The 71,629-nt window shown below is 41.0% G+C and overlaps 5 protein-coding genes across 5 annotated transcripts in view; all 5 read left to right on the top strand.

Annotated features, from left to right (window-relative positions):
• The window catches only part of LOC149303917 (ribonuclease-like), a 5,204-nt gene extending 4,430 nt beyond the window's left edge, over positions 1–774 (top strand). Inside the window, exon 2 of the mRNA XM_089480184.1 lies at positions 1–774. This exon is cut by the window's left edge and continues 628 nt beyond it. The gene's annotated coding sequence lies outside the window, so the exon portion shown is untranslated.
• Positions 775–9,068: 8,294 nt separating this feature from the next.
• On the top strand, positions 9,069–9,509 carry LOC149303916 (angiogenin-2-like). Its single transcript, XM_089480877.1, has one exon. It carries the CDS (start codon positions 9,069–9,071, stop codon positions 9,507–9,509), a length of 441 nt encoding a protein of 146 aa, XP_089337003.1.
• A 3,684-nt stretch (positions 9,510–13,193) lies between these two features.
• Positions 13,194–34,667, top strand: LOC149303915 (ribosome assembly protein METTL17, mitochondrial-like). The gene is made up of 14 exons (XM_089480218.1): positions 13,194–13,292; positions 15,676–15,829; positions 16,889–17,032; positions 18,336–18,423; positions 20,403–20,484; positions 21,965–22,038; positions 22,220–22,314; positions 24,163–24,233; positions 25,669–25,776; positions 27,086–27,154; positions 28,878–28,928; positions 29,407–29,499; positions 31,074–31,258; positions 31,497–34,667. Exons 1-14 carry the CDS (start codon positions 13,233–13,235, stop codon positions 31,612–31,614), a joined length of 1,392 nt encoding a protein of 463 aa, XP_089336344.1. The 5' UTR covers positions 13,194–13,232; the 3' UTR covers positions 31,615–34,667.
• Positions 34,668–39,904: 5,237 nt separating this feature from the next.
• Positions 39,905–47,165, top strand: LOC149303914 (zinc transporter ZIP2-like). Its single transcript, XM_089480527.1, has 4 exons — positions 39,905–40,169; positions 41,558–41,688; positions 43,152–43,205; positions 45,462–47,165. The coding sequence occupies exons 1-4, from the start codon at positions 40,055–40,057 to the stop codon at positions 46,056–46,058; spliced, it is 897 nt and encodes a 298-aa protein (XP_089336653.1). The 5' UTR covers positions 39,905–40,054; the 3' UTR covers positions 46,059–47,165.
• Positions 47,166–51,881: 4,716 nt separating this feature from the next.
• Positions 51,882–57,872, top strand: LOC149303913 (vomeronasal type-2 receptor 26-like). Its single transcript, XM_089480876.1, has 5 exons — positions 51,882–51,894; positions 52,479–52,678; positions 54,065–54,292; positions 55,922–56,048; positions 56,965–57,872. Exons 1-5 carry the CDS (start codon positions 51,882–51,884, stop codon positions 57,870–57,872), a joined length of 1,476 nt encoding a protein of 491 aa, XP_089337002.1.
• Positions 57,873–71,629: the final 13,757 nt, after the last annotated feature.

Below are 71,629 nucleotides of genomic sequence, written 5' to 3'. Positions count from 1 at the left end.
CTCTCTCTCTCATGACATTCTTTAAGGTTGCACTTCGATGGTTTGTATTGTCCCATCAAGTAATGTAACAACTACCTATTCATATATTTTCTTAAAATATCAACCTTAACCTTTCCTCCAAGATAACCCATCCTTTAAATGATATAAAAATGTAATTATTTGCTTCCAAGGAACTCAGGTATAGGGCAGGTGGAGAGCATGGGAAAGGACTGCTAGTTAAGAACTGATACTACAAACAACAAACTACAACAGTTCCATGGATTTGGAGAAGAAACTACGATGCTGATAGTGGTGTAAACCATTTACAAATTTGTTACCAACTCTCTCCTTAAAAAAACAAAAACAAAATATACATGGTCACCATTTCCAGTATCAAGATGTCCTTTGCTGTCACAAGTGGTAACATGGCATAGCTGAAATCTAATTGTCAACGTAAAAGATGCATGTTAATTTCATGAAGGACCAGAGATAAACTGAACTTCTAAGAGCATAGTATTTGTTATACCGTTGAGCTCTGAGAGGTTGGAGGTGTTGTATGACCACCAGATCTTGCACTGATGCTGTCAAATCCTTTTGATTTGCATGTGTGCCATTGATTTTTGGCTGAAAATCTAATAGGGCACTGCAGATGGAAAATGCTGACACTAAAATGTATTTTTCCTCTCTAGATGAAAAGTGGGAACTGTGCCTGAATTCTTTGCTCTTGCAGCTTCATGCAATAAAATACCTTCTCTTGCAGTGTCATGTAATAAAATCTTTCTTGTGCATGTAGAACTGAATTGCCATTATATCACCACCACCATTACTATTACCTATAGGAATAATCATCCACTGTTCCAGTCAAATTGGTTGCACTTCTTTCCATCCCTTGAGAACAGTAAGTATTCCATGCCTACTTCAATGCTCAGTCTTTACAAGGCTGCATTATGGATCTCCCCCTCCCCTTCTTTCCCATAAGCTTTCATGATATTTTTACTACCCTTGACCTCCCTCAAGCCTGTTGAGGATTAAAATACAATTGTACTGCACAGTATAGTATCAAATAGTGCCAGTTGTCTTTTAGAGGAGAGGGAATCAGTTCCCCAGAGGAGAGAAGAAAATATTTAGTACACGTTATACTTCATTTTACAGCATGCTCCTTTCCTCAGAAGGTCCCATGTCCAGTACTAGGTATCTCTGGAGTTGTTGTCTTTCATTTTGTTTTTAGTAGCAATGATGGCCCATTATAAGAAGACAAGACTCACTAGAAAAGACAATAATGCTAGGAGAGGTGGAGGGTATTAGAAAGAGAGGAAGATTGCATATTAGAGGGATAGACTCAGTCAAGGAGGGTACAGCCATGAGCCTGTGCAACCTGAACAGAACAGTTGAGGACAAGTGATCTTGGAAGTGTTTCACTCACAGGGTCACCATGAATTGTGGTCACCTCAGAGGCAGATACCAACAACTACAGTGATGGCAAAGACCTCTGTCTGAAGTCTCTATAACTCTACACTCTCATAGCACTTGGATATCACTTTAATTGCTAGGTCTCCATTCCATGGAAGCCTTGGATTTGCAGTTTTGTGAGATGTTTCAAATTCCTTCTAGAAAGCTCCTTTGCCTCACCAAACGACAAGTCCCAAAATTGACTAGATGGTCAAATACTGTTTCCTGGAAGAAAGCTGCTTGTCAGCTTCCATCCTAGCAAAGTCAACAGAATTGCTTCCAATGCGTGCCATGGCTGTGATGAAACCGAATGGCTGCTTTGTGGGTTTTGTGATAATTTCCTACTTTGTAGAAATCTTTTGACAGTAGTTTCGTTCCTTCAGTTTGACAATATCCAAAGTTTTCAAAATGCCTCTCAGTGCTGATAATGTAGACACAGTCAACTGCAAGATATCACAACCCATTGCACCAACTTGTGAAATTCACCTCCTGTGGTTTCAGTGTCTACACACCTTTCTTCAAACAAGATTCCTACATTTGACCACAGAAGTAGATTGGGTGTTTAGAAACAGGCCAATGTCCAAATTATTAGCCTTTCCAAAAATGAAAGGGATGCCGTAGTAAGTTACAACATTCCCATTTGTAGGTGTCTTGCTATAACAGGACTTACAAGGGTAGATAGGACAGAAGACACCTGTTTGATTTACACAAGGGAACACAAATTTCATAAGCTGTTTTTGATATGAAAGTTGAATCTTGTGCCCATATCAATGCATGGAACAAGGCAGGTGGCATCTTAAAAGAAAGTTGCTGTTTATACCGTACGGAGATGACCACCATATGCTATAGCAAATAACAGATACAATACAGGACATGGACGCTTCTTGAGAAAAAGGAACCATAGGCAATGGGAGAGTTTGAAATTTGAATCACATGGGACTCACCTAAGCAATCAAAAATACAGCCCTTGAAATTTGTAACTTGGATGTTTTTGTTTAAATTTGGGAGGCCAATGTGCAGCCCCTGAGGCTGCTTGCAGAGTAACCAGGCTGTTTTTGCAACCTGCAAAATTTCCGAGATTACTGATTTTCTATCCTCTAAAAGAGTGAATTGCCTATTTTGGAAGCCCCAAAGAACAGAGCATTGTGCCAGAACTGGGTATAGCTCCAAGCCTCTCCAAAGGTTCCAGACATTGACACATATTACTGTTGCAGCACAAACTTTATTGGTGGTAAATGATACAGCCAGTAGTCTGCAGAGGAGCATTAAAGCTTTTTGGCTGATGGGATCCACCATTCCCTCACAGCCAATGGTAGAATTGCTCCCCCCACAACTAATTCTATTCAGAAATATCCCTCAACAGGCAATCAAATTGAATACCCATCGCTGGGACATATATGGGACAACTGGATTTCGGTATACTCTTTCAGGTCAAGGCCAATGGAAGATGAGCTCCAATGGGTTATATAGCTTAGAAGCAATTAAGAAAATCAGAGTGTGCAAGTGTGACCCTTCTCCTTCCTCAAAAGCTATGAGAACCATGGAAGCATATTAGCATAAGAGAAATATCCACTCCTCCAGTTGGTTCTCAACCTTCATATCTTTGCCCATCCTCAAACTGCAAAGCAAATGCGAAAAGCATCCATAAATCACTAAGATCACTCATACAGGTTAATTCTTTCATGCTACTAGACAGCTGTTAATGTTTGGCCATGATGCCAACAAGGACTTCCAAATCCTACCTGCTTGTAAGTATCAATTCACCTTTTAAATTGGTTGCAGACTCTCTGATTTCCCCCCAACCCATTTAATATAAAGAAATTTATTTTTCAAAGCCAGAAATGGCCTTCTAGTAGGCTCCCAGCTTTTTACTTTTGTTGTTTCAGCAGTCCATGTAGATCTTACACCAGGGGCACAATATTCTCTTGTGAATTCCTTGGCTTGACATACTCCTGATTTAAAGTTTGAGAATTTGGCTTTTAAGATAAGAATGTTTTCTATTAGTGTCTGATTCAGTGATAACTGTTGCCTCCACAAAACAATAATACTCCAAACCTCACCCACTAGCCCATCCATCTGGTGTGGGGTCATGGTGGATTTTTCAGTACCATTGTGCTGAAATTTTGGTAAGGTTGCACAGGGATCTATAATTCCAGTGACTGTCAGCATTACAGGATTCTTACACTGGCTAAGAGGTAACGTTGAAGACGTGACTGTTATTTAAGGACTGTTCCAGTTATAAATAGGGAAAAGTGTCTGGTGTTGATAGTAATTTTTCTTATTCAGCTTGTAAATTTCTGATATTTGCAGTGCACGGACATTCACATACCCATGGATACTCAGATTTGGCATGAAGGCCATCGGATGTTCTCTTGGCTATTAAGAAAGAACCAGTTTCTATTTCTTCAAAGGCACTTCCCTTTGGGTATGTGGCAACCCATAAGCCCATGAAGAAATGGTTTATAGCCTGATTTGGCTAAGGAGAATCTAAAGAAAGGATTTGCAACCAGCTTGGTGAGTTCCTTCACTACCACTTTTGGTAGCACCAGGGAAACCCCCTGATATGATGAGATTGTGATACAATAACATCTGTAAGGCTGCAGATTGTCCGCTGCTGTCCTTTGAAGAAGAAGTGGGGGGCTAGGAAACAAGGAAGAAATAGAGACAAGAGCCAGGTCAAAGGTATGATGAACAATGGACAACAACAAACAGAGACTATACCAGATTGTTTCTGTTTGCTGATCCTTTATCAGTAGCCAAGCATTGCCCAGCTCACCTGAAACTGACCCAAGAGACAATATGTTCCCATCACTGGACAAGGCCTAGGATCAGCACTAAGATTACTCATTCAAGAATATGAATAATATTGCTGAAGAAATACAGCATTTACGCTTACAGAGCCATGCTCTTTGTAGAATTAAGATATGCCCACCAAGTTATATGGAACTGATGTATGCTAACCATGATACTCAGAATCAAGTTATAGAGAACTCAGCGGCTGTACAAACCAGCCCGAAAGGGGTGGGTCTGTGTGCCCCTGGAAGTGCAGGATTGGGGCCACAGTAACCGCACACACAGCGCTGTGGCCACAAACCAGTGTTTTCCAGGCCAAAGAGCCCAGAAAAGGGGTGCCCTTGCGGCTTCCTGCCCGCTGGCACCCTGACCCTAAGGAGGAGAAAGGGGCAACCCCTTTCTCCTCTGCATCGTTGGGGTGGCCATGTGGTTGCCACACCAACGATGTGCACGCAAAAAAGAGCTGCAAAAGGCAGCTCCTTTCCACGCCACTGGTAAGGTGCCATAAGCGTCCTCCAGTGGTGTGTTGACATGTCCTGTGATACGTGCCATTTGGATGCATTGCACAGGACACATCATGGATGTGCGCCCTGTGTGGATGGGGCCACGCAATCATGGTGGCGCCCACACGAACTATGCCACTTTCTGCCTGTGTTGGCAGAGTTGTCAGGAGCATTAAAAAAAGAACCAGAGCCAAATCCTTTAAAAACTCACCACAACCCTAGTCATACATGAACATTCACCAGAAAGGAGAAGGGAATAAATTGATCATGATTTTATCCTGATGAGATATGGAAGAATATAAGTATCGCACCTCTACCCAAGAGAAATTCACAAGAAGCCAAGACTTGGAGAAGAGCATTTACTGTTTAACAGAGAGAGACCTCCATGCATGGGGTCAAGGGATTTGTGAGCCTTTATTCAATTGTTCTTCATAATCCCAACATTGCTTTACATTTATCCATGGATTGTGGACAGGCTCTGTCCAGTTCCATGTGATCAGGGCTGCCGATCCTTGCCTAGTGACCAGCTGGCTCGTGTATAAAGAGTCCCCAGGGAAATGAAGGGAAATGAGGAAGACTTTTGGCTCTGTGTGGAAACTGCATTCACTGCTTTAACAGGCGTCTTGGTAAGCAGGATGTTTTCCTAAGAAATTTTGGCTGCATAGATGGTTCAAGATGAAAAGGAGAAACAGGCAGCTCTTCCATATTGCAGAAATAAAGCAGTTCAACACCACTTTAACTGTCATGTCTCCAACCTGTGGAGACCTGGGATCTGTAGTTTGTTACGGCACCAGAGGTCGAGGCTAAATATCTCACAAAACTACAGTTACTAGAATTCCATAGCATTGAGGCATGCAGTTAAAGCAGTCTCAGACAGCATTAATTCTGCAGTGGAGAGGCAGCTGTTGTGTTCTAAACACAACTGTAGTTCAATTGTGGGGTTTTAAATAACTTTTGCATGTGTGTGTGTGCGTGCAGTACCTTGTTTTTAATCAGTAGAAAGCTGCCCTGAATTCTGTACAAGTCAAAAGGTGAGATATATATTAATACTATTACCAATACTAATGATGATGATGGTCAGGAATTATGAGAATATGCAGTGAAAACATGATAAAACATGGTAATTCATGAAAGCTTTTTTGGGCCTACTTGGTTTTATAGAACCCCTTGTGTGTTCATGATTTTAATTCCTTTTAAATCATTTAAACTATTTAAAGCTGTCTTTAATTCCTAATGGCGGGATACAAACCGCCGCTTTGCGGCGCTTCCCCGCCGCCGCCGTTTGCTCAGCGCGGGAGCTGCAGCAGTCAAACCGCGCGGCTCCCGCGCGGAGCAAAAAAGAAGCTCCATTTCGGAGCTTCTTCTTGCGGCGCCTCTATGATGTCGCGAGGCGCCTGGCGCGGACTCGCGACGTCATAGGCGCCGTGACACGTCTGGACGCTATGCGTCCAGTACGTAAAGATGGCGGCGCCCATGTGGAAGGGGCGCCACCATCTTGTACGTATTGTATACGTACTAGGGTTAGGGGGGTGCGGAAGCACCGCCCCTTCCTAACCCTAGTACGTATACAATACGTACTATATGGCGGTATGTATCCCGCCTAAGTCATTTAGTCTGCTTTGTTTTAGCTTTTTCAAATCATGTCAGTTACTCACATGCATTTAAAATGAAGAGAAGGGTTTTGTTGTACACTGCCCTGAGATCTCAAAATAGAGAGCAAGAAAACCAATCCAAACCACCTGGATAGCAGCAGGTTGTGGAAAGGCTATAAGAGTAAGGATGCATCTGAATTTCATGTTGCAGCTGGCAGGCAGGGGTTCAGTCCAGAAGCACTGCTGTTCTCTAGGATGCAATGCCTCCTCCTTAGATGGACCTAGTTCTTGTCTGCACTGGCCAGGATACCTGGGAGTTTCCCGAAGTATCCTAGTTTCTCAGCTGCCCCAACCAGCCCACATTACCTGCCCCTCCATTTCCATGCTGTGGAAGCAGTTTGCATGGGAAGAAGTAAGCAACCCTGGTGGCGCAGTAGTTAAATGCCAGTACTGCAGCCACAATGCTGTGAGTTCAATCCCTGCAGAACTCCAGGTTTACTCAGCCTTCCATCCTTTTATAGGTTGATAAAATGAGTACCCAGCTTGTTGGGGGCCATTGGCTTAAACATTGTAAACTGCTTAGAGAGTGCTCAGTTCACTATGAAGTGGTATAGAAATGTAAATATTATTCCTAAAGCTATTGCATGGGTGTCTTGCTGGGTTACCTGCTGCCACCGCAGGTCTCTCGCTTTTGCAAACAATGATGATTACATGCTGGATGCCTCATTCTGACCTCAGAACAAGCAACCCATGGTGATGGTAGATGTGCTGGGCAGTGGATATGCTGGGTGGCCTAGTAGTGTGGGAATAGAGGGCTCCGGATCTTCCCAGAAGCTCCAGAGAAACAGGTAACTAATTTTAAACCATGTTAAGTGGTCTAATGTCTGGATTGCTTGCATGAGAATCAGAGTTTGAGCTGTGTGTAATTCAAATAGGACAATGTCAGAAAGGTCGGGGGGCGGGGGGCAAAATTGGCCTTTTGGCCCATGCAGACAAAGCCTCATGGGACTCACTGGGAAAAAGTGTTACCTACGCTATCCTTTAGTTAAGAGTCAATATGGTACAGTGATCTGAATGCTGGGACTAGGACTCTGAGAGACCAGGGTTCAGATTGCCACTTTGCCATGATTACCGAGTTGGTGACCGAGTTGATGACCTAGTCCCACTCTGGTAAAGTCAGAGGAAGGCAAGGGCAAACCCTTTTTGAACAAATCCTGCCAAGAAAACCCTGTGATAGGTTCCCTTTAGGTTTGCCATAAATCAGAAATGCTTGAAGGCATACCACAACAGCAATCTCTTAGTTACAAGGAGGATAGCAGCCTGTTGCATGCCATCCAGCTGTGCCGATCTGCAGTTACATTGTTTGAGGTTTTCACTCGTAATCATTTTGTTTATTATTAGCTTTCTGGTGTCCCAGGGATTTTTATGAGAGGAAGGAGTAGAAATCAATCAATCAAACAAACAAACAAAACACACAAAAAAGTGGTGGTGGTGGGGAGAGAATTAGAAAGAGAATACCCGAAGAATTAACTTTAAGAGATCTATGCAAAGGAAGATTCAATCTTCGTGTTTTTCAAAGCATTATAAAAGAAGACATTCCAGCATTAGTGGTTCTTCCCTCCACACCATTGGCCTGGTGAAAACTTTTTTCACCCTAAGGGCCTCCCTATTACGCAAATCCAAGAATAACCTTTTTGGTTCCTTGCTGTCCAGTTCTTGTCTTCTGTCACCATCTAGTGTTGGTGCATGGCATTGCATTGGCAGCTCTGTGTTTGTGTGTGTGTGTGTGTGTGTGTGTGTGTACGCCATATGACAACCTCATGAATTTCATACTTCTTAGGCAGGAAACATTCAGAGCAGGTTTTGGCATTTCCCTTGAAATATAGCCAACAGTATCTGCTATTCTTTGATAGGCTCCCATCTAAGTACTAACCAGGGCTGAGCTAGCTTAGCTTCCGAGACAGGATCTGGTGTCTTTAGGGTATTTAGGCAAGGAAGTCATTGCCTTGTTTCACTGAAAATCCATTTGGTCAAGCTGATATATCCCACTTTCCTAGGACAAATGGGGAGTAAGTACAGAGCTTCTCCTGCATACGCAATTAAATCTTCAGTAGAAAAAGGGGAAGAGGGGCTTTAATCAGACGTAGCTTACCAACAACATAGAACAAAAAAACTTTAAATGCTGGGATGACCTCCAAATCTGGTATTCAAGGAAGCTAGAACCAGCCCACATTTGACTTTAACTGCCATGGTTTAAGGCTATGGAATTTGGGAATTGGTAGTTTATTGTGGCACCAGAGTGGAGCAGAGCTCTACCAATCTCAGAATTCCATAGCTTTGAAGCATGGCAGTTAAAGTGGTTTCAAACTGGATTATTTCTGCAGTGCAGATGCAGCCCGAGTCACTGATAAAGCGCCACTCCTCATCACTAAGGCAATTGTATAATTTTTTCCAGCAGTAGCAGCATTGAAAGTAAGATCTGGGCTGGAGGCTTCTCACACAATTGTTCCATGTGTCAAATTGCAACCCAGCTGTGATCCTCATTAATTTTTATCTTTCATCTCTTGTTAACATAAATGGAACATGATGGCCTTGAAAATATTTCCCAGTTTTGCCTAAGGAAGCCCAAACAACAGTTTGTTCAGGCTACTAGCAGATCAGAAGACACTGCTAGTAGACATGCTGAGTTTGATATGCCAGAGTCTGTACAAATCTTGTGTAACACCATTTTTTCCCTCTGAATTCAGACACGATGCTCACCTTGAGCGGAGCTGAAATGCTGATGCTCACCCTGTTGCTAACCTGCGTGATCACAAGCCAGGTATCTTCTCAAAATCCTCGGCATGAGAAATTCTGGAGAGAGCACCAAGACTTCCCTCGGACCAAAGTAGCAGGGCAGGACTACTGTGGGACCATGATGCTACGCAGGAGGATGGCGAGGCCTTGCAAAGACACCAACAGCTTTGTTCATGCACCTAAGAACCAATTGAAGGATATCTGTGGCTGGGCTGGAACCCATTACCGCCGGGCCTTGAGACTCAGCAAGGAGCAACTGTCTGTCACCACCTGCAAGCTGCAGGGGACTTCACGGGGCCAATGCCGCTATTGGTCCCACACAGGCCACAGACAGATTCATATTGGTTGTGACCCGTCAGGATGGCCTATCCGGTTTGAAGAGAGCAATTTCATGTAGCATGGCTTTCTGTCCCCTGTTTGCAACTACAGCATAAAATAGTCATACAAATCATTGATAACAGATATTTCTGCAACAGGTTCACTAAAATTCTGTCCTCCAGCAAAGGTGCATGAAGAACGTTTGCAGGTTTCACATTCAAATCATGTCAGTGAGTTATAGGGTTGGACAAATTAAATATCCGTATACTTCAGTCTAATTTTTAAATAAATAAATAAACAAATATCTTATTTTGCACCGATGAAGAAATTTGCAAGTTCTTTAAAAAATAAAAAAGCTAATTGAATGACCATATCCAAAAGGTACAGGGATTCCAAGGATGTGAAGCTGCTCTAAAAGAAAAGATTGCAAAAGAATAAAAATTAATGTGGGGTCGAAGGCTTTCATGGCCGGCATCCAGTTTTTTGTGTGGTTTTTGGGCTATGTGGCCATGTTCTAGAAGAGTTTTTTCCTCATGTTTCACCAGCATCTGAAACATCTGAAAACCCCACAAAAAACAATAAAAATTAAATTAACCAAGTACATTAAAAATGATGGAATTCAAAGGGATTCAAACTCAGGCGTTTCAGAGCTAAGCCTTTTGCCTGGATTCAGTTAGTTTTTCCCCACATTGTGTTTTTTTAAAAAAACCTGGCATCTTTATATTAAAATTATATTTTAAAAGAATTTCTGGATGTTTTTATGTTTCAGTCCAATCTTAAACTAAATTAGATTCTGGTCCATTATTCTGCACAGAAATCCACATGGGCTCTTTGCGTTAAAATGTTAAGTTTTTTGTGCAAAAGTGTTTTCCAATAATCATGTGTTTCTCTCTCTCTCTCTCTCTCTCTCTCTCTCTCTGTGTGTGTGTGTGTGTGTGTATGCTAAAATACTGGTTTTTTGCACAACAACCAGCAATCTTGCACAAAAAGCCACCTTTTTGTGTAAGACTGCATTGTTCTGTCCACTAATAAGCAATCACGCACCAAAGGCAATAGTGTTTTTATGTGTCCAAGTCTGCTTTTTTTAACACACACACACACTCAAACACACACAATGGATATCTGAAAAAAAGTGGGATTTTTGCATGAAACTCCCACTTGGATTTCTGCACAGAACAATTTCTGGAAACACTTTGGGATATGTAAGTAACAGGTGAGAATACTGGATGAGAATATTTCTTTTCTCTGGGTCTGGGAGAAAATTTGTTAAAAATAGTTGTCATCATTTGTGAGGATGAAGCACTCAACATATTTACATCCCTATGTGGAACCTAAGGGAGGTGGCAACATTTCCTCCCCCCCAATGCAATGTGAACAATTTTTCTGACAACCATGCTCCATTAACGTTATCACTACTTTGTGTTATATTCACACACAAAATTTATCTATCTCACAAATGTCTGTTCACACTTGTGACCTTCAGAAAAATACCCAGGACCTCTTGAAGCTTCTACCTTTTCAGCTTGCCAGAACAGCTTAATACTCCCAAACAGATCTATGGGGAAACACATGCTGTGTGACGTCTTCACAACAGAAGTCAGTTCTCAGAATTGTTCAGTCTGTAGTACTGCAGATGTACTTCAAAGTATTAGAGAACACCAGGAGATTCGCTACTGCTGTACTTGGTCAAATACTGCCAATAGTACTTGGTCAAATACTGCCACACCAGCTGGGCATCTCTCAGTCATACATGATGTTCCCACACTCCCCATTCCTGTGCCTTCCCAAAACTTCTGCGACATGTAGCCCTCCAGATGTGTAGGACTAATACACAGTAGCTTTGGGAAAGCCTGGGAGAAATGCCAAGAAAGATGACTTGTCAAAGGTTTTTGATGAGAATCATTAGAAAAAACTGAAAATCTGCAACAGAAATGGTACTTAACTCTCTGAAAGTCCTGTCCACCCATGTTCTACCAGAACTACACCACCCTTTCCCAACAGATCCATGATATTCTCAATGTCTTAGTAACATGAACAATTAGAAACACCCCTTATCATGCAATGAATGGAAACTTTCTCATCACCCTATTTATTTACAATTGATCAGGGCTGTCAGTTTTAACTAATTTTGTCCTTCCATACAAGAACAGGTAATTTCAAAATTTTCTTTACCTATCTCCAGGCCAGCTATACTTATAGAGCCCCCCCCCCCCCCCAGGCCAATTTTTGCATAAGGAATGGCCCCATACTTACCAGGGAATGTGTTTTGTGATGCATGGTAGCAAGGGGAAAGTAAAGACTTAGTCCTTGTGGAGACTGGCCCTTAAGGCTGGCCTGGGGGTGAAGTTGGGGCATTGTGTCCATGTGACACAACTTTGACCCTAGCGCGCCATGGCACCGTGTGCCGCACCGCATAGTGCACTGTGACACGGCACTCCTCTGGCACTGCATCTGCACAATGCAGTGCCACAGGAGCGCCATATAGCTGTGGTGCCACATCTATCGCACCTTGGAAAGGGTGCAAAAAAGAGGCAATTTTTGTGGCCCCTTTTCACGCCCTGGAAAGGCCAGATCGGGGCCGTGGCATGCGGCTACTGCAGTCCCAATCTGGCTGAAACGGGGCGGCTCCATGCCACCCCTTCAGGGCTGTCTGAACAGCTCCTTAGTGCCACCTTTTCAGTGGGCTGTCATATCCTTGAGTCAGTAGAGACTGGCTCTTTGAGCCAGCCTGACTGCAGAGTAGGGCTGAAGAAGGGCTGAGCATTCACAAATTCCGAGCTCTTCTTCCTCTGCCAGGGCGCTATCTTGGCGCACCCCTTTACAGGGGGTGCGCCATGATGACTTCCTTCGTGTGCAGCGCCCAAACAGTGCTGTGCATGAGGCATCATGTCGTGCCGCAGCAGTTATGGTGCCCATTCTACAGCTTCTTTTTGTTCTGTGCGCAGACCGCAGGGTGTGGTTGCCGCGGCCTGCTTCCAGGGTAGAAAAAGGGACGGCATCTCATCGCCCCTTCCTGCCAATCTGTAGAGCCCCATTCTCCCATAGCAATCGAGGCCCAAGATTTGGATCCCCTTCCCCACCACCATTCCCTTCTCCTTTTCTCTCATGTCTTTTTAGATTGTAAGCCTGAGGGCATGGAACCGTGTAATTAAAAACAATAATAATTGTAAGTCGCTCTGAGAGCCTTTGAGGCTGAAGGGCGGGGTAGAAATACCATAAATAAAATAACTAAATAAATGAACAATTTCCCCCGGGACACAGCAGGCTGGAAAATAAACCCTGTATTTTCCATCTTATTTGGGTCTCAGTCTCTGATGTCCTTTGATGTCTGTTATAACTGAGCACTAGTAGTTAAAGTGGGATCAAACTGGATTATTTCAGCAGTGTGGATGCAGCCCAAGTGTGAGACGGTGTGAGCTTTTCCTTTCATGTTACTCATCTCAGTGCTTCTGTGACCACTTGAGGAGCTAATAATGCCATGATGGGAGTCATAAACCAGCTCCAAAAAAATAAGCAAGGCTCCTAACATGGCATAACAGACTCCATTTTGAAATGATGCATTATGGGTAAACAAGATGGCGATCGCTACTGCTGTCTTTCACTCAAGCCCCGGCCACCCGCCAAACTCGAGAAGACGCGAAGGGAATGGACGAAAGAACCTTGGCGCCGCAGAGAGGCCGCGCATGCGCGCTGCTGTTCCGCCGCGGAATCCCTTCCCAAGATGGCGGCTTGGAGGCCCCCTAGGGAACGACTTGCGATCGCTTCTGCGCCTGCGCCGTGAGGAAAAACCGTCCTTTCCAAGATGGCGGCGACCAGGGGCTTGAAAAGAGGCGCCTTTCCTGATGTTTCTTTGGCTTTCAGGGTGACGTTTTCTTCCAGTATTGCCCTCATTTTTTGTGCGTCGCGTTGTTAAAGTTGTGTGTTATTAAAGTGTGCTCTTTAAGGGATTTTGGACTTCAGCTCCCAGAATCCCACATCTTTGGGCAACGTGGCTGAGGCTTCTGGGAGATGAAGTCCAAAACCTCTTGAAGGCTGCAATTTGGGGACCACTTCTCTAGAAGATCTCAGGCTGTCTGTTCCTCTTCGTTAAGATATTCTGTGGTTTTCGCTCCTTAATCTTGGCCTGAAGATTGGATAAATGCTATTCTTGAATTCTCTACGACAGTGTGGCATAATGGTTTGAGCGTTGGTTTAGGGTCCAAAACACACTGCAGAAATAATCCAGTTTGAGACCTCTTTAACTGCTCTGGCTCTATGCTAGGGAATTCTGGGAACTGTAGTTTTGTGAGACATTTAGCCTTCTCTGTCAGCTCTGGTGCCTCAATAAACTACAATTCCCAAGATCCTCTAGCACTGAGCCAGGGCAGTTAAAGTGGTCTCAAACTGGATTATTTCTGCAGTGTGACCCAGGTTAGTCTCAAAGCTGGTACAAGATCCCCTTGCGTACTTTTAATCATGAATGGCTGAGTTAGTGACACTTTTGCTTTCTGATGGTTCAGTGTACAAAGTTATTAGAAATACTGAGTATAAAATTATCTTTGGGCAATGTGTTTAAGGTCTATATGGGATGTACACTTTAGACTTGAGATAACTCATTTGATATGTGCAGATATCCCTAAATCCAGAATCCACAGCAGTTCTTGACCCAAGCATTTTGGATAAGGGAGACTCAACCAGGCCAGGGTTGGTTTGAACCTCAGTTATCAAATATGATAGTATCCAGATCTGAATTCAGTGGATTCATGTGGTTAGTACTGGAAGAGACTACCATGGCTGTGTCATGCAGGAATACACAATCAAAGCTTAGCAGTTTTATTCTTTAATATATTTTCTCAGTGCCTTGGATCTTCTTGTTGTTGTTGTTAGCTGCTTTAACTTCTCTGGCTGCCTTCTGTTGCATTCTGGGACTTGTAGTTTAGGAAGGGGCATTTAGAATATTCACCTTAAGCCTCACTGAACTACAAACCCCAAACTGCAACAGGAGGCAAAGCAGTTGAAGTGACCTAGCAGCGTTTTAAGAGTGCAGTGCGATAATCTACTAAGGCCTGTTACAGACAGCCAAAATAAAGCTGCTTTGAGTCACAGTGGAGGTATGTTGTTTCAATGATGCATGCTTCCTAAGAGTCCAGAAGTCGTACCAAAGCCACGCTCCAGCCCTAAGGACTGGACCGTGGCTTTGGTGTGGCTTCTGGACTCTTAGGACGCATGCATCATTGAAACACCATACCTCCACTGTGACTCGAAGCAGCTTTATTTTGGCTGTCTGTAACAGGCCTAAGTCTCTCTGTCCTCAGCCTCTTTCCTCAGGACCTGCACGCCTATGCCTTTCCTGATTGAGTCTATCCGCCTGGCATGTGGTCTTCCTTTCTTTCTACTGCCTTCCGCCTTTCCTAGCATCATTGTTTTTTCTAATTACTCATTTTTCTTCAAGATGATCTTGGCCATCCACTGTATTCTCTGTACTTTTCTCCAACACTACATGCGCTTATTTCCATCCCATCACTTTTCACTGTCCAGCTCTCACATCTTTACATGGCGACGGGGAATACAGTGGCTTGGACTATCCTCACTTTAGTGTTCGGAATTATGTTTTACACTTCATAATTTGCACATTTCTTTCATAGCTGCCTTTACCAATCCTAGTCTTAATTTTTACTGCAGTCTCCATTCTGATCAGTATTTAAATCAAGGTATGGGAACTCTGACTATTTCAATTTTCTAATTATCGAGGGGGAATTCTTATAGATCTTCCATAGTCATTATTTTGGGTTTTTTTTTAAATGTTCAACATTAATCCTATCTTGGCACTTTCCTCCTGGACCTTTGTAAATAATTGCTCCAGGACTTGGTTTCTTCTGGTGGTATTGTGTCATCTGCATATTTTACCTTATTAATATTCCTTCCTCCTATCTTCACTCCTAGCTCTGAATCTAAGCCTGCTCTGTGTCCCACGTTTTCTGCATACAGGTTCAATAGATAAGATGATAGTATGCAGCCTTGCCTGACTCCTTTGCTGTTTGGGGACCATTCTGTTTCTCTGGATTCTGTTCTAACAGTCACCTCTTGTCCTGAGTACAGGGTGTCCATGAGGACAATCTGATGTTGTGACTTCCCCATTCCTCTCAGTGCAAGCTTAAATCGTGCTTGTTCCCTATGATTATTAGTTTCTGCCTACCTATGTTTTTGTCTTTTTGATACACTTGGTATATCATGGCTAACTTTCCCCTCCACCTTTCTTCCCTCAGGGCCTGGCTACAGTCGTTCCCAAGGTCTCCAGGGTAGATAACACATCCAGTTTCTTGGATAAAGTTCCACACCGCAAGCACCCAGGCATTGTCCACCTCAATAGTGTCAGTCTTCCACCCAAGTTGGTAGAGGCAGCTCAATTTCTGGTAGCCCGTGAGTAAAATTCATGGAATATGGATCTCTGGGGTGTCAGGCAGTTGTGGGTTGTGTAGACTGAAAGCCCTCCTTTTCTGGAATTATGGGTTGTACAGAAATATGAATCATGTCCCCCTTTGTTGAAATTATTAGGTGGGTTGGCTAGTTTAAACCAAATGACTTAAAAAAATCCACTCCTGTCTTTTAAATTGATTATTCAAAGATAGATACATAGATAGTCTGGCTAGTACTACTATTTTCCTACACACTTACTGAAGCAGCAGTAATTAATTTAAAACATTTTAACTTGAACAGATTATTGGCAGGTGTTCATTGTTAGACCAATATGGAGTGGCAATGGCTTTTTTAAAATCACTTTATTTTATAGTACAAGAAATGCCACTCAGAAACAAATAGTTCTGTTTCCATAAGCTCAACCAAAACAACTTGCTTTAAAGGAGTACTTTTTAAAGAACAATTGTTTATTTAAGCTAGTGGCCATAACTCTGAATTGTATTTTACTACTTAATTTTCTGATGTAGTCCTATAATGGTGTAGTCCTGTATTCCTATATATAGGCTACCAACTTGTTAATATAATTCCCACATTTTTATTGAAAGACGTAGACCATATTAAAACTTAATAACGTTGGATTTTTAATGTTAGGAAACATTAAAAAGTGGTTGATCAAACTCTGTAACATACAAAATAATGTTTTATAATATTCATATAATAAATAGGATTCATTTTTTTCACTAAAATATTGATGCAACTTCCTCATCTTTTTTAAAAAAAGTTTAAACCAAAAAAAGGTGTTTTTTTTAAATGAACAATGACCAAACACCTGTTTTTTAACCCAGCCCTGTTATTAAGCAATTAGGACGGTTAGAACCCTTTTTGCTCTGCTGCATCCAGTAAGGGATCATTAGAACATATCTTACCTTCTTTCTATCCTAGATATGAAGCATCTTTAGTTTGAGGGCAGTGCATGCACAGTATTAAAATAAGAAGGCATGTTATGTTTCAGAGCGGGAGTGGTAATGATTCCTCCAATCTGACTGATATTTCTTCTCCCAGAATCCTCCTTGCGTAATTTGGACAAGCAAACCAAGGCTCTCACCAACTATCTATGGAGCCGCAAACGACCCATAGAGACAGTGGACCTGCGCAAGAAAGCAGAGTGGGTGGAACAGCAGCTAAGGGCCCAGGCCCATCAGAAGGGTGAGTGGGTTTGTGGGGTAAGTGGAGAGAAGACACCCTCCGTGATTAGGGGAGGTGTCTACATACTGTTGGTGATCATCTGAATTTCTCCCCAGGGCAAGTAAATGGGTTTTTAAATGGCCTAGTTGAACCACAGGTTAGAGAATGGTGACTGCTGGGGAGCCTTTTGCAACCACAAAGAATAAACCGCATGCGAAGGCCAGCCCAAATTTGAGGATTGCTGTGCTTTTATATTAGTGGAGTGGGTTGGGGGCTTATATTAGAAATCTGATGAAAAAACATCTTTCCTGATTGTGGCTTGTATCACAACAGTTAAAAGAGGGCTTGTGTCCAAGGGAGAGTTGATGTGATATTTTAATCAGTAGTGCAGGTGTACATTATTATTATTTAGTTTATTTCTATAGCGCTGTAAATGTACACAGTGCTGTACATACAATAATCAAATCAATAAAATATATAAAACCTGCCAATGGTGTATAATCTACAAAATACATAATAACAGAAGTCATTGTACTTCAGTGACTTACTAGTAGCCCCACACACCATAGTCAGTAGCAAGGAATTCAAGGATTTGCACTATTAGAGCACTGGATTTGAATCAGTTTATGTTCAAATACCACACTCAGCCATGAAGCTCACATTTTGTAATCTTGGTCCAACCATATTCTGTAAACCTCAACTGATGTAGCCTGCATACAGACTGCAGAAATAATCCATTTTGATACTGCTTTAATTGCCTTGTCACAATATTGTGGAATTCTAGGAACTATAGTTTCTTGTTGTACTAGAGCTCTCTGACATAGAGGCGAAGCAGAAGGGCCAAAAGGAGTGGCCAGAAGCCGCTCCGGTCCTGATCAACCTGAGACTGTGGAGGCTGGACAGCCCACTCCTGAAGCAGGCTGCTGCCATGGTCCCGAACAGACTGCTGGCAGGAGTCGGTTAAATCCACTCCTTTTGCCAGTGGCTTTGGGCTTCCTTAGGTAGTCTCGGAGCAGCTTCTGGCTGCATCAGGGTCACGAGGTGTCTAAACACCATGCCCCCAAAGCGACTGGAAGCTTCTCTATTTAGCCCATCTATTTCAGGCCAAAGAAGGTTAATTGTCTCACAGAACTACAGTTCCCAGGATTGCTTAGCACTGAACCATGGCAGTTAAAGTGTTGTCAAACTGAATTATTTTTGCAGTGCGGATGCAGCCATTGAGAGGTGGTTATAAGAGTGCAGTAAGAGTTATAATGCTTGCTAACCTGACTTCTTTAGAGGAAGATGTAATAAATAAAATAATGCATCATGTTCTGTCTGTCAGATGCACTGAGTGAAGCTGATGAGAAGAAGTTACAGAAGAAGGTAATGAATGTCATCCGTAAAACAACTTACCACTGGGAGGCGTTGAAGTGAGTGCCTTGTCAACTGTTCTAGAACCCAAATACTGATTCCCAGTGAAGATTTGGTCCAAATATTATATTCCCACTTTGCTCACTGAGTGCAGATTAGTTTGCAAAGCCCTTTATTTCATACAGCTGCCTCTCATGTCATTTTGTGTTCTTCTAACTTCTAAGCATGTACATTACATGGTCTGCTTCATAGTAGTCTATTCGCCATAATTGTTTACTACTATATTTACATAAAGAATGGACAATGGACAGCCTTGGGCAGGGGTGATAGGCCATTTGGGGCAACTTTAGATACCCAGGGCTCATTTCATGTTCCTGGAGGCCTCCCCCCACAAAAAACAAGGTCTGCGTCTGAAAAGAGGATGCAAGATACATGCCCCCCCGTCATGGTAAGATGGTAATGGATCTATTTTCACATACCCTGAATTTGCTGTTCTGTGATCTGCATTTTTACCAAAGAATCTTACACTGTGGGATGTGTGTGTCTATGTGTCCTCAAGTTGCATTTTGATTTATGGTGACCCCATGAATTTCATAGGGTTTTCTTACACAAGGAGAACTCAGAGCTGGTTTTATCAGTTCCTTCCTCTGAAATATAGCATACAGCACCTGATATTCATTGGCAATCTCTCATTCAAATACTAACCAGGGCTGGTTCTGCTTAACTTCCAAGATCAGATGGGATATGGTCCCTTTAGGGTATTTATACCATGCAGGAAGCAAATGGTCTCTCACTCATCTGCTGTAATTTAAATGAGTCCATAGTTTCTCCATACTGTTACCATCATTGCCTGTACTGATTCAGGCTTTCCCCAGCTGTAACAACTGTAAAGGTTAGAAATTTATTCTTGCTCTTTCTCAGTTAAAATGCCAAGATCACTACCAGCTTATGGTCCAAATAGGGAATGAGTCACCTCCCTTCACCATTTCAGGTGGAAGCCTCACCCTTTTGGACTGCAAGCTACCCATGACTGTGGTTCTGGAAAGGTGGAATCAGATTTGGCCTGAGGCAGTTTGGTGTAATGGTTTGAGCATTAGACTTCAACCCTAGAGAACAGGGTTCGAATCCCCAGGCAACCATGGAAACTCATTGGGTGACTTTGAGCAAATCACACACACTCAGCCCCAGAAAACCCTATGAAAAAGCCTTAGGGTTATCATAAGTCAGAAACTATTTAAATAACAAACATATCAACAAACAATTTTAACCAAAGATGGAGCAGTTAGTAAAAAATGACTGATGTCTTAATTATTATTAAATTAAAAACATTAATTAATTATGTTTCCATTAAAATGGGAGCAATTAATATTAAGGTTATGTTAAATTGCCATTTGAATCTCCACTAAATATCTGTATATCAAAATTCTGCCTCTCCTTCTTGTCTGTCTTTTGAACTGAGAAGAGAAGGAAACAGTTGCATTAATTTTTGAAAACATTTCACCTCTACCCCACCAGAAATGCCTCTTTTACTTATACTTTCTCTCTCCCTCATGATCTGATTTCGTTACCTCACTTTTATCTCTCTGTTAGGATTATATGACCTGAATAACCCAACACTGAAGGCCCAGTGATAAACAAGAAATAGTTTTGTAAAACTCCAAGAACCAACTGGGAAATGTAACATTTCAGGATCTTCATTCCCTTGTTTAATAAAGCAGCTATTTATAACTTAGTTCTGGAATTAAATTAATGCTGAACATTTCAGCTTTAGTCAGTCACCCTCATTAAAAAATGTTAGTGAATTTGCCTCCTTTTATTCAGAAAATTCCAATTTAATTGATAACATTGCTGTTTTTAATTATTTATGGTTCTGATTGTAACGGAGGGATACCGGTACATAGATGGCGGTGCTCATAATGTAACTTATGCATCTTTATAGAATGGGAAACCTTTTCTTAGTCCTTTATGATATGCCTTCCAATCTTTGTTTTCACACACACACACCCACAACTGACTGCTTCTGGCTTGTTCTTCCAAGCTACACTGAAGAACTCAGCTTTCTGTACATGGCAGCCCGGATGGATGGAATATTTGCAGCAGTGTACCGAGCTTTACATGAGGTGAGTTACTGTTTTAACATGGTACTCATGTGTCAAGGGCTTGCAATATTTTTAAGGAGTTATAACTGGCAAATACTTGGGCTATCCAGCCCTATGCCTCATGCAGTATCTAAATATGGAGCTCATATCTCAATTTAAATATAACTCTCATCTCATGCCATAACGGGGTTTTCCTGGTGGCCTTTTGACAAACATTAACATTTCAGTCTAGTAAAACAGAAAAAGTAGTTTTGATTGCCTTTTACTTGGTTTCCTTAAGTTGTTTCCAAATGTTCAAACTGTTTATTTCAGCAGTGCTTACTGCAATCTTGTAAGTAGACCAGCATTATTAAGAACATTAAGAACAATAATGGAACACATGTCGCAGTGGAATCTATATTGAGTCTTGCATCAGTTGCAAATGAGCTGTCAAATCTTGCACACCAATGGTGGGGAAATCTCAGTTCTCTAGATACTGACAGGCTACTTCTGCTGACACCATGGATAAGAAAACATATCCAGGGGTAGCTGTGTTGGCCATATAACAAAGTACAATAGCATCCAGAATCCACAACGATGCCTTTATTGGGCCAGCCAAAATGCACAAAATGCATGTTGCAAATCCTTCCTGCATGGATATCCCTCCATACCATCTTAACTGAGAGCAACAGCAACAGCAGCAGCATCTGGACAAAATGCAGGCCTGTGACTAGCACTGTCATATTGTTCTTTCTCCTGCATGATTTTTAACACACTTATTTATTATTATTATTTACTTATGTAGTTATACCCCGCCCTTCAACCCTAAAGGCTATCAGAGTGGCTTACAATTATTATTTTTAATCAGATGGTTCCCTGCCCTCAGGCTTACAATCTAAAAAGACGTGAGACAAAAGGAGAAGGGAATGGTGGTGGAGAAGGGGATCAGGTCCAGTGGTTATTCTCTCCCTCTGAAGCCTGGACCCCAAGGCAGATGGACTGGAGGAAGGGCTCTCTTCAGGCTAGCCCTGGTGGAGCTGGGCCTGCCTGGTCACTCCCTCACAGGCCGAAGGATGACAGTTATCACGGAGGGAGGGCTAATGAACAAGCCAGTGGAGCTTTGAAAGCTTGCAGCATGTATTTTGTGCATTTTGATTTGCTTAGTAAAGATATCACTGTTGATTTTGGATGTTGTTACACCACTGATAATAGTTTTCAGTCCCAACAAAATCTGGAAGACCATAGGCTCCCTGATGTTGACATACGTCTGTGTTACCACAACTTAAAACTGACAGTAAGAAGCCTAGCTCAGGCTGAAGTGACCCTTTATCTTTGGAATGATTGGCTTTTTAGATATGAAGAAAAGTCTGCTTCTTGTAAGGCTTGTAGTATCTTGGTTTTTATATGTAGCTGGTTCCTTAAGTGTTTCTAAGTCTAGAAGCTGAGCCCCTTAATGTTTGAAATCAATAGTGTAGCTTCAGAAGCTAACACCATATTTTCTTCTTCATTTTTACCCCTTCAGATCCAGAAGAGAGTCCCAGATTTTCAGCCTCGCACCCTGTTGGATTTTGGCTCTGGTACCGGCGCTGTCAGCTGGTGAGAAATCACAGGATTATAATGGAGCATTGATTCTGCAATAGTGGCAGGACATTTCTCGGAGGGAGGCAGGGAGAAAGTAATTATTGGGAGTCCTAGCAGCTCTACTGCAAAATGCAGTATGTAGTTGAGTAATCTTGCTGCCTCTTCTTTCACCCCCAATCCACCTCTTTCACCTTAGGGCAGCTCATAGTATCTGGGGTAAGACAATCAATGAATATATGAATATTGACCACTCGGCTTCCATGTTGGATTTGGCTGAAAATCTGATGAAAGGTGAGAGTCAGGACTGTGAAGTGGGTATGCCAAACTTTGGACTCTTGACTGCTCTATTTTTCTTCTCTCTGATTCTATCAGAACTATGCACTTTCACTATTAATCATTTGTGCTCCTTCTTTGCTGAGCTCTGCAATGTTGCCAGTACCTACCACTGCACAAGGTGCTAAATAAATATTCAGTCTCCAAGTTCTATTTACAGAACTTTACTACTATGTATATACAGCACTATACACATGACAACCAACCAACCACTACTAATCAATAACCCACATTGTCCTTAGTGTCATGCCTATATTTATACACGTTGACCATGGCACAGTCTCCTTCACAGGTGCCTGCAATTGCCCCTTGCTTCTGCCTCTTGCATCACACCTGTTGAGTCATCCTGGGTATGTGCTCCAAGTGGTGTGACATGGACACTACGTCTGTCACCCATGCTGCAGCCTTACCAGACGTTGCATCATCCAGCAGTCTCAACCAGCTGCCATATTTTGTCCTGTGAAATTCATAATAATAGTGTTGTACTTCCATACATAAAACTGACAGATTCCTTCATAGATGTCAGATGTGTCTTAATAATAATAAATTTGTTCCTAGTGAAATGGTAGCACAAGGCATTACAATACCACAATGTGCATCATTGCATTTTGTCTTCCTTGTTGAGCCAATGTATAGGAATCATCCTATCCCAATAAAACAGGATTTCCTTCCTACCTTTTAAACATCAGGCACATAATTATATTACTATTCGTTGAACAGCATTTCTTTGTGGATTGTTTTGTTGGTTATTTCATGTACTTCCTTGATTAATATTCCACCTTTCTTCCAGAGTTAAGATCCATGGCAGCTACCAATGCAGTTAAAAAGACTGTAGTAAAAATACAATAAAATCCACATAATAAAATGGAAGGTAAATTAATTATATCATTTCGGTATAAAATGATGAAAACCATTTTAAAACATTATACTACTATTACTAAGTAATCTGTTTAAAAGTTTGGAACATCTGACTGTAACCAGGTGGGGAGGCACAGAAAGCCTTCCGGGCCAGAGACGTCTTTGACAAAGGCAGGACAGCAGGGAGGAGGCTAGCCTAGCAAGGGAGTTCCATAATTTGGAACTGTCTTTTATCTGTGCCAGACATGCCTCTGAAAGTAGTATACTGAGATAAAATTTCTATGGGACTATATGGTTTTTCAGATTTTGTGTTCCCCGGCTCTTCTTAGTGACTGTGGGGCTGAATAGACCACCCCTAAGGGGTGGCCTACAGCTGCTTCTTTCTTCACTGGATCAGGGCCATGGCAACTACATGCTGTGGCCCTGATCTGGCCTTTTTGTGCCACAGAAAGGATGCCAGAGCTGCAGCTTTTCAGTGCTCCTTTGGCGCTGCATCATCTGGACACATCTGTGTTGTCGAAAGCCAAAATTAAATCTAATGCCTTATCCTGCCTTATTCTGCTCCTGCTTTCATAAGAAAAGCAAAAATAGCTATGCTACAATACAGATTTTCTACCACCCCCCTCCCATTGTTACTTTTGCATACATCTTCATACTTAGAGCCCTGAGGATTGTTCTTGTTTTAAAAGGGAAAAACAAGCAAGCAACTGCTAACCCAATTGCACAATATGCTTGAGATGAGGTATTTCATGGGGATATGATTATACTGCTGAACTGGCTCTGACCAAAGATGCCTTTCCTTCACCCCCGCCCTCAAAGCACATACATTTTAAAAAGTCATTTCGAAACTACAGTTTTCATCATCAGGATTGTCCCATTTTATTAAAATTCCCCCAAGCCTTTCTTTCTTCCCCATGTTGGTACTATTAGCACTTTTCTTCTTCCCAGGTTTGTCCAAGGACCAGAATCTATCCTTTCCTGGGGTCTATTTCCGACAGTTCCTCCCTGTATCACCAAAGGTAAAAACAACTTTTCCCCAGTGGCGGTTCTATTCACAAGCATCTGAACTCTATGGGGTCTTGTTAGCCATGATTCAAATGCCTGAGATGCCAGTGCTGGAGTGTACTGGTGATTGCATCCTTTTTGTTAATTTGTCTTTGTGGAGCACCCCAAGATACCTGCAGCTAAGTTAAATTCCACATCATCTTGCATCCCATCTGTCTTCTGAAGGTGGTCCACATTTGGTTATTAAATAATTCTTTTATAGCCTTTGTAAAACATAATGGCCAAAATTCTGCATCATCATTATAGTGAGGGAGGTCTGTTGTAGTTACATCTGATATTGCCACTCCTTGAAAACCTAGCTTTTCAGCCTGGCTGTGTCCCATCCAAAGGCACCTCATACTGCAGAGCTGAGAAATGCTATCTGCAGTAGTCTCCGGATCAATGGTTCATCCAAAATACTTAGACTGCTTCTGTCAATATACCCCATGCCTGGGACAGCACTGTAGATGCCATCATTTCCCAGAAAACCTATCTGCAACTTTCTATTGGAGTATAGATAGACGGAAGAGTTTTTTGGGGTCTATAAACATGAATCCACAGCCTTTTGAGATTGTAAGTCTTAACATATGATCCCATAACTTTTTAACAGTGATCCAGGCAATATTTTTAATTTCAGTCTAAAAGTGTTCAGTTTTGGCTTAGGAAATGTAAGAGATGTGGGGAATTGGTGTAACATTAAGCAGGGGTTCTTTTGACCATGGTAAATGTTTGTTGTTCCCTTCTTCCAAAGAGCTAAGGGCCATAGGCATGGGGTCTCTTTCTCCACACCCCCATTGTATCCTCACAACAAGTAGGGTGGGCTGAAGGAGTGAAACTTCCCAAGATCAGAACATGGCCTCCAGTCTCACTCCAACAGTCTCAGATTTCAGTTCGCCTCAGATTGTTTCTGTGCTTGATGCAGACAAAATATTTAGTTTTAAAAGGACCCGATGTTTATAATTTGAGACTTTGTGGCTCCACTTACCGTATATATGCGACTATAAGTTGACCTCATGTATAAGTCGAGGACAAGTTTTGGGGCCAAAATTATGGATTTTTCTATGACCCATAGATAAATCGAGGGTAAAACTTAGGGGCATATAGCAAAGGATCTAAAAGATGATGCAAAGCAAAACAATGTCAGAGAACTTACAAAATTCCAGCAGACGTAGCTCTTTGCGCTCACTCCTAAGGCTGGATGGATGAGGGGATTGGTGCTTCCAGGACAGATTATACTATTGCCTTTGACAAGGGGATGTTTCCTTCTTTTAAATAAGAGTTAAAATACAGTACTTACATTGACCCGTGGATAAGTCGACTCAGGGTTTTTTTTGGGTCAATTTTTTGACCTAAATTTCTAGATTTATACATGAGTGTATACAGTATGTTCTTTCTCTGTTTCATCTGCAGGTGAAATTTGATCTTGTGGTATCAGCTTACTCGCTTAATGAACTTCCTAGTTATTCTGAGAGAGTGGAGACAGTGCAGACCCTCTGGAGAAAGACAGATAGCTTTCTAGTAAGTGATATATCTATCCTGACTTGGTGGAGTGGTATGTGTTTTGCTGTTTGTGTCTCCTCCACTGCCCTGCTCTCAGATTGCAAAGCAAGGACTTGTTTTTCTAGTGGTTTAATCTCTGTTTCCTCATGTCCATGATCTATATCAGTGGTTCTTAATATTTTCTTTACCTGGGGCTTCCTTTAAATTGGGTTCCCAACCTGTGTTCCGAGGAGCTCTTAGGGCTCCACATGCACTTCCCATGTGCTCCGTGCCCTCTCCAGGAAAATGAAAGAAATAAAAATTGAATGAAATTAAAGAATAAGAATATATTCGTATATATATTCCTAAACATCACTAACTTGTAAGACATAGTGTAGGACTCTTAGGGGCTTCACCATAGAAATCAGAGCTCTACAAGTTAAAAAGGTTGGGAACACCTGTGTTGCTGCAGGCCCCCAAGTTAACTCAAGACTTAAAACAATAACAGTATCACCTGAACGTGAATAATAATATCTGAACCATTAACAATTACACCATCTGTTAAATCTTCCCTCAGAGGCATCAGAGGGGGAGGAGAGACATTTCTCCTGCTTCTTCCCACCATTTTGTGGCTAGAATGTCAATATGAATGATCTGCTGTGGGGAGAAGGTGGAAACTTTTGTGGACCTCCTGTGAGATCATTGTACCCTTCTTGTGGTTTGTGGACCGGACGTTAAGAGAGAACTACATACTGCTTTCCTTGTTTACACCTTTCTTTTCCTAATCTGATTCCCCTTTGTTGAGTTTTAGACTCAACTTGCTTGAGCCAGGATCTTATACTCCATAAAACACGGTACACAGTAATAGTGCTATAGTAATAACAATCTGGGGCGCGTTACACACCACCATTTCGGACGTCCTCAGGATGTCCCAGTTTGAAAAAGGGGCGTCTCTTCTAGATGCCCCTACTCCTATTATGGACAGAGTCCGTAACAAATGGCGGTGGCCTTTCTACATGGCCGCCGCCATTTTGACGTAGCGGATGCTTTGCATCCGCACGTCGCAGCCCGGAAGTGATGCCGCGAGTACGCGCTTTGGCACTTGTGGCATCTCTTCCGGGTTGCCAGAAGGAGCGCAATTTTCGTGCTCCTTCTTTGCAGTGCGGAGGAGTTGCGTCGTTTGGCTGCTGCGAATCCTCCGCGCTGCAACCGGCAGCGGCCCAAGACCGCCCCTTTTGGGCGGTCTGTAACAGGCCATAGTCATTTTCTCTTGCAGTCCATGACACTAGAATCCCTCTCTCTTTTGTAAGGGGTAGCTTTTCAGGCATCCCTTTTCTGTCTTTTGTAGGTTCTGGTAGAAAACGGTACCAAGGAAGGTCATCAAATGCTCATGGAGGCCCGAGATGTTGTACTGAAGGTGAGACATCTTGATATATTTGTGATGTGCTAAGAATAATTTGTTGATGTGTGCCTTCAAGTTGTTTCATACTTATGATGACTCTTAAGGTGAACCTATTACAGAGGTTTTAGTACTTGTCCAAGATCACCCTAATCTTGTTGTCAAACCACTACATTACACTTGTTCTCAGGAATAATACATAAGGGTATAAAATTATGATAGTACTAAAGGCAAATGCAGCAGATAGTTCATCATAATCTTCTGTTCTTATGTTGAGGAAAGTTTTATGCCATTCCCAAAGCTCTTTTGAAAGACTGGATATAATTATTAGGGTGTGCAGATACTACACTACTGCTTGTTCAGGAACATAGGGCCCACAGTTTTTAATTTTTTTTAATTCCCCCAGATGCCCTCTAGGTACTGTTGGGGGCAGTTTTGCCATAATTGGAAGGTCAGGACTCAGGTAGTGAAAAACAGACGTAGCCTTTTCTGACCTATGTGTGTCTCATGTGTCTAAAATAGTATAGGGAAGAAGGGGAGGCATAATTGCCATCCGCTGAATTGTATTTGGGGGCAAAATATTTAACTGACAGAGTGCTGCGACCTTGAAGCCCCAGCAATTGTTGCCCATCTCTTCTCTAGGCACCCTTGAGTTTCATAAATATTTCTGTATTTGCATCTGTTTTAGCTTTTGTGAAGCTGACTTGAGTCACAGGACTAGGGGAAAGACAGGATATAAATTAAATAAATAAATTTCCCTCTTGGAGAATTCCCCCCCCCCCCAAAAAAGTATGACATCCCTTCAAATATTTAAATAGAGCTATCATATCACCTCTTAACCTTCTCTTCTCCAGGCTAAACATCCCCCAGGAATGACTTAGGAAGCTGGGGGTGTTTAGCCTGGAGAAGAGAAGGTTAAGAGGTGATATGATAGCCCTGTTTAAATATTTGAAGCGATGTCATATTGAGGAGGGAGCAAGCTTGCTTTCTGCTGCTCCGGAGACTAGGACCCGGAACAACGGATGCAAGCTACAGCAAAAGAGATTCCACCTCAACATTAGGAACAGATTATACATTTAGAGAATGCTTGATCTTAGCCAAAAGTTCGAGAAGCGATGCCACCTCAACATTAGGAAGAACTTCCGGACAGTAAGGGCTGTCTGACAGTGGAACACACTCCCTCGGAGTGTAGTGGAATCTCCCTCCTTGGTGGCCTTTTAACAGAGGCTGGATGGCCATCTATTGGGGATGCTTTGATTTGGATTTCCTGCATGGCAGGAGGTTGGACTGGATGACCCTTGCAGTCTCTTCCAACTCTATTATTCTATGATTCTATGATTCTAAGTATTTTTCTCCACACTGCAACTTTTCTAAACTTTCAAATTATATAAATTCTCAGAAGAGGATTTCATTTGGGAGGAAGTGTTTCTTCTGTTCCACCCTACCTATGGTGAAAGAGTATATTTCCTTCCATCTTAATGTGTGCATGGGGTGATATGAAGAAGGGGGTGCTTTCTCCGTGATAGTCCTATTAATTTGCCTGGATGGTTAAGCAACTGGAAGACTTTTTGTTTTCACTTACACAGCCTCTGTACATGTTGCAGCATTTTGCCCAAAGGTTGCTTCTGGCTCAGAGATCTCTCTGTGGGTGGCAGGTGGGTGGGTGCACAGAAGAAATGTGGAGAAGATGTGGAGGACTATTGTAATGATTCATCTTTTTTCTATTTCTCATTGTGTCCAGGGCACAGACAAAGTAGTTCATGATCCCCGAGAACCTCATATATTTGCTCCGGTAAGAGTAAAAAAAAAAAGCTGAAAATAGACTTGGGGGAGGATGCAGATGCATTCATGTCCAGATGCAGGCTGTTGAAAAACAAGTGTTTGGCCAGTGTGTGAACATGTTGGCATAGATACTGTAGGTTTGATTGTATGCAACCCTTTTTCTGTTCTTACATGGCTTGTAATCCTAAACTATGGTCAAGTATTTGATTATAATAGGAGTTTAAGAAATGTTGGAGTTGTTAAATTAAAGATGTACGCGGACACAGAACTTAGTTTATTGGACCAAGCTTGTCGGATTTAAACCTTCACTAATTTGTTCTCAGTTTAAGAGTGACTGGGGAACAAAAGTGATGCAGAGGCTTTTTTGTTGCATAGCATATGTGGAAGATGAGGCTTACACTATTTCTGAAGAGCACCAATGCCTAAGGGACTGAAGACTAGCACAACATTGTTATACTGACTTTGTACTTTGTTTCCTCTTTGTTCAGTGCCCACACCACTTGCCCTGTCCACTTTTGACACCCAACCGTGTTCTCCCGTGTAACTTCATCCAGGCATATTATGCCTTGCCTTTCAGTTGGGTAAGTGTCCTACTTAGCTTTGGAAAGAGGGTGAAGTTAATCAGATCTCTATGTATTCAGGTTAGGGAGCTTCTGTAGCATTGTGATTGAGAGCATGAGATATAAATACTCTGGGTTGGTTGAGACAATAAAGTCTCCCTGCCTTGGCTTCCCTGTACAGTCAGCCCTCGGTATCTGCGGGGGGATCTGGAACAGCAGGGCTGGAGCCGAAAGGGACCGCGAAGTCATCCAGCCCCAGACTACCCCCGCTAGAGCGACACTAGTTCCCTGCTCTCGGACCTTCCTTCCAACCCCAAGGGACGCCCAAGGCTCATGGTTCCTGCTGTGCCCGTCAGGCCTAGACTTCCATCCATAGGGCTCCCTCCTAACTGCAGTACATGCCAATGGGGCAGTTGGAGGAGCTCGTCAAGCATGATGGGCACAGAGGGAACCGCGAGCCTTAGGCATCCCTTGGGGCTGAAAGGAAGATCCGAGAGAAGTGCTCTGGCGTGCCACTTCCTGAGGAGGTGCTCTGGGGCCCGGCCAGATGGATTATATGGAAGGAGGTGGTCCTTAAGATAGGTTGGACCCAAGCCATTTAGGGCTTTAAATGTCATAAGCAACACCTTGTACTGCACCCGGAAACTAATGGGCAGTCAGTGGACTGATTTTAAAGTAGGTATTACAGTACGTGATCACTTCTGGCTTTGCCAGAAACCAACCTGGCTGTCATGTTCTGCACTAACTGAAGTTTCCTTACTAAGCACAAGGGTAGCCCTATGTAGAGTGCATTGCAGAAATTGAATCATGAGGTTACCAGTGCATGCACCACCGTTTCCAGGTCCCTCGCTTCCAGGAAAGGATGCAGCTGGCGTATCAGCCGAAGCTCATAATAGGCAGTACTTATTTACAATAAATACAATTACTTATTCATAGCTTTTACATTTTGCACTGCAACTTGAGAGGCTTTTAAAGAGGTTTACATATCAATTAAAAATGGCAAGTCATTTGCTGATTTGTAGTTTACAGTCTAAAGAGACATGGCATGAACTGAAAAGGGGATAAGGAGGAGAAAGAAAACAAACAAACAAAAAACAACAACAAAGGCACCGATTCTAAGTTCTGTATGACTCCTCAGTCAGGTGAAATTACTGTGGAATGACATTTGTAGAGAGGCAAAGCCTGAAGCAGCTGGCTTCCCAGGAGAGCTGATGAATGTCAGCTTTCCCTCTCTCATCCCTTGATAATGGCTGTGTTTTTTGTATTACGGTATAGCCTGGGTTGGTTTATAACTGTCAAGGCAGCATCCCAAAGGGCCCAGGTTCAACCACGGGCATTTCTCATTAAAAACAATCAAGGATCAGATTCTAAGACTATTGATAACAACGTGCTACTATGCACTTTTTCATCGCCACATCTATCATCCATTAGCTCACTGTTTGTTAATGTAGGGTCATTTGAAATGGCTTCAGGAGCTTTCCCTCTTTTAACTTGTTGGTTTCAACTGGAAATGAAATGGAAGATGGCTGGAAGACATGCCAGTACTTTTCATAAGCTCTGTTTTCCTCCCCCCCTCCCCCAATATGTGTGTCCAGAACCTACCACAAAAGGAGGAGAGATTTTCCTTCCTAATCCTGCGCCGTGGAGCTGGGAAATCAGAGGAGCCCTGGCCTCGAATCACCCAGCCTGTCCTTTGCCGGTCTCGCCATGTCCATGTCCATCTGTGTTGTCCTGATGGCAGCCTCCAACATGCAGTTGTTACTGCTCAGAAACATGGCAGGTATGGAACTTTTCCATTCAGAGAATGGGGGGGGGGGGGGGTGTTGGTTCTAGGCCAAAAATGGGAACCTTTGGCTCTCCAGCTGTTTTGGACTTCAGTTCCCATACACTTAAGCCAACAGTAAGGGATTGTGAGAACAGCAATTCTAAACATCTGAATTGCCAATGATTCCCCAGCATTGTTCTGGTCTTTGGTTCTCCTTTAGCAGGGATCTTCACCCTGTCACTTTTTCCTCCAGGGATCTTTATCGTTGTGCCCGGAATAGTCAGTGTGGGGACCGTCTCCCTGTTTTGAACCCAGAGGGCGAACAACTGCTAGAAGAAGAGAGCAGCTCCATGGACAAGGATGAGAGTTGATGGCACTCCTTTTCTAGTGTGTTCAACAGCCTTTTGAAGATGTACTGTGTATAATGGAGCATAGATACTCACTAGTGTTACAGAACTGATGAAGTGATTTGACTATTGAACAACAGGACATATTTCCAGGCAAATTGGGGAATAATCTGTGTGGCCTAAAGCAGTAGACTAGAGAAAGTTAAACCTCGCAGAATAACTTCTGCTGTTTCACAATACATTGTATTTAATTAGGTATTATTTCTCTGCAATCTGACATGTCCATGTGTAGAAGTTGTACATTTATCCATCTGTCATCTTCCTGATTATTAGTCGTGAGGTTTATTACCATGGACACTGGCATTTTTATGCTTCCTATCATGATGTGCTGAATGTTTGTTGTGATTGTTTGCCTTCAAGTCATTTCCAATTTATGGCAACCCTAACATAGGTCTTTTTTGGCATTTGTTCAGAGGAGGTTTGGTATTACCTTTCCCTGATGCTGAGAGCATGTGATTTACCCAAGGACACCAAGTGGGTTTCATGTCTGAGCTGGGAATCGAACTCTGGTCTCCAGAGTAGTAGTCCAGTGCTCAAAACACTATGCCACATTGGCATAGTAAATGTACTCACTGGATGTTCACACTAAATGTACTCTGAAATGAACAATGAAAGGGAGGTCCAACAGTGTACCTGTTTCTGGCTGTATCATTTTGGAGTGCAGTAAGAGGTTAGTGTTGCTGTTTGCCTTCAAGTTGTTTGCAATTTATGAGGATATCGAGCTGAGAGAATATGACTTGCCCAAGGTTACCCTGTGGGTTTCCATGGCCGAGCGAGAAATTGAACCATGGTCTCCAGAGTCCTAGTCCAACACTGCAACCACTACACCATTTTAGCTCTCACAGTTATGGGTCATAGCATTTATATATATATTAATTTTTATTCATTAATTTGGCATATTCTTGAGTTACAAGTTGTAACTCAGTGTCCATTACTGTGGACATTGGCAGTCCGGTTTGACTCTACTGTCCCAGAAAATTCTGTCTGTTCACTGAAGAAAAGCTTATCAGGAAACATGGTAGCCCAGAAGTTTTTCCTAATTGTGCATTTTTACAGGTAATACTGTGTGAAGCAGCACAGTAGTAGAAGCTAGCAACTGATAGCATAGACACAGAGCAGCATTCCATAACCTGGGAATTATGAGGTTGCAGTTCAGCACCCATGGAGAGTGTCAAGTTGAAGAAGGCTAACACAAGGCTTGGGGGGGGGGGATACGAAGGGCGGCTCCATGCTGCCGGTCTTTACCCCTCGTTGGGGCCGTGCCAACCACACCGTGTGGCACTGATGTGCTCCCTAAAAAGAAGCTGCCTCCTAGAGTGCAGCACGGGCGCCACTATTATTAAGGCTGGGTGCATATGGACACCCAGCCCTATGGAACACTTAAAGCGGTCCCAGGTTGGCATTTTTTGCCCGTCTGTATCAGGCCAAAGCCTTCTAAGTCTAATTTCTCTGAAGGAACCAAGCACACTTTCTGGGGTAACAAACCTATGTCTGCTGGAGAAATCATTTGGATTTGGGGTAGCATTGAAATGGTCCACTTCCAAAACTTGTGTTGAAGATATCTTAATGGCAGTAGATTGTTCTTTCTTTAAACTTGACATGGTGTTTGTATAAAGAGGAAAAAGCTATCTAGATATTCTCTTACACTTCTTTCAAGCTTATGGGTGGAGTATGATTCTGAACTAGATTAGTGTTGGGAACCTGAAACCAGGAGGTGGTAGGAAATACATTACTTGTTTTTTATCCAGGGCAGAAGGGTGTGATCTCAGGTATGTTTCAATCCCGTGTCTGGAAAGAAATTGAACAAATTAAAATAGATCTGTTGGGAGCTTGGATTGGGTCCCTACTTTTGAAATTAGGCCAGAGACTTGAGGGGGAAAAAGAGAGCAGTTTGTGAGATCCACTAGGAGTGGGCAGGTAATCTAGTGGAATTATTGGAATTAGATTTGAGGTCGCGTTCAGAAGCTTCAGGAAGAAGATGAGGCACATCAATTGCAGTTGATTGTCGCAAAATCCTCAAAGTTGTCCATCTGGGTAAATTGATGCTCATTGGAACAAACAAACTTTGGGAGTGGCTAATGTTTTGCTGTTGCTTGTATTTAATCCAGGTGGAGAGGATGAACTTGGTTCCTTTCTAGCTACCCTACTCCTACTCCTTGAATGCCTCCACTATTGGAGTAAGGTTCACTCTACCAATAGCCATGCACATCATCCAGACATTCCTGCAGCTTAAGTATCATCATCAAGATATTCTTGCTTTACCAAACCACTGACCACTCCAAAAATTTTCTTAAGCAATACAGGAGGAAGTCACACAAAACATTTGAAGGAACCTCCCTTTCAGCATTCTTTGCATCAAGAGAATAATGGGATTTCCAAATGCCCAACCCACAAGCACTCAATTGCTGGTCCTACTACCGCCTTCTCTTTCTTTGGTCTGCTACCAGGCAGCAGAGAGGAGGATCTGGAGACAACCTTTCTCATTTATATCTGGAATATGAGTGCCCCAGCCCATATTCTGTGATATGTAGTCTTATGAGAAATAGTATATTTTATAGGGTTGCTGGACTTTAATATTCCCAGATCTAGTGCTTCTAGACTTGGTGACAGAGCACATGCTTTGTATGCAGAAAAGGTTCCATGTTCAACCCTGGCATCTTCAAATAGGGCTGGGAAAGACCCCTGTCTAAACCTGGCAGACTCTCTGCCAGTCAGGAAGTATAATGAACTATATGGATGAATGGTATGAATAAATGAATAAAGAAGTTGTTTCTTTTTAAAGAAAGGAAGAGGTAATGCGTGAACAATTCCTGTCCTGCTTAGATTATGGCAGAACCCAGAGAACTGGGCTATAGGAGGCTACTCCATAGGACATTCTGGCTTTGTAAAGTGAATTGCTCTTCACATCCTAGGATTTCAACACCATCTGTAGTCTGTAGTTACACTCAGTGGCACTAAGTAGGTTTGAATCTTAAGGCGTGAACAGACAGGCCAAAATAAAGCTGCTTTGGGTCTCTTTGGAGGTATGCTGTTTAAATGATGCATGCATCCTAAAAGGCTGGAAGCTGTACCAAAGCCATGCTCCGGTCCTGAGGACTGGAACACAGCTTTGGCGCAGCTTCTGGCCTCTTAAGATGTGTGTGTCATTTAAACAGCATACCTCCAAAGAGACCCAGAGCAGCTTTATTTTGGCCTGTCTGTTCAGGCCCTTAGTGCCCAGCTATTTGACAATCCCATATGTGTACTCCCTTGAGTGTGATAGAGGAAAGAATGTGAATGAGTGTAATAATACTTTTAGAATCCTCCCATGGGATGGGTTTATCTTTGAATTCTGGGTTTCTGCCTTGCCATATACATTTACTGGAACAGAAATTCACTTTTTTCCGTTAGCTGATATTTTAGGGCTGTTCTTTAAAAATCTATAGAAATATGCTTATCATTCCTATAGGAATCAGAGCTTGAAGTTCACAACTTTAAAAACATCCCTGGAAGTAACTCTTAGCAAGAATACTACTGCTTGCTTTCTTTGTTCACCATGTCTTTTTGGGCATTTTATCATAAATCATTTCTTCCTACCGGCATGCAGTTTTGCAGCAGAAGGAACAAGCAATAATAAAACTCCCAAATAACAAGAAAATTTTATACACTAGAGAGTTTGTAATGGTTGTAGGACTGTGCAATAAAAACAATCCTAAGTATGGAGAAAAGAAGACCGCTGTTGAAGCTGATGTTGGATTTTCTGCTTTTGTATTGTTTTGTTGTTGCTGTGTTTTTTTCTTTTCTTCCAGTTTTATTTGCCTTGTGTGCCATCATTAGATGGGAAGCCATCAGTTTCACACTGTTTCAGCAGCAGAGTCATAAAGAAACTGGAGTGTCGGGAAATGGGCCTGTTTGTTCGCGCCTCATAAAAAGTCTTGGCCTGTGAAAAGTGGAACACTTAGGTGTGGTTCCATTCAGCTTGTCAAACTGGATTTGAAGCTGGCTGGGAAAGAAAGCTAAGCACGAACAGGATTGTAGGTCACCTTGCTGTGCAGGTTTGGAGAGAAGTGGTCTTTTGCCTTTAAAACTCTTGTTGCCTAGAATATCTCACTCCTTGTGCGACATGCCATTCAGTATTGGCCCCCCACTAAGAGTTGATCCATTTGGTTGACTATGTTCTGTTTCATTTAGGGTAGTTTCACATAATCAAGAGTAGATTAAAACTAACACTAATAATCCCGATTAACATGCTAGCCGAAGCTGGTTTTTGACCAGCTTCAGCTAGCGTGTTAATCGGGATTATTAGTGTTAGAGGAAAGGTAGTACTGTGCACTTTCCCCAGATATCTTGCTGCACAATACTTTAGGCATTTTTCACAATGTAAGTTTGCAACTTGCCAGCTCCTTGTGTGCAGCCTTGTATGACCTTTCTAATAAACAATTAGTATTATTTCAGCTTTCAGCAGGTGAAAAACCTTTGGACTTTTAGGTGATGTTTAACTTCTATCAGCCCAAGGCTAATAGATGTATGACATAGTCCAACATCCCAGACCTATTTCAAAGACTGGCTTGGGATCGATCACTCAAGAAGTTACCTCCATTCTTTCTTCTTTTTAAGGGGGCAACATAATAAGCATCCCATCAAATGGGACCAAGGGATAACATAAGGTTACATCTGCGTAAGTGCACACTAAACACTAAAGCAGAGGTGGAAATCATCCATCTTTGGTGTTGAACTGCAAGTACCAACAGCTGTAGCAGTCCAACAACTGGGAGAACACAGGATTCCTTTCCCTGCTGTAAAGGAAACTGAGGCCTAAATCCAGTTGCTAGTCCCAACTGGGAAACCATGCCCTATGAAGAGCAGAATATGGAGCTAGATATGTTTCATCTGGAGAAGAGAAGGTTAAGAGAGGACATATTAGCCATGCTTAAATATGCCATATTGAGGATGGAACAAGCTTGTTTTCTGCTGCTCAACAGATAATAGGATGAAGAGCAATGGATTTGAGTGATAGGAAAAGAGATTCCATGTAAACATTAGAAAGAACTTCCTGATGGTAAGAACTGTTCAACACACTGCTTCGGAGAGTGATGGAGTCTCCTTTCAAGATTTTTAAACAGAGGCTTGATGGCCATCTTCTGGGAGTGCTTTGATGGTGCCTTCCTACATGGCAGGGGCTTGGACTGGATAGCCCTTGTGGTATCTTCCAACTATGATGCTAACTGGAGTAAACCTTAGTTGAAGGGATTTCCCAGAGAATTGACATGGAGTGTCCATGGCTTGATTCAAGAATTTTTCTCTGGTTCAAGCAACTGGATTTACTGTCCCCCCCCCCCCATACACACCCACCATATATGTATCACAGATGTGTGTGTGTATGAATATGAATGAAGTGGGGAAGTTTAGAGGCTCCTAACAACACAATTGAGAGCCACTGTGGTGCAGTAGCTTGAGTGCTGGACTAGGGATACCAGGGTTTGAATCACCACTTGCATTATTTCTGCAATGCAGAGTAGACCTTTGAGAATGCCACAAGACCCCTTTTGTTTACACTAATCCATTTACTCTACATTGGTATTTTAAAATTTAAAAACATTGTTTAATCTGTTACAAGTCAGACTGAAAGAACTTAAGAACAAAACAATTTGGCTTAACCGTTAAGCAATTGTAAATCTTAAACATGACAAAATAACAAGCAGGCAATCAAGTAGCATATAAATACCTGTATGCTAGAAGCCTTGGCTGGTTACATGCATAATGAGATATCTTGGGAATGGGATCCAAATCTAAAAACAACATTCATTTTTTGTTTCATATATACCTTAACACATAGTCTGAAGGTTATTTTATATAAACTATTTTTAATAAATTTGTGCATGAAACAAAGTATGTGTACGCTGAACCATCAGAAAGCAAAAATGTTATTATGTCAGCCACACATGAAATGAGTTTTGGTTTTTGAAATATTTCCAATTTTGAATTTCCAAATTAGGGAGACTCAGCCTGTACAGATAATTTGATCCTTGTGTAGCATAGGGCAGATTCCTATTTCTACAGCTACATCGCAACAATAACAAATCCCTTACTGCATAGAATCATATAATGGGCATCATATAATGAAACTATTAAAACAGGAATGGTGTGGAGTGCAGTACTTCACAAATATTAAAAGCAAATGCATTGCCTTGTCTTCCAAACTCTATTAATATTTCAGCCTCTTGACTGACAATAATCAGCATATTTCTTGGTTTCAGTTTTCTTAAATTTAAATATTCCCAAAGCAAGCTTGGCTTTTTCACTTCCCTTTAATGGCTGGAGCTTTTCACTGTGCAGAATTTCTGTACTGTAATTTCCCCAGATTTTGCTGGATTTTATTAGATGTGTGTGGCATTGTATACTTCAGTGATGTGCTACAGTTAGAGTATCCCTTACGAGGACTGCTTTTTCTGGTAAGAGATACGAGTCAGAATTCAACAGTTATTCCATCCTGAAGTACAAACTTATCTAATCCATTCTGGTTAGTCTTACATATCACGTTACCTGATTCTTGATATCTTCTGTATACAGAACAGGTACTGTATTACTAAGCAATTCTGTTTCTGATGATTTTTGTACAATATATATTTGCTCACTCCTGAAACCAAATGAAGTCAAAATGTAGATCAGGAAATAGATACTCAGCTTGTGCTGGATACTATTACAACCCCCTTTCCACCCCAAGACTCAGGTTTGCAGTTTGGTGTGCTCCTCAACTCAGCCTTGAATCTTGAGGCACAGGAATGCCTTGGCACACTTAAAGCTAGTGCACCAAATGCATTTGTCATGCTGCCCGCCTGTCCAGATGGTAGACAGCATTGTGACACTCCAGCGGTGCAGCGTTTATACACCATACGCCATAGGACTGCCCCAAAGCTGTGGTGGCGGCTGAAAGGACATCCATTTGTTGGAACAGCATTTTGCCCTCTCTTTTTGAGCTGGCAAATAGCCAGATCGGGGCTGTGGCATGTGGTTACCATGGCCCCGATCTGATGCTCAAAGGGGCGGCATCATGCCACCCCTTTAGGGTTGTCTGTTTTGGCCCTTAGTTAAGTATATTTAGCCAAGTATTTTTGGCGTGTGCCTTCAAGTCATTTCCAACTTATAGTTACTCTAAGGTGAACCTAATCCTGGGGTTTTCTTTGCAATATTTTTTCAGAGAGAGGTTTGCCTTTGCCTCTCTCTGAGGCTGAGAGATCATGAGTTGCCTAAGGGTTTCTATGGCTGAGCAGAGATTCAAAACCTGGTCTCCAGGGTCTTAGTCCAACCTACGCTCAAACCAGTACACCACATTGCCTCTTTTTTTTTTTTACTAAGTAGCTGATATAGAGCACAAGCCACTGTTTTAAAACTACCCTTTAAAGCATTTTAATTGTATGTTTTAAATAATTATTAGTGTTGTCCATCACTTAATGTTGCTGTTTTGTCTCTTTTAATTATAAATGTACTTGTTTTAATTGGTAAGCTACTGTGAGTCCTGGTTTGCAGAAAAAGCAATGCATAAATGAAGTTAATAATAACAGGAACAGGAATGGTGTCACTTATATGATCCACACACTGGTCCCAACCCACCAGTAGGAGGCCAGTTCTCAATATTGCAATCTTTAGCTGGATCAACAAACTCCCATTTTTTAATGATTGTTTTTATCGAAAACTTGAGGTGGAGCCCTTGACTTTACCTGCCGTGGCCTAGTGACCTGAAGTTAATGTTGAAAGTCTCTTGCAGACTGTTTACTATGAAAGTCATTATGTATTTACATAATGAAGGGATTGGAATGGGCTGGGACACCTAAGAAGGCGGGAGGCTTCCTTGTTTGGAGTATCTGGATGGTTACTCACAGGCTTCTAAGAAGGTGGCAAGGAACAGAAGAGAGCTGGGATGGAAACAAGCAGAGGAAGGAGAAAGGTGGAGAGAGGAAGATAGGAAAGAGAAGGAAGACAAGTGAAATGGAAGAGGCAAGGCTTGTGCAAGGCCAATGGAAGAGTGGATGGAACAGTGAGATGGTGAATAGCAACATAGAGAGAAGAGAGTATCAGGAAGTATAACTGAAGCTTGAAGAAGTTGAAGAAGGAAGTGATACTTCTGGCCACAACTGGGGCATCTAGTTGCTTATGACCTTGCCATTTGTCAATGTGTGGTTTTTGAAGCCTGTATGGGTATGAAACTGTTCCCCTGACATTTGTTCCTCCAGTAACTCTGAAGGCAGAAGATTATTCAGCCATGGGAATGTGAAGCCTGGTGGATTTCTCTCAGGCTATATTCGAGTTATGAGAAGATTCCTGGTCAGGCTGAGCTGAAAGGAGACAAGCACATATCAGTCCAAGGCAGGGATTCGCTTTAGCTGTTTCTGTTTCTCTTAAAATCTACATATCGTACTTTGCAAAGATGGATCAATTGCTGGCAGTGAAAATCGGCTGCTTGGCTGGTGTGTTGGTGATCACACTCCTTTGTGGCCTCATCCCATCCCAGGTCAGATGGTTCCAGTTCAACATGGCCAGAGGTGAGAAATTGGTGGAAGGATGGGCATTTGATCTTCGGAATGGGTTGGATGTAATGTAACTGTCAGAACAGCTTTGTGCACAAATATAAAAAGTTATCAGACTACAGTTCTACATTGCAAAGGTTTTGCTGTGATCTCTTGGTGTCACTTGTTCATTTCAGGAGAAAACAACTTCATGTTCTTCAAGTTTTGGATAGCAACTCCCATCATCCCCCCATCATTAAGATGGCGGGGGAGGGGAGACCAGTGTTCATGTTTGACAAGAAACTGTCTCAGTATTTGGGGGGATGATAAGAGTTGCTATCCACATATTTTTCCAGTCTACTCCTGATCTTCATCCCCCATCAACTCTATTAAGCCCACAAAGCAAATTATCATTACAGTATTGAAGTGCACAATGCTTTTCTAACTTCCTTATTTCATGTTCCTATCTTTAAGGATTTACAAATCAAAGTTGTCATGGGATACAGAGAAATGATAGATCAGGAGTAAACTGGAAAAATATGTGATTGATAGGAAACCTTTAAGTTGTCCTTTCCACAATTTTTGAAGTCAGCCTGCTGGTGGAAGGCAGATGGATGTGATTGCAAATACAGATGGATGAGATGCATATTAAGGGATGACGTGGAAAGCTGCATATTACCAGCATTTGAGGTGTTGATAAGTCTTACATTTATTAGATTAAAAATAAGCAGTTTGTTCATTCCATCTGTACTTTAGTCTACAGCAGTTTGAAGGCTGGACCTGTCAGGCTACTTGTATGAAAAGACCAATCCTGGTCTGCTTTATTTAAGTATGTTAAATTTGCAAAACGTTGGATCTGGGTCAGATGCTCTTTCCCACCTCCTTCAGTTCTTTCATTTTCATTAAGGCCAGCATTCACTGATAAAATCCCTCCCCTCCATTACAGTGTCTACTGTATGCTCAAAACACATTTGCCCAAAATTTCATTTGCTATCAGGAATGCAAATACACCACTATTCAGGATTTATTATGTACAGAATTTGCACATCATGGTTTTGCACGGAAAACAACCCTTTCTGCACCGGAAATGCTGTTTTCTCTGTGGAAACTACTTTTTTCTTTGCGGAAAAGGCTGCTTACTGTGCAAAACAATTGCTTGTGAATTTGATGCAGACTAAGTCTTGAAATGCAAAGATGATCATTAGTCCAGTCCAGGATTCTTCTTCTTGTTTTTTCCCCCCACACTCAAAAAACATGAGTGAATATTATTTCCATCCCTACTCTGCCCTTTCTCATATGAGCTCAGGGCAGCTGAATAACTGTACCAATTCTTCAGGATATTAACAGACACACCTAAATTCTTACTAAATGCACCTCTGGAGTAACATCTTTCCCTCTTTCCCCCCACTATTCATTCCTTTTAGGGAAGCATCGGCGCATCCTTAGTTGTATAGGCTGCTTTGCTGCTGGTGTTTTCCTGGGTGCTTGTATAATGCACATGGTGGCTGATGCTTTGGGAGACATCCAAGAGGAAATTAAAAAGCGGCAGCGACAGGTGAGTGCCATCGCAGGGGCCTCCTATTTTAGATTTTCCTTGAAAAATCCAAGGGGCCATAGCTGAGTGGTGGATAAGCTGCTTCAAATGTGGAAGAAGTGGTGTTGAAGGCCTCCATGTTGGTGGGACAGTGAAAGCTTTCTGAGTTTTATACAAGAGCTGTCAAAGATACTGAAAACTAGCCCTAATGTAGGTTCAGCTGCTTTGCTAACTATTGTGAAGTTTAGGAAAGAATATCAGTTGGACTGATTGCCCCATTGACATGGAAGCTACCAGCTATCACTGCGCAGAAGGTCCTACCTTCAATTGCTAGTATTTCCAAGTTTAGATGGATTAGATAGCAAATGATGGGAAACTTCTCCACTACTCTGAATCCATTCTACTGGACTAGAAAGAACTGTTATAAGGCGAAATCATATTTCCATCTCAATCTGATTTCTCACCTACACATACCCCTTCTGTATTGTGATTCTGATGACAGTCAGTTATGGTATGGATTGGAAGGAAACATGAACCATTCTTGAAAATGAAATGTCACTTGCAACGTGCAAACAATTCACAATTGAAAAAGCTAAATTTAGATTCTGAATGTAGTGGTCCCTCCACATTCATTTTGGTTAGGGGTCCAAGACCCGTGCAAAAATGGAAAAACCACAAATGAAAAACACTAAGGTTTTTTTGTGTAAATCTACAGTGCTATATAAATAAATAAATAAATAAATAAATAATAATAATACTTGAGAAAACACCTCTCATGGAATCTCTAGGTCTTTCAGAGCAATTCTATGGCCATCATCTGCCTGAAACTGACCATAGAATAGTGCTGGAAGATCTACAAATGCCTAGAAAAGTATTTTGTTTAGGGAAACTATCACATGAGGGAAGGGACATCATTGTCCCACCCTTCCCGTCTGATCACAGGAAAGACCGTCACACTTGACCCGGCAGGAAAGTGCGAATGAAAGTGATTGTGCAAATCACTTTCACACTGCAGCCAGATGAAAAGCGCTTTTAGCTGTCAGCTGAAAGCACTTTCAGACGTCATTTGCAGTCTTTTGTATTAATGACGTAATCCACTAATACCATGACAGCTGAAAGCGCTTTTCAGCTGATTGCAGTGTGAAAGTGATTTGCACAATCATTTCCACTTGGGTCATGGATGGGATAAGGACAGAAGAGCAATCCCATCCCTATCACATCCTCCATGTGATAATCTCCTAGGAACGTCTAAGTCCTCCAGTGTGATTCTATGGTTAACATCTGGCAGAGTCAGTCTGGACGACCTAGAGAGAGCATATTAATCAAATCTGTGAATAAGCAAATCTGCAAAAGTAAAAGCCACAAATGGGGAGGGCAGACTGCTTTAAATCAGTGTACAGCTTCCTTCTGCCACCATCACTGCACTGTTTGCATTTCTTTTGCATCTAAAATGAATCTAACTCTGCTGTTGTGTTTACATACAGGGGAATATCATACACAAGCAGAACAACACCTCTGAAGCTGATGATGATTCTGATGTAAGTGTCTCAAGGGCTGTACAATCAAATCTAGGAATAGGAGAGGAATTCATTTTTTTGTTTTGTTTTCATGCAAACATATTTAATTTTCCATTTTTGGAAGAATATGCAAATGAAGCCTCAGTCTTTCTTTGTACAGTTGTCCCTTTGTATCCATGGGGGATCCGTTGCAGACCCTCCCCCCGTGGATAACAAAAAAACAAGACCTCAAGTCCTATTGTTTTGTATGGCCTCCATTAAAAACAACGGGGCTTATCATCCACGGAGGCTCAAATCCATGGATGGCAAGCCCATGGATAAGAACAGCCCACTGCAATTATCAGTTTTACAAATTATTCAGTGAATTCTACTGTTAAGAAATGTATGCAAAATGTGAATAGTGGGCAAAGTGATTCCCCCTGAAGGCAACATATTAGCAGGGGAAAGAAATTTCATTATATTGTATTCCAGGGAGGAAATTGCTTGCAAATAGTGTGTATGAGGCAAAATTGTATCCAACAAAAATGCATGCAAGTTCTGATAATCATACTTAGTGGGAAGAAAATATTTGAAATTGTTCATACATGCAAGAATGAAATACATGAAGATTTATATCACTAGTAAATCATTACTAGTAAAACATTTAACATAGTGGATGTTAAAATGATTATAGCAAGGTTTTTATCATTGTTAAACTGGAAGAAGTTAATATAATAAATTAATTTTTAACTTAAGTTTCAAGCTCTGAGTAAGATTAAATTCTCAAGCTTGTTCTTTGTTGGTTTCATACTCTTTACTCTATTTTAATCTTGATGGCCCTGCTCACATGTGGTTACGGTATTTCTGAAAGCAGAACAGAAACCACAGCAAACTTTAAAACTCTTACCTTGATTGTTCTGTTCTGAAGGATTGCTGTGGTTATATTTCTGTTTGGTTTTGATTAGCTGTTTAAATGAATTAATCACCTTTTTTTAGATTGAAGAACGGAGTTTTAAAAAGGCATACCTAAAGAATATTAAGATGGAAATATTTATTTCCTAAAACATCTCTTCTTTTTAAGGCTACTGACTTTAACACTAGTCAAATACTGCAAATGTATACCTCCTCATAGCCTTTAAAAGGACTGTGTCACATTTATTTATTTTCCTGAAAAGATGCAACCAAAGCATGCACTACCTCAGCTGCATCTCCACTGCAGAAATAATCTGGATTGACACCACTTTAACTTTCTTGGCTCAGTGCTATAAAATTCTGGGAACTGTAGTTCTCTGATAGAGAAGGCTAAATGTCTCACAAAACTACAGTTCCCTGAGTTCCCTAGCAATGAGCCAGGGAGGTTAAATTGGTATCAACTTAGATTATTTCTGCAGTGCAGATGTAGCTCTCAAGGTGTAAGAGGCAGTGGAGCATATCAAAATGCAAGTGACTGGTTCACAGAAAAACAAAGATTTCCCATCTACAGTTTAGCTGTTAGTTGACATTCAGCCACTGCCAGTACATACATGTGAAACCTTCCTTTTTGGTGGTGTACAACTATTTTTTTTTACATGTTCCTGTTTGTACTGAAGCATGAACATATTTGTCTCCCCACAAGGCAGTGATGTTAGTACTGCAAACATTGAGAAGAGGAAGTAATTCAGCTAGTAGATGTTCTTGACCTCCATCTGCTGGTGCAACCTTAACATTGATACCAGTAGACTAAAAATAATAATCTGTTGCTGTTTTTTGCAGTTATGGCTAGATGAGCAGGTTGTAAAAACCCTCTGTGTTTTTTCAAGTGATGCACAACCATGACATGTATCATGAATAGATTCTGGAGTAGCATTAGGACCCATTTGCCAACTGCCATGGAAAGATGATGTTTGAACAACAGCAGCCTTTTAATCTACAGCATTGCTATGTGTTCATACTTAATTGTGTAGCTCTTTGAATTGTCAGGGTAAAGTAATGGATTAAAGCAGCAAGTATATTTAATCTGCCTGCCACTGGGCTTGTAAAAGAAAGAAAACATCAAAATAGTGATATGAAACCAACACTTATTCTTGTGCACCCTAAAGACTAATACATTGATTATTGCATAAATGTTCATGATTTCCTTATCTAATGCAGCAGTTGCACATAACAGGATCCTATATTAAATTTGTAAGTCTTCAACTAACTCTTACTCTTTGTGATTAGTGGTTATGGTTAGTCTTTTTTCGGTGCAACAGAATAGCATGGTGTGCTTCTGCAAATTACAGTACATTTTATTTACTGCAAATTCTCTTTCTTTGGCAGGCATACCCATTTGGGGAGCTCATAATCTCACTTGGCTTCTTCCTGGTGTTTATTATCGAGAGCATAGTGCTCCACTGCTGTCCCCAGGCTGTACATGCTCATGGTGACCATGAAAGTCAAGACAGTCACAAGGACCCTCCAGAATCTCACAGCTCTTTCCGCGCATTTGTGCTCTTCCTCTCCTTATCCTTCCACTCTGTCTTTGAGGGCCTAGCTATTGGTGTTCAGAAGCAGGTCACGGCAGCAATTCAGCTTTGTTTAGCAGTGCTCATTCACAAGGCCATTGTTGTCTTTAGCTTGTCACTTAAGTTGGTGCAGAGTGGCACCAAGGTCCGGTGGAGACTGCTCTACTTGGTGGTCTTTGCTCTGATGTCTCCTGCTGGGATCAGCGTGGGCATTGGCGTCTCACTTTCCAACAGCGATGGGAGCAGCCTGGCTCAAGCTGTGCTTGAAGGAATAGCAGCAGGGACTTTCTTGTATGTCACCTTCCTGGAGATACTTCCGTATGAGCTGCGTTCACATGAAAGTCCCCTCACCAAGTTCTTCTTCATTAGTTTAGGTTTCTGCATCATGGCCATTATTGCCATTTGGGCATGAAAGATTGTCTGCTTTGTGGTGCCTGGAGAAACCGACGACAACTGCTTCTCAAGGCTCTTCCTCCCAAACATGCCTCCATCAGACACCGTTATATTTCCACAACTTTACAGAAGAGCTGAGACTACAATACCCACTTTGTCATTTTCTATGGGACCTAGTTGCCATTTAGCTCATTGTTGGCCGTGTGGTACTTGAAATTTGTTTGAGTTTTTGTCTTTCCCCCTTTCCCTGTTAAACTATGAGACCTGATTTTAAGACTGTAAACTGCCTGAATGCATTGGCAGAAAGGTGTAGGCTAAGCACCTCTATAGGTCTGATGTTGCATGAACCCACCTTAAACTTGGAGCCATTCCATGTCATGGAGATCTGTGGCATGGTTGAGTGGGGTGTTTCAGGATGATGTGGCTAGTATCCTCCCACCCCTGAGCCATTGTGTGACCCTGCATTCTCAAGCTCCCTACTTGCCCATTCTGCAGACCTCTATCACCTGAAGTAGCTCCCTCAAGTTTAAGCTAAGTTCTGGCTGGCATTTGCAAGTGTGGCAATAGTGCCATATGATCATGAATATATAGCATAGGTGAATACAGAACAGCTAGGTGAATCCATAACTACAATGCAGGATAACAGCCACTGTGAAATAAAAAAGCATGAGGTGAACAACTGCAAGAGAAAATGAAATAATTCTGTGACCAAACAGTGGACTATGAGGGAAAAGGGCATCTTTTCCCCTACCATCTTTCTTGAGCTATTGGGAGACTACAATGACCATCACAGTCTATCAGGACTAGCTGCCATGAACACAATCAAGATATGTATGCAAGCTGTGACATTACATGTGCAATCTGTTACTTCACTACAGGAAAGTGTGTATGACGTACAATACGGAGAATTTTCATGAAAGGAAATTCTGGGTCCAGTAGAGGAAATGCAATATGAAATAAAGGCTGACAGGATGTTTTGTGATGGGAAGTAAAAGGTATTCTCTCATCTAAGATATTCTCTGATCACACATTGTTGACCTTTTTGCAAAAAGTGTGGGAGTGAATGAGAACTTGTGAGTGAGTGAGAACTGAGAACATGGGAAGTTATGTCTGTTCCTGTTACTGCTATACTGCTGCCTGTACATTCTTCACACCACCTTTAAAAAGGCAAGGACATAGTAGTTCCTGATCAAGGCATTTCTTCAGTAGAAGAATTCTTAGTTCTCAGAATCTGGAAGTAAAATATTACTTGCAATGGATTGTTGTTGTTTGTCTTCAAATCATTTCTGAATTATGGTGAATCTAAGACAAACTTAGCATGGGGTTTTTCTGGCAGGATAGCTTTAGAAGAGGTTTGCCACTGCCTTCCTCTGAGGTTGAAAGAGTGTGATTTGCACAAGATAACAAAATGGGTTTCCATGGCTGAGTAGGGATTACTTCAGATCGAATCCAAGTGGGAATTACTTTACAATTAAGTTCAGAAATTAGTCAATTTTTTGTCAAGTGATTTTATCCCAAAGCTATCATGGAGCCACAAACACAGAAGAATCCAGTTCATACAATAGTGAAATAATCCGCTCTATGAACCATGTTTAAAGTGAGAACCCTAGTTTAACTGAAGAGAAACAAGGGTTGATCAAAGACTATTGAAGGGCCAGACTGGTGAAATAGTAACATTTCTGGATTTCAGTGTACTTCGTAAAAGGAAGACTGAGGGTCCTGGTAGTCCAGGTGTTCTGTTTGCTTTCCAAAATGTATGTGTCCAGGTGTGTCTCTGGCCAGGTTTTTCATAGAGTGAGATGAATGTCATTGCCATTATAACTGCCACGCACTGCCTGCAAGGACCAGAAGGACAAATGTGGTTAGCAGATAAAGGGGAAATAGGGTTGCTCTTGGTGAATTTGTCTCCTTACGTGCACTTTTCTTGAATAAGTTTCTTTTCAATAGATGCTCTGAAGACCTATTAAACAGCTGTTAAGTAAAACTTTGCTATGTAAAAAGCAACACAACTTCTGAAAGGGTAATTCTGATGGCTTATACTTGGGTACAAATGGAAAAAATAATTAATTCCTTTTTTATCATTTGAAATGGAATCATTAAAACTCATAGCGAGGAATTGGGATCCTTTGGAAGGTCAGATTTTGTTGGCCTCCAAATCTCATCAACTTCAATCAATGTGGCCAAAGGTCAGGGATAATGGAAGTTGGAGTCCCACAATTTCTACAGTACTCCAGGTTCTATACTCCTATAGCCATCCTGCTGGTTCAAAACTGTATTTCCCTTTCTTTGATGGAGATCCTCAAGATGTTCTCAAGGCCTGTAATGCATGAGCATTAAATGCAATAAGTTGAGCTCTCCTGAAAATGAGGCAAGTCATACTTAGAGTTTGTGATTAACTGCCCTCGAGTCTACACACAGCTGCACCGATCCAGTCCCTGAAGGGAGCAAAAAGAAGCTGCAAAAAGCGGCTTCTTTTTAGCTCCCTGGAAATGGTATCATAAGCAGGCCAGTGTGCCCAGCATGTCATCATGGCTCACCCCATCTAGAACAGCGCACACCAAAATGGTGCCTGGGCATCATCGTTTGGTCTTGGAGCTTGCTGCCACTCAGCCCTCACCCTGCCCACATGCCGGCACAAAGTGCGGGCCTGCATAGCCCCTCTTTCCAACACTCAAACCACTATACCACACCGACTAGTGAGTAGCATTCATTTCAATTGATCTACTCTAACTATGACTATGTCTGGATCCAAACTACTGGACAGAAAACACATGACTAAATTTTCATCAGTTTTACTGATCGTTGAGAATACTGGAAAGGGAATTTTTCTACCCTACAATTATCACAATTATTGTCAAGAAGAAAATTTAGCACAGGGCTATCAGGAAACCTCAGGTGTAAATGAATCCACTACAGGAGCAACAACCGTATTCCGCCTTGTCTATAAAGAATATTTTCAAAATAGTCTGGTAGACATACCTCTTGGGAGTTAACAGAAGATACTCAAGGTTTTATTAAGCAGATGTTTGAGAGAGCAGACTAGAGTTTATGAGACAGTAAAGTCTGTTTAACCTGTAAAGATTTTCAACATCACTTGTAAGCTAGTTTGAGCACTGTGGATCTCTGTAGTCCTGGTGTTTTGTGAATTTCTGAGACTGAATACGCTTCACTGAGGTTGGGCCCGAAATCAAATAATGTTTAGAATGATACTACTGCTGATCCTACTTTTTCTGATACATCTCCCCAATATTGTCAGCAAAAAATGGAACTATGGATGTGATTGGAGGACAAAAGTTGAGAAGGATTTATTTGGCTTTCAAGAGGATATGGTCATTGGTGAATTTGTCAGTTTTTTGATTTCTTTATTGAACGAGCTTCCTTTTAATAGAATGCCACAGAAAATAATAAATGGATAGTAGGTAGCTCTTTTTATACAAAAATGTACTTTCTTCTATTTGATAATGTATTCAACATTTTGCATTTTACACATTGTGTATTAGGTGGAATTGTAATTATGTATAAATATTATCACATAAATGTAGAACGGGGATATCACTCTGTTAGATTATTGCAGCTGAGGTGCTGAAGCCATTGGTGAGGGATGAGAAACCTACAATTGACAACATGTTGTGGGCCTCTGTTTTCCATCAGCCTCAGTGAGCAAGAACAAACATTAGAGATGACTGATGTTGTAGTTCAATAAAATCTGGAGGGAAAGAGATTGCCTGTCCTTTCCCAAAAAACTCTGTGTTCTTCATTTTTGTTTCAGGAAGAAAGGAGAAAGGAGAAAGGAGAAAAAAATATTGGGCACTCTCTATATATTTATGATATTATGCATTTTTAATGTGGACTGTATCATATGAGGACAAGGCCTATTATATAAATCCCCTGCCAATAACATGGCTCAGTCACAGAGTGTTTTCAAGAGTTTCGGGAAAGGAATTAAGGCAAAGAAAAATAATGTACAAGAATATCAGAGTTAGAAGGCTGGATACAGGCTTAGTTATACTTAGAAAGTAACATCTTCAAAGTTAGTGTATACGTTACTTATATCCCACTAATAGGGAATGTCTCTTTTAAGTATACACAAGTCTGAATTCATTTTAAGCCCATTGCGTAAACAGTAATTAAAATGATGTGCTTGCATGAATGAGAGCTAAGACCATGTTACAATCTATTGCAGCATGCTACCCAAATACTACCACCAGATCCTTGTGTTTTCATTTGCCATGGAAGAGATCAACAAAAATCCTTATATCTTACCCAACCACACACTGGAATACATCACCATTCAAAATGCTTATAATCAAATGGGAACAAGTTTTGGGACCATGAGTCTCCTTTTCACCTTACGGGGGAGTCCTCTTAACTACATGTGCAACAGAAAATACAAGTTAACAGCCATCATTGGAGGACTTGGTGCTCATAATTCCAGGCAGATGCCCCACATCTTAAACATCTATAAGATCCCACAGGTATTTGTATACAAATTCATAACGCAAGTACAAGGAACAGTGGAGAATGGGAACAATTTTCAGCAAGGCCTGGCAATGCTCAACAGCTCTGCTTAGTTTGGCTCAGCAAAAATCCTGATCATATCTAGAGAAGACTTCATACTAAGCAGATGCATTTGACCACAGTTCTCTTTTAAAAAGATGAAAGGCTCTGTGTGGATAAGAGAAATCAAAATATAGGTCTATGTTCAATGGTGTAGAACAGTCGGGAAATAATTCTGTTGGTGTTTCACCACTCCAAAGTGCCTTTGCATGCATATTATATTTGAAATTTAAGGAAAGTATAAAGGAGCTGGGAATGGGGGGGGGGGGGGGGACTGAACAAAGGCAGGAGCAGGATTAATATAAACACCAGGGACCCCAGAACTGCTTTTAAGGCAGGCAGTCATTATGATTTTTGTATACTTGTATGTTTTAAAAACAGTAAGAACAAATAAAATAGTTACTACTACTACCACCAACAGCAATAACAACTAATGCAGTTTGTGGTCTAAACTGCACTGCAGAATTAGTGTAGTTTCACTCTGCCTTAACTGTCATGGCTTAATGCTATGGAGTTCTGCAATCTGTAGTTTTGTGAGATATTTAGCCTTCTCTTTTGGAAAGATCTGGTGCCACAGCAAACTACATGATTTCATAATATTGAGCCATGGCAGTTTAAGAGGTGTCAAGCTGCATTATTTCTGCAGTGCAGATTAGACCCATGACAAACCACTAAATAAAATGTTATAAAATTATTTCAACCATAACATTGATGTATCAAGGAAAGGGGAAAATATACATGATCTCGTTAAATGAATGAAAAGATAGCTAGAAACTAGGACATTTTTGCTTGGGGGGTTCAGTTACCCAGGTGTCTTGGTGGTCCTGATCCTGGAAGTAGGCAGGCTTAGCCCCCCCCTTAGGGGGATCCCCCCCAAGGGGATTAAGGGTTGCTTGATCCCCTTGGGGGGATCAAGCAACCCTGACACCCCCCCCCCCCCCAATTTGGGGGACTATGATAAATACAGCCTTCCACACTGCTCCAAAATTTCATTCCCCCATAAATATTTTGGAACTAGCTACTTCAGTCTAATATATAGTTTTGCCTTGGGTAGTTCTGGTTACATTGCAACACTAGGAAGCATTTGATCTCTACAATATTTGTTGCTCAAACCTTACAAGTAAAACCTGTTATCAAGATGTAGACAGATGGAATTCAGAAATAATGGGATATTGCTATTAGTTTTTAAAACATCACTGTTCTTTACATTAGCTGAGTTATGGCTCCTTCGACCCTGTGTTGAATGATAAAATTCAGTTCCCTTCTGTCTATCGGATGATCCCAAATGACAATCCTCAGTATGTTGCGATTGTCAAGATGCTTAAACAATTTGGGTGGACCTGGATTGGCCTCATTGTTTCAGATGATGAGAGTGGAGAAATGCTATTCAAGACTCTCCTTTCTCAGCTCCTTCAAAACAATATTTGCCTCGCTTTTAAGGAAATCATTCCAGCAGTGAAGGAACCTTGGAAAGGATATCGTGAAGGAAAACTGGAACTAAATGCTAAAATGGAAGGATTAAGTTCTATTCTCTCGTCAACAGATGCCAATGTCATTGTTGTTCATGGGGATTCACAAGCAATGGAGGGCTTACAAATGGTTCTGTCATTCAGTGAATTGGATGGAATGAAGCCAACAGAGAAGGTTTGGATCATAACAGCTCAGTGGGATTTTACATCTGTATTCTATAGTGGAGTATTCACACCCAAATCCTTCAATGGTACTTTGTCATTTGCTCTCCATACAAATGATATGGCAAGATACAAAGCATTTCTTGAAACTTTAAATCCTAATCAGTCTGTCTTTGATTACTTCACTTTATTCTGGTCCAATGTATTTGTCTGTTCTCTCCCTACACACAATCTATATATACCAAATGTAGGAAATTGTACTAACCAGGAAAGGTTGAGCAATCTGCCTGAATTTGTATTTGAAATGAGAATGTCTGGTCAGAGCTACAGTATCTATAATGCTGTTTATGCTGTGGCACATGCCCTCCATGCCATGTTTTCATCAAAATCCCACAAGAAGGCAATGGGAGAGGGAAGGACACAGGACCTTCGAAACATCCAGCCATGGCAGGTAAGGATATTCTTTTGTAGTAGGTCACTACTGCAATGACTTCTAAAAGTATACATAGGGCACAAACAGAGAGAAACAACCTCTTATTGCTGGGCACAAGACCCTTGCAAAATTAAGAATCTTTCAACCTTCAGCTGGTGGTGAGAATGCAGAGATTTGTATTCCAGTATTACCAGGTAGAATGGTATTGTAAAGTGGTCTGAAATGCACCTCTTTCATGACCATGTGCATTGCTTTAAATAGATTTCTAGTTAATTGTTATAGATACTGGCAGCTGGATTTATATTTAGTTTAATGTAAAGTACAGTGCGCCCTTACTTTATGCAGGGGAGTCCAGAACGGACCCCCCACGTAAAGTAAGGGTGCACTGTACTTTACATTAAACTAAATATAAGTCCGTTCTGGATTCCCCTGCGTAAAGCAAATACTACCTATGCTCGAGCCCCATTTAAATGAATGGGGCTCGTGCACGCAGCAGTGTGGTGGTGGTGTGGCGCACGTGCGCCCCATTCATCCCTATGGGATGCGCTGCCCCTTCTCCCCACACAGCTTTCAGCGTATGCTGAAAGCTGCGTAAAGCATGCCCACGTATGACTAGGCCTGTCACTAGGCCCAGCTTCTGCCAAGCTAGTAGCTTGAAAGCATGTAAATGTGCAAGTACAGAAAAGGTACCACTTCACTGGGAAGGTAACAGTACTCCATGTAGTCATACTGGCCACATGCCCATGAAATCATCTCTGACAATGCTTGCTCCCTTGGCTAAGTAATGGAGATGAGCATTGCTCCATAGGGTCAGAAACAACTAAACAATCTTTTGTCAAGGGAAAGCCTTGATCTTTATCTAAAGAATCCTGGATTTGAAAGGTTTTGAGGAAAACTACTGGAAAATTGTGAACACCTACCTTTTTGAATTTGTGGAGGTAGAATTTGATATTAAAATTCTAGCTTATTACCACATATGTTCTCTTTTTCATGTTGCTAGCACTTCTGATCTAACATAAGCATTTTAAAATGATTTGTTTCCCTTCTATATTTTGCTATTTCACATTCTACCAGATGTTACTAGATGGAGTTTTTGGGTCATCAATGATTTGGATTCTGTCCAAAAAATTAGGAACCAGTGATGTATCCTCAGATAATGTAGCATATTCCAGTCACAGTCATTTTTTACAACTGCACGGTTATGATACTATCTATGATTATTTCATTCACTTATTTTGTCGGTCTATTTGGAATTGCTCCCAGAGCAAATGGAGGCTCAAGGCACCTTTCATGAATTAAAATGATTAAAACTACTAAAATGGGTAAGAAGCAGCTAGTTGTGAAGGATGGTAGAAAACCTAGCACATCCCAAGGAAATTAATTTTATTTCATCCTCCAACCTAGGTTCAGTCTTTCCTGAAGCACATCCGTTTCAATAACAGTGCTGGAGAAGAAATATTTTTTGATGAAAATGGAGAGCTGGCAAGTGGATATGATATCATCAACACTGTTACATTTCTCAATCAGTCCATCCACAGAGTCCATGTTGGAAGGATAAACCCACAGGCTCCTGCAGGAAAAGAGTTCACCATTAATGGAAGTGTCATTACATGGAACCACAAGTTCAACCAGGTGTGAATGATTTTGTCAAGAATGAATGTTAGCCAAGTTCTTGCAAACAATTCTACCAAGCAGAAAAAAATCAGGATCAAATACCTCAAATTTGCCACCAGGTTTAGCAAACTATAGTACGGTACAAACTGCCAACAAGCGGCGTACCGGTGCCAGCATTAGGGTTAGGGAGCGCGCACCATGTACACGCTCCCTAACCCTAATACGTCATGGCGACATAACAATGGTGGTTCCCTGTATACATGGGCGCCTCCATTGTTATGTAAGCACTGTGTGGCATCCCTATGGTGCTGCATGGCACTTACGTAGCCAGTGCTCCTGTGGTGCACTTGTTACACCACCGCCACGGCATAAAAAGAACCCGCTTTTTGTGGTTTCTTTTTCTGCTGGTGGGAAGCCGCATAGTTTGGCGGCTGTGGCTTTCCTCCAGCGGAAAAGCCATTGCCACCAGCCCAGACCTTCAAGAAGGTATGTACTAGGCCTATATTAATCTTCAAAAGAAAAATGTTTTAAATCTCTTTGCATAGTGATTTTCCTGATTAATACAATCATGTCTTTAAATTCTACCAACTAGAGGCATAAATCCAAAACAGACTGCAGAAATAATCCAGTCTGAGACCACTTTAACTTTCTTGGCCCAATGCTAGGGAATCCTGGGAACAGTGGTTTGGTGAGACACTTACCCTTCAGTCAGAGAACTCTGGTGCCACAATAAGCTACAATTCCCAGGATTCCCTAGCACTGAGCCAGGTCAGTTAAAATGGTCTCAAACTGGATGATTTCTGCAGTGTGTTTTGGAACATAGTTATAATTGCAGAATTGTATATTTTTCTGCCCACCCCACTTCTGAGCCCAAGAACAAATACTTCTTGGAGCAGAAAGTGGTCAGGACATCACTTAGCTAAGTGGTTCTTAAATTATTATTATTATTATTATTATTATTATTATTATTCATGGTATTTATACCCCACCCTTGGTGGGGTGAGACCCCCGTGTGTGTGTGTGAGAGAGAGAGAGAGAAAGAAAGAGAGAGAGTTACTCAAGGGCGTGTGTGCAAGACTTGAAAGGCTTGATCCCTCCTCCTCCTCTTCTTCCCAGATTTTTTATGTATAAAATTTACACATGTGTTGAGTTAAATACTGAATTTACTTAAATAAAACTGTTCTAATTTGTACAATGTTATCTCCTTATAAAATGTTAAAATACAAATACACATGAATGTATGAATGGAAATACACACTTAATAAACAAAATATTTTTATTTATATACTACATTGGGGGAGGCACAATGCCCACTTGTAGATGTAAAGGGGGAGGATCCCCAAGGGTAAAATGTTTGAGTACCACTGACTTAGATGTCAATTCATTACCTAATCAATTCATTAGGATGCCTTCTTGTAAGTGTCCAGCTCATGAAAGGATGTTACAAGCCAGTGAGTTTGAGAGTACAAGAAAAAAGATAGTCAACTATTGTTAATGTTAATAGGATTCTAGGACATCAACCAGCACATAAGTATTACTATATGAAACGGAGTGGGGGAGTGTATTTCAGCATAATAGACATAAAGGAAAAAAACAACACACAGAGATGCTCTTCCCACAAACACTTTCCCTTCTGGTTATTGATAGAAGCTTCCCCAATCCAGATGTGTTGAGGGCTGCCATCCTGGACATAGCAAGATCGTCCGCCAAGGGGAACAGATCTGTTGTTATGACTGTCTACAATGTCCTGAAGGAATGATTGCAAACCAGATGGGTAAGCTGAGATTGCCTAGTGACATGCAAAGTGAAAGGCAGCCTCTTGGATGGGTTTTATGTGACTATAGTATATAATGTGCATTGCCTTCTGAGTGAGGGCAGGGAAAAGTCTAATAAACAATTTGTAAGTCGCTCTGATAGCCTTTTGGCTGAACAGCAGGGTATAAACATATTATTATTATTATTATTATTATTATTATTATTATTATTACTACTACTACTACTACTACTACTACTAGACCCAGAGTCTCAAAAGGACAAGAAGGGAAAACATCAAAATCTGGAAGTGAAAGAATTTTCAGCTTGTTTCTCAGAAAGGGTTGTTTCCTCTGTTCTCTTTTAGCAGTTCAGATGCCACAATTTTGGTCTACCTGACCACAGAAAAGTCTTGCTTGCTGAGGTTATTAAAGGCAAGCAAATCTTAAGTTTAATTTGGCACCAGAACTCTCTGACAAAAAAAGGCTAAATGTCTCACTAAACTACAGTTCTGAGAATTCCCTAGCATTACGCCAGGGCAGTTAAAGCAGTCTTGAACTGGATTATTTCTGCAGTGTGTTCTTTATGCCAGATGTGGGCACAAGTATATGCTGGGCTTTTGTAAAGCTGGCAATTCAGTATTTACACTGTGCATTTCTCTGTGCCTAAGGAAATACCCTCATGGGAAAGAACGATGAGCTCCAGCACAATAAATGTGTTCAGATCCACAGCCTTTTCAATTTCATCACCAGTGTTCCAAGCATGGGATGAGGAAAATGATTATTTGATGTTGACCTCCATATACCTTCAGGTGCATTAAAAGGGAGAGGTGTTCTCTTGCAGCTATTCCTCACCTGCCATAGCATAATATTGGTATGTGGAGTCATCTTCATTATGAAGACAATTATCTGTTTTTAAATTATATTTATTACTTTCAGATGCAGAACAATGTGTCAAGTGCTCAGAGGATCAACATCCAAACAAGAATCAGGATCAGTGCATCTCCAAACAGATTACCTATCTGTCATATGATGAGCCCCTGGGAATCATTTTGTCTTCTTTTATTATTTCCTTTTCTCTAATAACCCTTATGGTTTTGTGGAGCTTCATTCAGCACCAGAATACTCCCATTATCAAAGCCAGTAACAGAAGTGTTACCTACACTCTGCTTGTCTCTCTGCTATTTTGCTTTCTGTGCTCTTTTCTGTTCATTGGTCAGCCCAGAATGGTGTCTTGCACTCTGCGGCAAGTGTTGTTTGCCATCATCTTCTCTGTTGCCATTTCTTCAGTCTTGGGCAAAACTATCACAGTAATTCTGGCCTTCCTGGCTACCAAACCAGGGCACAGAATGCAGAAATGGGTAGGGAAGAGTTTGGTAGGGTCAATCATCATCCTCTCAACTCTCATTCAAACAGCTATTTGTGTTGCGTGGTTGTCTGTCTGTCCACCATTCTTGGAGTTGGATACGTGGTCTGAGATTCATCAGATCATTGTACAATGCAATGAAGGCTCCAATGTTATATTCTACATAGTCCTAAGCTATATGGGGCTGTTAGCTTTCATCAGCTTCACTGTAGCCTTCTTTGCCAGAAAGCTGCCTGGTGCTTTTAATGAAGCCAAGCTGATCACCTTCAGCATGTTGATGTTTTGCAGTGTTTGGGTGTCCTTTGTCCCCACATACCTGAGCACAAAGGGCAAATACATGGTGGCTGTGGAGATCTTCTCCATATTAACCTCTAGTGCTGGATTGTTGGGCTGCATTTTTATCCCTAAATTCTACATAATTGTCATAAGGCCTGAGTTGAACACCAGAGTTCATTTAGTAAGAAAAACAATAAAGATCTAGCTACGAGATGGCTAGCTTTATTTGTCAATTTCTAGGTGAACTTGCAATTAAAGAATTCCTTATTCTATCCTGTATAAATACTAAGATCCTTTAAAATCAGACATGTACTCATTTTAGCAATGTGTCTAGTACATTACAGAGTTCTAGGTACAACTCTTCATTATCCTATGATGAAAAAAAGCTTAACCACAGTGAATTATTGTGAGAAAGCATCTGATAAAATAAACAGAAGCCACACTTATTTTGATCCAAAATAAATTATTTTGACTTTAAGATTTGCCACAACTGAAACAGACATGTGATAGCCATGTCTGGTATGATATTTGGATCAGAAATTGGGTAGGGGGGATAATGCAGCATTTTTATCGAATTCCTTACATTTACTGTCATAGGCAGATTATTGACATCACTTAAACCCGGTGTTCCTCTTAACCCCAACAGTCTTCTAATGTTTCTTGTTCAGGATTCTGTCTTTAAATGACAAAGACATAGCTTCATATGTATGGCTGCATTGTATTCTTTGTCTTCATTTCCTTACAACATTTCCATTTATCATTTTACTTCTGGCATGATTCTCCCATTTCTTCATTCCCCCTCTTTAACATTATTATTCTTCGTTTCATACCCAAACTACAATTGAATGATTTAGCTTTTCTTCTATTTTAAATTCTACAATATTTCCCAGGAAGCAATCTTTTAAAATGCTTTTACAATGTTTGTGCCTCTTGCAATACCATCAAAAAATCAGCCATGTCTTTCATTAAGTCAATATCCCTTCTTGCCTCTTCTCTCTAGTTGCCCGCTTCGTCTCTCCATTTATTATTTTATTTGAACAGATGGCGCCTAAGAAGAAGCCTGTTTTAGGCTGCCTCTACACTGCAGAAATAATGCAGTTTGATGCCACTTTAACTGTAATGGCTCAATGCTATAGAATTCTGGGATTCATAGTTTTGTGAGATATTTAGCCTTCCCTGTCAGAGAGCTTTGGTGCCACAACAATCTACCAATCCCAGAATTCCATGGGAGGGAGCCATGGCAGTTAAAGTGGTATCTAGTTGTATAATTTCTGCTGTGCAGATGCAACCTTAGACTTCTCATTTTAAATTATATTCTTGCAATCCAATTATAACACCTTTAGATTTCCTAATAAAAGTTAAACCTCCATTCCGCCTTCCCATCATCCACTCCCTTTATTCTCAACAATCCCTTTTCACAGGTGTAAACATATGTCTGTCAATGAGGACATGGAGTAACAAACCCCTAGAATCACCACCATCTGTTTTCTTGTCTGTTATTCTCTGATAAACCAGGGACCATAATGGCACTGCACAATAGGGATGCAAATCTTTAATCTCAGGCTTCTCCCCTCTGGGTGAGATTTAAAAAGTTTATTTTATGCACATTTTTTCAATTAACTTTTGCATTTTTGGTGAAAGTTTGGTGAAGATTTTCAGGGGCAAAATCCAATGGTTTTCATAAAATATGTCATGTTTGCAGAGGGCATCTGTTCTTGCGAAGGAGCTCAAAAAAATCAAAGCAAAACAAAAAGAAATCCCACTCATGGCTCTAGCATATTTTTCCAGTTATACATTTTTTGTGTCCAACAGCTTTCACATGAAAGCTTGCTACCAAACATTGTTCTGGGTCATGAAATAATAATAATAATAATAATAATAATAATAATAATAATATGTTTTATTTATATACCGCTATTCCAAAGATCATAGCGGTGAACAGCAAGTAAGCTAATTAGCAAGTAAGCTAATTTGCCCCCAACAGTCTGGGTACTCATTTTAGCGACCTCAGAAGGATGCAAGCCTGAGTTGAGCTTGGGCCCTTTTGCTGGTCTTGAACTCGCAACCTTATGGTTTTGAGTGAATGGCTGCAGTACAGGCATTTAACCACTGCGCCACCAGGGCTCCTTCCCCAAACTTATTTCATTTGAGTTGGCCTCAGGTTCCCCCATTCATTTCCACAACAATGGGTTGCTGGTATGGAAAATGGGAACATATATTTCTAGCAAGGAAAATGATCAGAAAGGTAAAGACATTTGTTGGGTAAACCAAGATACTTAATGTTGGGTAAACTAAGATACGTAGCTTACCCAACACATGGGGGTGGCAAGCAGAAAACCATTTTCTACAGATGAATGTTGTTTTCTGTTTAGGGACCAAGTTTCTTGTGCAGAAAATAATATTTTTCCATGCAGAAAAAAACACATTTGTTGGAGGTTGAAATCACAAATAGCAAAGTAAATTTAAATAGTAAATTTACAGGAATTTAAAGTTTACTTCCTGGACCGAATCTTCCAGTACCTATATAGTCAGCAAAAGGAGGGGCCCACCTGCATTAATATCCTTCCATACCATCTGAACTGAGGAAAACAACTCCAAGCTGTCTTGGATGAAATCGATTATCTTGACCCATTTCAAACTGGCTTCAGGACAGGCTTTGGGGTTGAGACTGCCATGGTTGCCTTGACTGACGATCTGCGTCTGAACATCGACAGGGGCAGTGTGACCCTGTTGGTGCTTTTAGACCTTTCAGCGGCTTTTGACACAATAGATCATGGCATCCTCTTGGATCGCCTGAAAGGATTGGGAATTGGAGGCACTGCATTGCAGTGGCTCCATTCCTTCCTCTTGGCCAGATCCCAGAGGGTGATGCTCAGGGACAGTTGCTCCAATAAAAGGGAGCTCACCTTTGGAGTCCCACAGGGTGCTATCGTGTCCCCGATGTTGTTCAACATCTATATGAAGCCGCTGGGGGAGATGATTCAGAGTCATGGAGCTGGGTGTTATCAGTATGCTGATGACACCCAAATCTATTTCTCCATGTCTCGTTTGTCAACCTCGAATTCCGATGGCATCTCCTCTCTCAATGAATGTCTTCGGGCAGTAATGATGAGGAAAAACAGATTGAGACTGAATCCAGACAAAACGTAGGTGCTCACGGTAGCGGCCCCGAAACCAAGAATTGGGTTGCAACCTCAGGTCCTAGACGGGGTCACACTCTCCATCAAGGACTGGTTCACAGTCTGGGGGTGCTCCTTGATTCGTTGCTCCTGATGTCGAATCAGATAAATGTGACAGACAAGAGCACTTGTTATCAGCTTAGGCTGATACGCCAGGTGTGCCCTTTCCTGGAAGTAAGAGATCTTGAGACTGTCGTCCACGCGCTGGTAACCTCATGTCTAGATTTCTGTAATGTGCTTTACATGGGGCTACCCTCGTACTTGGTCCGGAAACTGCAACTAGTACAGAATATGGCAGCCAGAGTAATTTCCGGAACATCTAGGAGAGACCATATTACTCCGGTTCTAAAGTCCCTCCACTGGCTGCCTATTAATTTCCGGGCCCAGTACAAGGTGTTGGTTATTACCTTTAAAGCCCTAAATGGCTTGGGTCCAAACTATCTTCGGGACCGCCTTCTCCCCTATAATCCTCCCCGCGCACTCCGGTCCTCTGGGAGAGGCCTATTTCAGCCACAAACATCTAGGCTTTCAGCTACCTCCCAGAGGGCATTTTCCATCATCACCCCCAGACTGTGGAATGGTCTGCCGGATGAAATCCATCTGCTTACATCCTTAGACAGCTTAAAAAAGGCTGTTAAGACGAATCTCTTCCGGCAGGCCTTCCCAGAATAGAGAACCTGGCCTCAGGAAACTCCTATAAATAGATACCGCCGCTCCCATTGATTATTGTTATATTGTTTGACCTTTGGGTCAGTTTTAACTTGTATGGTTTTAATCCTCTACTAGATTTCATACCTTTTTAAGGGGGGCGAGGGTACTAGGGATTTGATATGTTTTGTATTTTTAACTTGTTAGCCGCTCTGATTGTTCTCAGAGGGGCAGGATACAAATACATTTTATTATTATTATTATTATTATTATTATTATTATTATTATTATTGCAACCACAACATCTTGACCAAATGCAGCACTATGACTAAAATCATAATTCCCCCAACACTTTTCTTTCTCCTGTTTGATGTTTAGTACCTTTTTCTGATGAAGAAGCCAGTGCAGCTTCAAAAGCTTGCATCATGTATAATATGCATTTTGTCTGGCCCAATAAAGATATCAGTGTTTTGTGGATTTTAGATGATACTATACTTTGCAATATGGCCAACACCACTACCCCTGGATATGTTTTCTGGATGTGAAGATACTGCATTTTAGCTGCCACCTAAACTATACCTAAAAAAACTTCCTGAGGCAAAAGTATGGAGACTTCCTGAGAAATCCAGCATTCTCTTCCTAACAAAGGAACTTGTAGCCCCAGAAAGGATTTGAGACAAACTGTATCTCAAAGGCAGTAGCTTTTCGTTTTGCAAATAGAATTTAAAATTTGTTGTAGCCCACTTCAAGCCTTGGAAAGAGGCGAGTAAGAAATAAAAAAGCATTATTATGTCACTATTGTTTTAGATTTCTTGTATTCTGCGTTGAATATAATTACTTGTTATATTCTGAGGTATGTATCTTAGTTTTTCTGTCTTTATTTTTTATATTGCTTGCAGTAGTGCTTCTTGCATGTTTATTTCTTGGATTTAAGTTACATTATTCCATTCTATTTCTGCATTTTTGTATTCTTGCCTGTTTGTTATTTATCTTGAATCTATCAATTACAATCACAAAAAGTCAACATGGATTTCAGAGAAAGAAGTCATGCCAGACAAATCTAATCTCTCTCTCTTTTTTTTTTATAAAATTACTAGCTTGTTAGATTAAGGGAATGCTGTGGATATAGTATATCTTGATTTCAGTAAGGCCTTTGATAGGGTTCCCCATGACATTCTTGCAGATAAGCTAGTGAAATGTGGGCTAGACAAGGTAACTGTTACATGGATTTGTAATTGGTTGACTGGCTGAAACCAAAGGGTGCTCAACAATGGCTCCTTTTCATCCTGGAGAGAAGTGACCAGTGGGGTCCCACAGGGCTCTGTCCTGGGCCCAGTGATATTCAACATCTTTATCAATGACTTGGAGGACAGAATTGGGGGCATACTTATCAAATTTGCAGATGACACCAAATTAGGAGGAGTAGTTAACACCCCAGAGGACAGGATCCAAATTCAAAATTACCTGAATAAACTAGAAAGTTGGGCCACAGCTAACAAAATGAACTTCATCAGGGAGAAATGTAAGGTACTGCACATAGGGCGGAAAAATGAAATGCACAGATATAGGATGAGTGACACCTGGCTGAATGAAACTACATGTGAAAGGGATCTGGGAGTCCAAGTCAACCACAGGTTGAACATGAGTCAACAGTGCGACGCAGCATCTAAATGGCCAATGCAATTTTAGGCTGCATCAATAAAAGTATAGTGTCTAGATCAAGAGAAATAATAGTGCCACTCTATTCTGCTTTGGTCAGGCCCCACGTGGAATATTGCATCCAGTTCTGGGTACGACAATTTAAAAAGGAAGTGGAGAAACTGGAGCATGTCCAAAGGAGAGTGACTATAATGGTGAAGGGTCTGGAAGCCATACCCTATGAGGAACGCCTTAGGGAGCTGGGGATGTTTAGCCTGGAGAAGAGAAGGTTAAGAGGTGATATGATAGCCCTGTTTAAATATTTGAAGGGATGTCATATTGAGGAGGGAGCAAGCTTGTTTTCTGCTGCTCCAGAAACTAGGACCTGGAACAATGGATGCAAGTTACAGCAAAAGAGATTCTACCTCAACATTAGGAAGAACTTCCTAACAGTAAGGGCTGTTCGACAGTGGAACACACTTCCTCGGAGTGTAGTGGAGTTTCCTTCCTTGGAGGTCTTTAAGCAGAGGCTGGATGGCCATCTGTTGGGGATGCTTTGATTTCCTGCATGCCAGGGGGTTGTACTGGATGGCCCTTGAGGACTCTTCCAACTCTATTATTCTGTGATTCTATGAATCATGCCATCGTTATGTAGTCTGCAACATTGTTTTATGCTTTCTTTATGTATTTACTATAGTCTTGTTTGGTTTATGTATCCATGGCTGAGACCCTTCTCTTCTCTATTTGCTGGTTCTCTTGAGAACATCTACAATACCTGGTATTTTGAAGACAGATGCATCAAAGTGTAGAGTAACAGAAAACATTTTCTCTAACATTTGGATAGACTTCACAGCATCTGTCATCGCTGGGGTAATTTTGATCACAAACAATCTGACTTTATTATTGTGAATCATTTTAGAAAAACAATGTACAAAACTGTTAAATCATTCTGCCTCCCCCATAAGCATGAGAATTGAATCAATGAAAAATGTATGCTGCAGCTATACCCAAGAAGGAATCAGATAAAACATAGAAATTCTTTTTTTGAAAAAGAAAAAGAAAAGTTAAGTAACTTATTTCCTTCTCCTTACTAGCTGTGTCTTTGTGTTCAGCTCAGGTCTCAATACAATGATAAAAACCTTTGGAAGAAAGAGGCAACACAGAATTCCAGAATTATATGCTAAGATAAAAAGGACTGCTGTAACAGTTATATATATCCCCTTTGCACTCTGATAGGCTGGGAGAAAAGATGCCAAAATACTGACATGTGCCAACATGCTAAAGGTGATAAGCTTGGTTTCATTAAAAGCACCAGGTAACTTTCTGGCAAAAAATGCTACAGTGAGGCTGACAATTGACAATAAATGGAGAAAGCCCTGGATAGTGTAGAACATGACAGCTGAGCCTTCTTTGCACTGCACTAGGATCTGTCCAATCTGGGACTTCATGTCAAACTCTGGAAAGGGAGGAGAGGTTATCAACCAGACTGTGTAGAAACTCATCTGAATAAGACACCAGAGAACAAAGGCTGTGATTCCTAGTCTCTTCCCTGCCCATTTCCACATCCTGTTTCCTGGCTTTGTGGCCCTGAAGGCCAAAATCACAATAATGGTTTTGCTCAATATACAGAAAACAGTGATTGAGAAAAAGATGCCATACATGGCATGTCGCAGAAAACAGATCACCTTTCCGGGCAGCCCAAAGTATAAGAAGGAGCTCAGAAAACAGAGAAGCAGAGAAGAAAGCAAGATGCACGTAATATTCCAGTTGTTAGCTTTGACAATGGGAGTATGGCGGTGGTGAATGAAGCTCCCCATTACCAGCAATGTGATCAGGGAAAAGAAAAGAGCAGAAGAAGCCAAAATGATCCCCAAGGGTTCTTCTAAGGTTAAGTAAGTTAAAACCTTGGGAATGCATTCATCCTGGTATTTGTTTGCATGTTGATCTTCTGGGCACCTCTTGCAATGATCAGCATCTGAAAAGAATATAGAATTTCTCAGTTTTTCCAACAACAACAGCAGCAGTAAAAATACACCAAGAGTTTTTTTTGTCTCAAATATAGTCCGTCTTCATTTCCAAAAATTGGTAAAGCCTTTCAACTCTGTGCTTGCTTTTGCTGGAAATTTCCAGAATGGGTAAGTGGATGTGGTTAATGTAATCTATTGTTAATCCTTTGGGGAGGGGCACATCTCACTGTATCTTAGAACATTCACCATGAAATAGGTTCAGCATCTTTGATAGGCCTTCTAAAATCTATAATAAAACCAAAAACAGATTCCGATTCTTTTCACACAGAAGCCACCAGATTTCACTGTACCCACTTCAAGTCCTAAACTGATTGTGGATCCAAATTATTAGATCTTCCTTGGTGAGTAATAAATTCTCACACTTCCCTTTATAAAAATTTCTGCCCTTTGCTCCTGCTCCACATATGCACTTTGCATTTCTTTTATTACTTGAAAACAACTAATTTACACCAACATACAGGGACCCTAATGGCATCACAGGGAAACCAGGAATCTCAGTGCAACCACATATACATGTCCTATTTTTCACTATGATTTTATGCATGTGAGCACATTGGACTTATGACAGTCCTGAAGTTGTGTTGATTTTCCATGTAAATCTGACAGGCAGAAGGAATGTAATTTGTAGTAGAACAACGTATCTGAAGTACATGACATGGGGAACATCATTCAGATCTAAAACCAAATCCAAATACTAAATTTTCCATCCTTGTCCATTTGTAAACACTCCGGCCCACAATTAGCTTCTTCAGCAATATTCTTGCCAGAAGTTACCTGCACTACCCCTTACTTACCCATCTGGATTGATATCATCCCTTCTGGACAAATAACACAATTGTAGCAGCAGACCTGTTCCCCTTGCTGAACAGTTTTGTGATATCCGGGATGACAACTCTTGGCACAAGTGGAAACAGGCAATGTCTAATAATATCCAAAAGAAAGAGTGTTTATGACAGAAACATAGTGCTTTCTGCTTCTCATGGAAAGAATACACATGCACTCACACACACAATCCAATTTCTTACTCTCATTCAATACTCCTCCCGCTCTTCTTTATTACCACTTCCTAGGAGAGCTGAAATGAATTTGAATATTACAAAGTTTTATGTGGGTTTTTGGGGCTATGTGGCCATGTTTTAGAAGAGTTTATTCCTGACGTTTTGCCAGCATCTGTGACTGGCATCTTCAGAGAAGATCTTCATTCTCTAAAGATGCCAGCCACAGATGCAGGTGAAACGTCAGGAATAGACACTTCTAGAACATGGCCACATAGCCCCAAAACCCCACATAAAACTATGGATGCTGGTCATGAAAGTGTTCGACTTCAAATTTGAATATTGCTACTGAGGCAGGATATCTCAAGAATTTTGAGGACATTCCAAGGACCTTTCTTAAAACTGTCAGCATTCCAGGAAGAGGGGCATTCAATCCATCATCAAATCTCAAATTCTAACCCTTTTCATACTTCCTTTCCCATTTTATTTCACTTCTACCCAGCAAGTGAAAGCTTCCATAGGTAGACTTCCTTACAATGTGGAAAATGCATCTACAAAAATGTCAAATGTCTCCCAAAATGTCTTGGGAGACCACAGCAATAATAACCTTGGCCAGCACCTTCAACTTGTGAATGAGGCAGTAAGTACAAACATCTATTTTTATGACTTTGATTTTCTTTGCATGGAAGGAGAATTCATTCAAGACCACATGTCACCATCACTACTACCTGATTTATGTCATCTGAACTGACCATCTTTCATCAGGAGTGTACATGGATCTATTAATGAAGACTAGAAGTTTCAACTCTCTAAATGTTCCCTTTCTTTTATTCTAAACTTTCATTGTTATGATGTGGTCTACTAAAGAAAGGACTCTTTTTATAAAGGGAGTGAGTGAGAGATAGAGAGAGTAAAATACATGTTCTTGTAATCTATAAATAATTTAGTAATATCAGATGATGTGTGGCAGATTGTCATCAGTTGGATCACCTGAACAGCTTTGTCCCACCAAGTTCAACATCTGTCAGTAACTACTAAGACTGGATTTCCAGGTTTTCTAAAAGTTTCCTTCTTTTCCAGAGAGAGATTGAACTGTGAGTTGTATGAAGGGATGTCATGTAAAAGATGAAGTGAGCTTTTCTTTCTGCTGCTCCAGAGATTAAAGCATGAATTAAAGTTACAAGAAAAGAGATTCCACCTAAACATCAGGGAAAACATTCATTCATTCATTGCTATACGATTTTGTTTTATTTTATTACTTCTTTACTGTAAGAACTATTCAACAGTGGGTTAGACTGCCTAAGAGAGTGGTGGAATTTACCATAGCCATTGGCCCCATGAACAATATTAGTATCCACATAAAGTCATTTGTTCTAGCACATCCTCTTTCTGTAAAGTATGGCCCTGTTGTGTCAATCCAGTACAGAATTATGGAGGCTGCAAATTATTGATCACAAGGAATATATCTTCCTGAAGGAACAGTGGCTTAATCTTAGCCGAGGACACGAAAGGTGGAAAACCTGAGAAATCCGAAGGCCAAAAGACATGAGATACTTCTGTGTTGACAAGAAAATCAGATATTTCACCCTTACAATGGGACTAGCCAATGGTGAGGTTTACTACCACCTGTCAGTAGATGGAGGAGATGTAGGATGGCCCTATCCTTGCACTATGGTCTAATATGCAAGACCAATAGTCCATATTATTCTCCCTAGCAACCCTATTGGGCTGAAGCCTAGCATTATAAAAAAATTATGGCATGAGAAAGAATTGACCATAGTAATCCTGGCCTGGAGTGTTTTCTGGTAAACACAGTAAGCATTTTAGAAGGCCAAGATTAATAAATACCTGCTTGAAGTAAGGATTCCACACAATGGCATCCTCATTGATGGTAAACACTTTGCCTTCAGGAGCGTGGCTAAGAATCCTTCCAACCTGTATTCTTCTGAAAGACCGATTGGGATATATGACCCAATTTACAATATCATAATGACCTTCCATTTCCATATTATTATTAATAAATATTTCTTCCCCTGCACTGTTGTTAAATCGGACATTGGTCAGAAAGCTGTGAAGCTAGATTGAAAGTGACAAGCAATTATCAAATCAGATCAATGGGAGATAATAACAGTGTTCAATAGATTTTATAAAGGTTGTAATTCTATATATAGTTTAATTCTATTTTTAAATATTTTTTATAGTTTTACTGATGTTTCTGTATGTATTTTAGTCTATATTTGTTTTAAGATATTGTAAGCTTCCTTGAGTCCCATATTCAGGAAAAGATGGGATAGAAATGAAATAATAATAATAATAATAATAATAATAATAACAACAGAATAACCTCAATAATAATAATCTCAATAGCTCCTATAATAATCCCATACTAATACTACTAATACTAGTTTACCCATAATACATTTTTCTCTACATTTCTATTAAAAGTAGTCCTATTGCAGCAGACATAGGCTATGATTGTAGATCAGCTACTGTATGTAACCACCTTAGTTACCTATTCAGATGTTTTTGAATTCAGATATTTCAGTCACTAGTTGCATTATCACCATCTTTCCTCAAGGCAGCAATTGCATTTGACTTAATGCCCCCTCCCCCCCCCCCCCCCCACTATTGGCTTATTGAAGACGAACAAGAAATCTTAATACAAAATATTAAGCTGTATTCACTGCAGACAAAAAGATGTAACAATAAGACATGACATTTTTGAAAAAAGGAATGGCTACACAAAAATAGAATGGGTGTTTGTTTTTTGGCTTGCCTCTCAGGCCTATCTGAGCCATATCTCTTAATTTTCATATGTAACTATAAAATTCTATGCATGTATCCATGTATTTTATTTATTGCACTTGTATCCCACCTTTCTCCCAAAATGGTGTCCAAGGCGACTTAAAATAGATCAAAAAACAAACAAACAAACGCTAAAACATGGACTACAAAAGTTAAAAGAGAATTTTAAAAGAGAGAATTAAATATCAGTATTGTTCAAACATGGTTAAAACAGTTAAAAACTTAAAACACATTCACACCATAGTTTCATTAAAAGATTAAAAAATTAAAAAATAATAAGAATTCACTTGTTCTCTCTCTTTTTCCTTTGATCAAAAATGAATGGTAAAGCTGTGGACATAAAATAATAACTACCACAACAGTAATAACTGTTGTTAACAGAAATGTCATCATCATCATCATCATCATCATCATCATCATCATCATCATCATCATCATCATCCACCATTATCCTGGTTCTTTCTGAAAAAGATCCCACCTGCCATGGTTGGACATTCATGAGATTCCATGTGACCCCACTTCTCATTGCTTTCTGCTTGTCTCTTGATGTATACATGGCATGAAGGGCATGCGCTACAACATAAACAGCATTGTAGATGCTGTAGCTCTGACTTGACACTCCCATTTCAAACATAGCTCCATGGAGGCTCTCTAGGTTATCCTGTCCAGTAGAGTTTTGAATGTCTGCAGTGTAAAGAGAATGACTAGGGAATGAACCATTGAAGGCATGCTGCCAAAACTTATGAAGGAAGTGCGGTGTGTAATTGTAAGGATTTATTGTATGAAGAAAGTTCTCAAATCCAGGTATCACCTTGGTATGGATTGTGAAGGATAGGGTACCATTCAAGGTTTGTGCAGGGATTTTGTTCTCATTGTCCATGATATCTGCATCCCACTGAGCTGATGTGATCCAAACCTTTCCTGAGTGGTACTTTTCATGTAATGCATTATATTCTAGAGCCCACTGAAAAACCTTGAAAAAATATGTATTCCAGTAGACAAGAATCACATTAGCTTTGGTGACCAATAGGGTAGTAGATATCTGGAGTAATTTATTAGGAAAGGCGTATGGAATCTTGGATGGAAAAATCACTGTTGGAATCATTTCCAGAAATGCAATGCAAATGTTGTTCTGGATGAGCATAGGTGCATGTTTCCACAGAACAATTTTTCCGTTGTCATCATCTGGCACAAGGAGGCCAACCCAAGTCCATCTGAAATGATTAAGCAGGTGAACAATCCCTATATACGGCAACATTTCGCTTGGCATCATCTGATAGAAAGAAGGGAACTGCGTTTTGTCACCTAGCCTTGAATCAAAGGATCCGTAACCAAGCTAATAAAAAGAACAAAATAATTTGATCATTGACAATGATCCTTTGACACATGTGGTGGATACCAAAATTACAATCTTACATCTTTGAAGGATTTCAATTTTCTCTGTGGGAAGTTTAGACAGAAGTGTCTTTTAATCTGGGGAGGGATGGCTCTTTACAGTCTGGAACTCTGGGACATGACAGTCTAGCAGAGATGAAGTAAAACTTGTTATGGTGCAGGAAGTTGAGCAGATCTACTTTTAAATATTGAGCAGTAAAAAAACAACAGGAACAGTCCATACACCACGAAAACAGAAAGAGGCAGGAACACTCAGAATGGAAATAGGAAAATATATGACCCTCCAGATGTTTTTTTGATTGCAACATCCATAAATCCCTCATTATAGGCTATGCTGACAAGGTGTGACTGAAGATGGAATCCAGCATCTGGAAGGGCACTTGTGTGCGACCCCTTGCTTTCAAAATATTTGCCTTTAATTAGTGCCTCTGATTATGTATATCTGTATGTGTAGAGTTGGCAAAGACCATAATGGTCACCTAGTCCAACCCCCTGCCATGAAGTGATATACTCCCCACACATGGCCATTCAGCCTCTGTTTAAAAACCGCCAAAGAAGGAGACTCCAGCACACTCTGACACAGTGTCTTCCATTGTCAAACAGCTCTTACTATCAGCAAGTTCTTCCTAATGTTTAGGTGGAAACACCTGCATTCCTACTTGCCTACCAAATTGCCTTGTATATCAACATACCTGTGGAATTTTGAAGATATTTAAGATGGTAGCCATCTGAATGGAATGCTGGAAGGTGAGCTGAACAATTACAGCAACCACTTTCTTGTTTTGTTCACACTTATAATTGGGAGGGTTCCTTTTTCCTGGGAAAAGTATATCCAGAATGTTCCAGTAGTTCTGGCTTGCACTGAAAACATTGTCATAGACCTTGAATCCCAGTGTGGCATCGGGCAAGAGTCTAGTGCTCTTGTTGATCTCGTGAATGGCAAAAACAAGAGCAAGGATATGCTGGAGGTCTTTAACAAGAGGTCTACAATCAGATTGTTAAAAAAGGAAGAAGAAAACTATGTGATAAAAAAAGGAAGTGATGCTAAGTTTTGCAAACAGTTCTTAAATGCCACATGATGTAGGAACGCCACAAAGCGTTGTTGGCAGAAAAGCTGGCTTTTTTCCAGCGCAAAATGGAGTGGCATTTTGCTGCTTCTTTTTGCACCAGAAAAGGGCTCAAGTGGGACCATATTGTGTGGTTGCCATGGCACCCACCCAGATTTTGAGGCAGTCTGCTTTGCCCCCAAGTTTACAAAAGCTTATGCTAAACAAC

This window comes from Sceloporus occidentalis, unplaced genomic scaffold (assembly GCF_023333645.1).
Source record: "Sceloporus occidentalis isolate IW3139 unplaced genomic scaffold, rSceOcc1.0.p SCAF_14, whole genome shotgun sequence".
Classification (NCBI taxonomy): Eukaryota; Metazoa; Chordata; class Lepidosauria; order Squamata; family Phrynosomatidae; genus Sceloporus; species Sceloporus occidentalis.
Note: the sequence above shows the minus strand (reverse complement) of the source record. Positions and strands in the feature narration are given on the sequence as shown.

Coding starts and splice junctions, on each gene's coding strand:
- LOC149303916 (XM_089480877.1), top strand. CDS start 9,069: ATGCTCACCTTGAGCGGAGCTGAAATGCTGATGCTCACCCTGTTGCTA.
- LOC149303913 (XM_089480876.1), top strand. Junction 52,679..54,064: donor GAAACATCCAGCCATGGCAG/GTAAGGATATTC, acceptor CCTCCAACCTAG/GTTCAGTCTTTCCTGAAGCA. Junction 56,049..56,964: donor AATGATTGCAAACCAGATGG/GTAAGCTGAGAT, acceptor TATTACTTTCAG/ATGCAGAACAATGTGTCAAG.
- LOC149303914 (XM_089480527.1), top strand. CDS start 40,055: ATGGATCAATTGCTGGCAGTGAAAATCGGCTGCTTGGCTGGTGTGTTG. Junction 41,689..43,151: donor TTAAAAAGCGGCAGCGACAG/GTGAGTGCCATC, acceptor GTTTACATACAG/GGGAATATCATACACAAGCA. Junction 43,206..45,461: donor AAGCTGATGATGATTCTGAT/GTAAGTGTCTCA, acceptor TTTCTTTGGCAG/GCATACCCATTTGGGGAGCT.
- LOC149303915 (XM_089480218.1), top strand. CDS start 13,233: ATGGCGGCGACCAGGGGCTTGAAAAGAGGCGCCTTTCCTGATGTTTCT. Junction 22,315..24,162: donor GGCTGAAAATCTGATGAAAG/GTGAGAGTCAGG, acceptor TCTTCTTCCCAG/GTTTGTCCAAGGACCAGAAT. Junction 28,929..29,406: donor AACCTCATATATTTGCTCCG/GTAAGAGTAAAA, acceptor CTCTTTGTTCAG/TGCCCACACCACTTGCCCTG.